Source organism: Passer domesticus, unplaced genomic scaffold (assembly GCF_036417665.1).
Source record: "Passer domesticus isolate bPasDom1 unplaced genomic scaffold, bPasDom1.hap1 HAP1_SCAFFOLD_102, whole genome shotgun sequence".
Lineage (NCBI taxonomy): Eukaryota > Metazoa > Chordata > Aves > Passeriformes > Passeridae > Passer > Passer domesticus.
In genome coordinates, this window is record NW_026989903.1 from 21,451 (window position 1) to 83,340 (window position 61,890).

General features: G+C 47.7%; 1 protein-coding gene and 3 long non-coding RNA genes across 7 annotated transcripts; all 4 read right to left on the bottom strand.

Moving 5' to 3' along the window:
* Positions 1-10,949: 10,949 nt before the first annotated feature.
* LOC135291677 (serine/threonine-protein kinase PAK 3-like) lies at positions 10,950-18,493 on the bottom strand. The gene is made up of 9 exons (XM_064405936.1): positions 18,243-18,493; positions 17,224-17,287; positions 15,287-15,335; positions 14,036-14,148; positions 13,395-13,512; positions 12,657-12,756; positions 12,027-12,223; positions 11,313-11,450; positions 10,950-11,164 (listed from the first exon to the last, which is right to left on the bottom strand). Exons 1-9 carry the CDS (start codon positions 18,478-18,480, stop codon positions 11,075-11,077), a joined length of 1,107 nt encoding a protein of 368 aa, XP_064262006.1. The 5' UTR covers positions 18,481-18,493; the 3' UTR covers positions 10,950-11,074.
* Positions 18,494-19,290: 797 nt separating this feature from the next.
* Positions 19,291-20,963, bottom strand: LOC135291691 (uncharacterized). Its single transcript, XR_010354443.1, has 3 exons — positions 20,763-20,963; positions 19,815-19,852; positions 19,291-19,413 (listed from the first exon to the last, which is right to left on the bottom strand). It is a non-coding gene; the product is annotated as an uncharacterized LOC135291691 (long non-coding RNA).
* Positions 20,964-32,989: 12,026 nt separating this feature from the next.
* Positions 32,990-37,293, bottom strand: LOC135291684 (uncharacterized). The gene is made up of 5 exons (XR_010354435.1): positions 37,094-37,293; positions 35,408-35,528; positions 33,760-34,375; positions 33,287-33,404; positions 32,990-33,066 (listed from the first exon to the last, which is right to left on the bottom strand). It is a non-coding gene; the product is annotated as an uncharacterized LOC135291684 (long non-coding RNA).
* Positions 37,294-47,959: 10,666 nt separating this feature from the next.
* LOC135291685 (uncharacterized) lies at positions 47,960-59,286 on the bottom strand. 4 transcript variants are annotated; one of them, XR_010354439.1, is made up of 3 exons: positions 53,421-58,794; positions 49,594-52,671; positions 47,960-48,266 (listed from the first exon to the last, which is right to left on the bottom strand). It is a non-coding gene; the product is annotated as an uncharacterized LOC135291685 (long non-coding RNA). The 4 variants fall into 4 exon arrangements; XR_010354436.1 differs by lacking the exon at positions 47,960-48,266 and adding an exon at positions 58,802-59,286 and having other exon boundaries at positions 49,214-52,671; positions 53,421-56,748; XR_010354438.1 differs by lacking the exon at positions 47,960-48,266 and adding an exon at positions 58,802-59,254 and having other exon boundaries at positions 49,214-52,671; positions 53,421-53,690.
* Between the last annotated feature and the right edge of the window lie 2,604 nt (positions 59,287-61,890).

The window sequence follows — 61,890 nt, forward strand, 5'->3', positions numbered from 1 at the left end:
GATTTCATTGGCAGTAATGGGGACACGCCTCTGGAAGTGCTGCCAGCTGAGCCAGGGGCTGGGCCTGGGGGGGACTCCTGTGCCGCCATTGCTCTCTCAGGGCAAATGCCGTGTTTCCAACACCAAGGAAATGTAAGGAATACTGCCTCCAGGAATTTAATACAGACAAGAAGGCAAAATGGAACAAACTTTGGTTTAATGATACAGACAGATCGTGCCTCAACAAAGACAAAAAGTGGAAAGTTGAAGCATAACAAACACCAAACCTTTTACATTTATTGCTAAATCTAACACTACTAATACATCTTTAAAATACCAATGTATCTTAACTAATAAACAGAGAGATTCCTAACAGGTAAACTAAAAGAAGAATAAACAATCCTAAAAACTTGAAAAACAATCTTATTTCTATCTAGTCCTCTTGACGCCTAACTCTTGCTAGCCTGGGGCAAATGCAGGGCTAATTTGGCCTTTTCTTCTTGGGGAGAGGCTGTGCATCCTTGCGTGGGCGATGTCTTCTCCTGTGCTTGTTCCTCTCCTTGATGGTTTCAAACTCCCTGGAAGACAGGAAACAAACCATGCATTGTTAACTTCATACACACCATTAAGCCAAGCGCCGAGATCTCCCTTTTTGGATGAATTTCCATCTTTTCAGGCTGTTACGTATTTATTAAATTGATCAGCACCATGAGTCTGATCTTGCTGGTTTCAACTCTTTGAAATGTCTTCCTCCTTTTGCTTGATCCTAGGTTTAATTGGATCAGCAGCATCAAAGCAAGCTTTGATGCATGTGTTCCTGCTTGTATGAACTGTGTCTTGTTGGGGCATGGCAAGGTTTCACTGGGAATGCTGGGTTTGAACGAAGCTGTTTGGGTTCCAAGTGGGCTCTAAGCTTGAGCAGGGCTGCCAGGGGCCATCCTGCAAGTGGCCTCAGCTTGCCCTGTGGTGCCTTTGGAAAGGGTCAGCGTGCTTTAGGCCAAAGGGGCAGCTGGGAGCAGAAGGAGGAGGAGCTCGCGCACCGTTGGCACTGCCCGCACGGAAAGGGGCCTCCCGCCGGCTGGGGCGGCTGGCGCGGTTGGCAGCAGGGACACTCCGCGCTGCCAGCCCGCTTGCGGCTTCTCTTCCCTGTCTCCCCTGTCTCCTTCCTGGGAGGGCTTTTCCTCCTCTTCCGTTTGCCTGCAGTCTGGAAATCAAAGAATCCTTATCAGTGCTTCCTTCCTCTCAGAAAGCTGGAATTTGCAGCATCCACCCCAAAAATCTATTGGCCTAAGCAAATTCTTCCAAACCGCGAAGAGCAGAAAAGGGCTGGATAGGGCAGTGGGCTGCGGCAGGCTGCCAACCCAGCACTTGGAGGAAAGTACTCCCCTTTCCTACAGCTCTAAGGGGGTGGGATAAATACGTGGCTATCTCTAGTTCTACATGTTTTATTTATAACCCTCTGCCTAACATCTCTGTTTTTCCTCCCCACATGTATAGGGCATGTGTTTTACATTCAATCACACTAGTGAAGACACATGATTACCCACTTTGTACTACCCAAAATAATCTCTCTCTCTCTCTCTCTCTCTCTGTGTGAAGCAAATTGCTGTTTGCCGGTAAGGAAAGTATTAAAGGTGCCATGGCACTGGCAGCTGCTTCTTGGGGTACACTGGGGTGCTACAAAAGATCCCTGAAAATCTGCAGCATCTCCATGAAGGCAGCTCAGATGGCTGATGTTAGCAAGCAGTGGGGAATGAAGGGTCTGATAGGAATCTGAGGGTGCCAGCCCTTGAGAAACCGATTTGTAGAGAGTCAAAGCCCATTCTGGTGGTAGTGCTGTTTTGTTGGGTCAAAGTTACACTCCAGAATTCCATATTTTAGGGTAGCAGCACAATGAAGCCCTGGGCAGCATCTGCTGTGCCTTTCCCAGTGCATGGGGCTATGATTGGTGTTAACAGTCACAGCTAGAAAATCTGCCTTCCGATTGCCCTCTACAATGGGACCAGGAAGGTCCACGTGTGACCTGATGTGCATAATATGAAATGGTTGCTCTCGGTTGTAGAATTGCATTTTATTTAAATGGTATGCTCTGTACCACCCCTTCAAAATGTATGGTATATCCCAAGCCTGTGGTCCTTCCCTGAACCATCATGAATCTGTAATCCCATTGGCCCAAGTCTGATTCCGAGACCATTTTCAATCCCCCTCTTAAACAGTGTGAGCGAGACCAGTCGCCCTCTTAGCCTTTCCCCTTTCTTAGCCCTTCTCTCTGCCTCATGCCCCTTCCCTCGCCTAGGCTCCCCCTCCTTCCCCCTCCCCCTTCTCTCTCAGTAACCATTCTGTTGCCGGGGATGGGACCCCCAATAAACCCTCATCAAATCAGCACTCTCCGAAGCCGTGTGGAGTCTCCTTGCCTGCCTGCTGCTGCCAGCAAACTCACAGCCTAGGGGGCCGTCTGGGGACTCCCCAGGGTGCCCCTCCCAAAAGCGAACCACAACACTCGGTGGAAGACAAACCCTACAAAATCACAGAGCAAGCAAAATAATTGTTGATTAGACATTTCTTTTAGCATGGAGTGTTCTGCCCTTTCAGCTCTCCCAGCAACATAGGCCAAATCAGTGACTAGATTAAAAGGTTGTTGGAATTTTTTTAATGCTCTGACAACAGCAGCCAACTCAGCAATTTGAGGGTTCCTTCAACGGCTTGTACATCAGACTCCCACTTCTGAGTGTTTGGATCCTTCCAAGTGATAACCGATTTATGTGATTTTCCAGAGCCATCTGTAAAAACTGTGTGGGCTTTAAGAAGAACCTTACTTTTTAGAGAATTTGGGACTAGATGGAATGTTTCTTTTAGTAGCTTGTGTTTTGGATAATGAATAGAGACTTGTTCGGGATAGCTGTCTAAAGCAAACTGAAGGTGTTCACTTGTCTGTAATAGGGATCCTAATTTGTTTAGTTGAAATGCTGGATAAATGTATGTTGGATCACACGCTGCAGGAGTTTGGAGGTGGTTCCTGCCTTTAATGATTAATTGAGCTAAAAGCTCTTGAGGGATTGTAATAGTTTTTTTGGGTTAGTGTGGCAAAAATACCCATTCTATAATTAACAATTGATCTGTAGAAGACGGGTCCCACTGAAAAAGTTGTGCCTGGAAATGTGGGGATTTACCAAGAATAGCAAACTGGGAGGTTAGAGAGCGGTCAACGCGGTGTGCTTTTCGAGATGAGATAGCAGGTGCTACCTTTCGCAGCGCGTCGTGGGCATCTGGAGTTAAGATGTGCTGGGAAGTCAGGTCATGGCTCCCCTTCAGTAGGTTGAACAAAGGGGACAGCTCTTCTCTCGTGAGTCCAAGCAGTGGTCGGATCCAGGTGATGGAGCCACAAAACGGCTGTAAGTCCCTTAGCACTTGAGCCTTATCTTTGATGGAGAAACTTTGGGGAATAATGTCTCGCCTGCTGATTAGGAATCCGAGGTATTTCCATGGGGAGGTGTACTGGGTTTTTCAGGAGCAATATCAAAACCTGCATCTTCAGCTGCTGTCATAGTCTTTCTGATCCCTGTGTTAAGGTAAGTCTTGTCTTGGGAGCAAAGTAAAATTTTGTCCATATAATGTAGAATTATAGCCTCAGGGAAGGCTTTCCTGATTGGAGATATAATCCCAGCCAGAAACATTTGACAAAAAACATTGGCTGAAGAAGACCATATGCAATCTCACTGTTCTAAGAAATTGAGGGACTTAAGAGATTATCCAAGTGGAGAATCAACCCTCAGAGAATTGAAGGGGTCAGGGGCTTTTCTTCTTGGGGCACAAAAACCATCTTCAAGAGCCCTTGATAAAATCAAGAATAGGACCCCAAGAACAATTAATGGAATTTTTAGTAGACACAGGAGCAGAGACAACTTGTTTAACTGAAAAACCAAATGGATGTGCCATAAGCAAAGACACTGTCAATATTTGTGCTGCTAAAGGGGAATCCTTCCCCATTCCCATCATTAAGAATGTCACTATAAAGGGTAGTGGACTAACCAAAAAGGAAGATTTGTTTTTCTACCTCAAGCAGGTAACAACTTACTTGGCTAGGATCTCCAGATACCTTTGAAAGTCGGAGTAGTTCACAAGAAGGAAAGATAAAGGTCAAATTGGTTACTTTATCCACGCAAGATGAACAACTGATTAATCCTACAGTGTAGGCCCAACCAGGTAACAGGGATAAAATGAACATTACACCCATCATAATTAATCTCCTTCCAGACATTAAACTACCAAAAGTACCCCAGCACCCCCTTACAAAGACCAAAAGGTATTGGCTAAAACCCATAACAACTGAGCTGTGACATGATAATATTCTAGAGCCATGTACTTCCACATACAACACCCCATTCTTGCTATTAAAAAGCCTGACAATGGCTACAGGCTAGTTCAAGACCTACGTGAAGTAAATAAAAGAGTGCAAGCTGTGTGCTCATTAGTACAAAACCCTTACACCTTGTTAAGTTATCACCTACGCACTCTTGGTTCTCAGTAACTGACCTGAAGGATGCATTTTGGTCATGCCCTGTAGATTCTCCTTCTAGACACCTGTTTGCTTCCACCTGGGAAGATCCAGACACTGGAAGGAAACAGCAGCTCACCTGGACCTGGCGGCTGCAAGGGTACATGGAGTCTCCCACACTCTTCGGTCAGGCCTTGGAGAGCCTGTTCATTTCCTTTTCTCCACCCTCAGGAATACAAGTAACACAGTATGTAGATGACATACTACTCTCCAGAGAAAAAGAATCCACTGTAAAATTAGGCACCATTCAATTACTGAACCTTCTAGGAGAGAATGGACTAAGAGTATCTAAATCCAAATTACAATTTGTTAAAGCGGAAGTAAAATATTTCACACATGTAATTGGTCATGGTACCAGAAAATTGAGTACTGAAAAGATAGAAGGAATTTTAAATTTACAACCTCCCCAAGCAAAGAGCGAGGTTAGACAATTATTAGGCTTAATGAGATACTGTAGAATATGGATTGATGAATACACACAAAGTATCACAATTTTATATGAAAAATTAACTACATCAGAACCTATTAATTGGACCCAAGAGGATAATAAAAACTTAGAAAATTTAAAGCAAAAGATGATTCAGACCCCAGTTCTCTTTCTTCCTTCACTAGAAGAAGATTTTCACCTATATATTAAACCTATATAGGAATTACTTATGGGGTCTTGGCCCAAGAGTGGTCAGGATTCCATAAACCTGTAGCCTACTTGTCCATATTGTTGGTCCCTCTGTCCCAAGGATGGCAAACATGCATCCAATCAATCACTGCAGCAGCCATCCTAGTAACAGCCAGCCAAAAAAACTTATATTTGAGAGAAATCTGATAGAATACATATCACACTCCATCCAAACCATTCTTAAACAACGAGCAGCCGAATGGCTAACAGACTCTCATATTATACAATATGGGAGCACCCTCATCCATTCCACAAATGTAACCCTGAAAACAACCACCCACACCAATCCCACACAGTTCCTATGTGGAATCCCCAAAAACAAGATCTCATGCACAACTGCATAGTTTTTATAAACCTGCAAACAAAAATTCGAGAAGACCTCCTAGAGAGCCCATTAGCTGAAGGAGAAATCCTGTTCATTGACCGATCATCTAGAGTTGTAAGTGGAAAGAGGTCCTCTGGATACTCCACCAGAGATGGAAAAGAACTGTACATGTTAGAAAAGGAAAACTACCACCTTCCTGGTCTACCCAGGTAAGTGAATCAGATGCTTTGGAAAAAGCATTGCACAGACTAGATGGAGGTATTGGAACCATTTATACTGACTCTAAATATGCATATGGAGTAGTCCACACATTCGGGAAAAGCTGGGCTGAAAGAGGGTTTCCCACATCTAAGGGCAAAGACGTTTTACACAAAGAACTTATATTAAAAATTTTAGAGGCACTTAAGTTACCGAAAGAAATTGCAATGGTACATGTTCCAGGTCATCAAAAGGGATCTCTGGAGAAACTAGAGGAAACATCCTAGCAGACCATGCTGCAAAGGAGGCTGCTTTTGAGGGGGAAGTAAAGGTATACAGATTTTATCCAAGACACACACCCGAGAGTACACCAGACAACACTCTTCCCATCCCTATTTTTAAAGACGATGAAAAACAGAAACTCATATCACTAGGTGGAAAGGAAGATTCTGAGGGACGGTGGCATCTTCCTGATGGCCACCAAATGTTAAATAAAGAGCTCACTCGAGAAATTTTACAGAACTTCCACCAATCCACGCACTGGGGATCTAAAGCTTTAGCAGGTCACTTTCTTCAAAATTTTGGATGTCGGGGAATTGATGAATTAGCTAATCAAATTACCATAGGTTGGATAATTTGCCAAAAAGTCAACAGAAAATTAATGAGGAGAATGAGACCTGGAAGAATTGAAATTGCAATTAGACCCTTCCAAAGTATTCAAATTGATTTCACAGAAATGCCCCATGCCCAAAGATGGAAGTATTTCTTAGTGATTGTAGATCACCTTACCAATGGGGTTGAAGCATTTCCAACTGTTAATGCCACTGCTCAAACAGTAAGTAAGGTAATCCTAGAACAGACAGTCCCAAGATATGGAATTATAAATAACATTGATTCAGACCAAAGTACCCATTTTACATCATTAGTATTGCAACAATTGGCTCAATAATTTGAAATAACTTGGAAATTACATACCCCTGGCACCCTCAAAGTTCGGGAAGGGTAGAACGCATGAATCAGACTATTAGAACAACCTGGACCAAACTGATGTTAGAAATGAAGTGGACTCGGATAAAGTGCCTACCCCTTGCCCTTCTCAGAATCCAGAGCCAACCCAGAGCTGACTTAGGTTGTTCCCCATATGAAATGTCATACGGGCTTTCCTATTTAGCCACCCCGCATCAAGTAACTGCCAAGGAGTGAGGAAATATAAATGTGCAAAGGTATATTCAAATGATTGCCCAGAATCTAAAAGACTTAATGCAGAGAGGTCTTGTACCCCAGAACGTTCCTTTAGACTTCTATTTACATAAGATCTGCCCCGGAGACTAGGTACTTATTAAATGCTGGAAGGAACAATCCCTGACTCCATCGGGGGAAGGTCCATTCCAAGTTCAATTGACCACAGAGACAGCCATCCGAGCACAGGAAAAAGGGTGCACTTCCGTCAGTCGGGTAAAAGGTCCAGTAACACCACTGCAAGATAACGAGAAACCTCCATGAACTACTCTCTACAACAGTCCTCCCCAGTGTTATCCCTGAAATTATTATATCAATTGTTATTCTCTCACTGTTTTACAGAAGAGAATCTAATGGATGTTGTAGTTACTATTTAACAAGTTATTACAAATTTTCAATTCCATTTCTCCACCAGTGAAGAGTATAATTTCCCTGAGGAATGACCTTTCCTCTCAATAACTACGTCTTTTTTTTTTTTTTTTTAAATTTCCTTGGGAGAAACAACATGAATAGAACCAAGGCCAGTTCCAGGTAGGACTTTCCTGCATTTAGGTCCCTTCCTGCATCCAGGTACACTCCCATGACAACCAAGGGGTTCGAACCCAGGAGAAAAACCAGAGAGGTTGCAAGGTCTGCACCACCTATCAGAGAGTACCACGGCACTTCTTCCCACTGACCCCTGAGCGAGGGAAGGGAAGGTGCGCCCTACTCCTCATACTCTCCCTCTGGATCCAGTAGATCCCCCTTGTCAGAGCCTTCGTCTGCTGCCACCAATGCTAACATACAGTGTACCTGACCAAAGGAAACTCCTACCTCATAAAACACTCATTCCAGGCACATACTTATGTAAATCCCTTTTGTTATAATATGATGACAGTGAATACATGCTGAGAATCAGGCAAAAAACAGTGGATTGGTAGAAATATTGGAAATGCAAACCAGAAAAGGAATGGAGAATGTCCTGATCAAGAGAATTGGCTATGTTTCAATTTTAATTATATAGCCTAAAAGGAAGATTTTTTTTAAAAAAGAAAAAAGCTTATGAAGTTGATTTGGTTCGAGAAGTTCTACTAACTGAAAGGGAGAAACAAAAAGAGGACAATCCACTAGCTACCAATAAAAACTTATTTATTGTTTTAGCAGAACAAATTAGTAAAAATCAAAATATAACCAATTGTTGGGTTTGTGGAGGCACCTTCAAATCAGAAGCCTGGCCTCAGCAAGGAGTCAGTACTGGACCCCTCAAACGACTTAAACTAAATTATTTCCCCTCCCAAACTCCAAGAGATCAAGACAATTGGCTATTGAGGGACACAGTTCTTGGAGAAGAATGTATCTGGAGAAAAGGAAAAAGGTACACTGAGGAAGTTGTAGAAACTACCTGTAAAAGATATTTACTAACTGAGGATCACAAGACGTGGTGGATACGTAGCAAACCAGATACCTTTTGGTCAAAGAAGAAAATCAGAAACAAGAACTGCATATTACATCCCAATGAACAACTTCATTAGTGCTGGGACCTTAAAAGTCAGCCTTATTCAGTATTACCCCAAGTTTCTAAGTATTGGACCTCCACTTTTATCACTCCTTCACATTTTTGGGAGGCCTCCCCAAGGTTTATACTGGAATTGTGGGCAAAGAGCATATTCTAAACTCCCTTCTCACTGGTGTGGCAATTGTACCTTAGGAGCAATACGACCTAGCCCCTTTCTACTATCAGAAGCAGCTGGAAACCAACTCGGAGTTTCCCATGATGATAAATTAAAGAGACAAAAAAGATGTGAAATAGAGGGAATGCAACAATGGGGCGAAGAAGAGTGGGCCACCAGAGAGAATTTTAGAAACTTACGGACCTGCCACTTGGGCTCAGGACGGGAGCTGGGGCTATCAAACTCCCATTTACATGCTAAATCACATTATTAGACTACAAGCCCTGATTCAAGTCATATCTAATCAGGCCAAGAGTGCAATTGATTTTTTCAACGCCCAACAGAAGCAAATGAAAACAGCTGTATATCAAAACTCTTTAGCCCTAGATTATTTATTAGCCAAAGAGGGTGGAATATGCGGCAAGTTCAATACATCAGACTGCTGTCTGCATATCGATGACCATGGTGAAACTATTACTAAAATTACCCAAAACATCAGAAAGCTTACACGTGTTCCAGTCCGGTTTTCCCTCACCTACACCTGAATAGTGGAAAAATATGTTCTCTGGGGAGTGGTGGAAGAAAGCCTTAATTATTTTTGGAGTTTCCTTAGTTAGCCCTCTCTTTCTCCCCTGCTTAATCCCATGTTTCATTCATCTAATTACCTCAGTAGTACAAAGCATGTTCGCTAGTCAAAATCTTCAAACGAGACAACATTCTATGCCTACTGTCAAGAAAATCATAAATCTCAATCCAATCAAAAGCGATAGGAAAACGGGTAAAACGGCCCAGCAAGTTTAGATTAATTTTAAACAATTAAACACTATCAACAAAGAACTTTTACATTTATGTAAATGCAAAAGCCAACGATTAACATAAGAGAAAGAGGGAGGAACTGTCATTTATAAAATCTCTTACATGGCTTTTGCATTTGTGACTGGTTTATATTTGTAACTGTTAATTAGCTTTTGCATTTATAACTGTTTAAAGTTACTAGTTTGATCAAATAAAAGTGTTCAAATTAATGAAGTAAATAATATAAAATCATTATCAAGTTATACTAGCTATTCAGTAGATCCCAACTGAATGTTTAACAGTCCTGTTAAAATAGGTAGCAAAATAAGAACTATATTATTTTTATAATCCTTTGTTCTTAACCTAATTACATTATTTGTAAATTTAATTATCTCTTTTTAGTAGCCTTATACTTTCAAAGGTCCCAGTGCAGTTTCCTCTCACCAACAGCATGCAGCATTTTACAGACAATTTCTAACCCACTCCAGGTTGAACTGGTAACTTGATGCCACAGCAATGGTGCATACTAATGAGAGAGCTTCCCATCAAAAACCTCAGAGATATCATCCCACCCCAGTGACGGCACACTCTGGGAAAGAAGATCTTACCCCATCATCTACTAGCACCAATCACCTGAGACTGTGGGGGCGGAACTGCAAGTACAGACTGAGGGGAGCGAGAACATCAAAGGGGCAGCCTGGCCTGAAGAGCTGCCTTTGCTGTCTTTTACTGTGACTGGGACTGTGACTTAGCTACAGCAGGGGACCCCACAGTGCAGATTTTGGTCAATATCTCTTTTTAGAGACCTTTTTCCAGATTTGAAATGCAGATGCAGACTAAGTGCATTCACTGCAATGCCCTTGGGTTCTTGCCTTGGGGCCAGACGCCAGTTCAGCTAGAGATTTCCTCAATCCTTGGGCCTGGGACTTTATCCTTTTTTCTTTCTTTCCTTTCTTCTTTTTCCTTACCTCCCTTTGTTTTTCCCCTTTAAATAAACACCCTATTTTTGTTCAAATTGCCAAAGCTGTATCTTTTTACCACATTCAGCAAATTTTCAGACTTCTTTGCCAGCTCCTCGGAGCAAAGCATGAAATTACTCCACCAAGGCAAGTATGTGTAGTACTCCCTTGTGTTGGCATCGGTTCCTGTGGCAGAACTTGTCTTCCCACTGGACACTCACCTGCGCCTGAGCCTGTGGAGAAGCCCGGCTCCCTCCCCCTCTGCCCACAGCAACACAGACACTCCCAACCTTTCCCAAGAGCTGCAACACAGCCACAGGCACAGCAGCATCCCCAGCAGTGACACCACTGCTCTGCTCCATTCTGCCCTGCTCTGCTCCTCTAGTCACAGCTGCAAGCCTGTATCTCCACAAGAGGCTGTGGCCTGGAGGCGAGGAAGGAAAAAGATCTTTGCTCACAAACCGTGCCACAGACCCCATCCATGGGTCTTCCCACATAGCAGAAACGCCTGACCATTCAGAAGCAAATTTAGAGCTTATTCACAGGGTGAGAACAAAAGGAAGCTTCCAACACGAAGGGTTTATTTATTTATTGTAGTATTTATTCTGACTATCACTCATAACAAACTACAAACTACGAGCTATAAACTACAAACTACAAACTTCAAACAACAAAAAACAACAAAGGCCTCTTCCAGGGCTAGAATCTTCTGTCGGCCATGAACTGCTGCGTGGCCATGATCAGAGGCGTCAGGGAGGAGACTGGCTTGGCTGATGTTACAAACGGATGCTGCCCAAAGAGAAAAAGAAGCAATGAACTTCTACTTTCCCCACAGGCTGAAGCAGGCTTTCTCTGGCTACCAGAAAGATACAGAAAGGAGGGCATTCTGTGCACCTCTCTCTCCACATCCAGGACCTGCAGCCGCTTTGCCTTTTACCTGCAGAAGTTCCTGGGCAGACCAGCGCCTGTCCTCGTCCCTCTCCAGGCAGCAGTGCAGAAAGTCTCGCAGCCACGCCGACTGCTGCCTGGGCTTCTGCAGCTTCGGGGGGGCCCCGGTGCTTATCAGCTGTTGAACCTAGAGAAGAAGGAAATGCCACACTCTACCTGTCTGCTTCGCACCCCAAACTGCTCACACAGAGCCCACTGGACAAGCTCCACTCTCCAGTGGCACTTTACTCCCTGCCACAGGGTGGCAGATACCTTTCCTAGCCCTACTAAAACTACCCGAAGCCAGAGGCAGCCATAGCCAGTCCAGTAGGCAAAGGCTCTTGCCTTGACCCCTGATTTCACTGGATGATGGAAGTAGCAGCAACTCCATCAGCAAAAGCACACTTTGCTTCACACAGCTTCTACAAGTGATATGGAAGACTGACTTTTGTCCAACTCTTCTATTTCCAAGGATTATTCCATAAAATGCAGCTCAGCACTGCTCACTGCTCCCTTAGGCAAAGCTTCTGCCAAGCAAAAGGCATCCTGATTTTTAGGTCCTGTTCATGCACAAAAATGGCAAGGGGATGATCTGGCCAAGAAGCACAAGAGACTGTGCAGCCTGGAACCTATCATTTTCAGGTGTTGGCAAGCTTCCCAGGCAGAAGAATGGGAGCAGATTTTGTTAGGGTGACAGCAGTGTCTGAGAGCAGCTGCAGAGTACCGTGCGGGAGGTTTTCATCAGGTACGGAGGCGCTCCTTCCACCATCTCGATCCCCACGATGCCAAAGGACCAGATGTCTACTTTGGGGCCGTAGGGCTTCCTGGTGAAAATTTCTGGCGCCATCCAGTAAGTCGTTCCAACAGCTGATCTCCGTTTGTTCTGCTCAGCAGTAAGCTGAGTAGCAAGGCCAAAATCAGCTGAGGAGGAAAAACCACTCTGATCAAGCCAGCGTGACTTAGGAAAGCAAACAAAAGAAATCCCCACTGGACCAATGTCCAAGAAGGCAGTGTGGAACCCAGCTGTAAAGGGGCCATGCTGCCATTCCTCAGGCCTGCAGCCAAGGAAATACGGAATTGGCCACTTAGCAAAAGCCCCCAGTTTCAGGCAGTGGATTTTAGTCCCCTGAAGCTATTAGACTGTAACTGCCTTGCTTGGGAAGGGACACACACAACCCAAAGCCACCCCTGAGCCTTTCTTCCCATTAACACCTCCCTGCACCTTGTGGCTGTGCTCTGTGCTTGCAGCAGGGCAGCCTGCACTGTCACAGGCCCCACTGCAGGGAACTGGAGCCACCCAAAGGCAGCCCCACACCGCAGCCCGCCACGGCTGAGCCTGGCCAGCAACACCCACCCAACTTGACTGATCCATCCAAGCCCAGGAGAATGTTGTGGCTTTTGATATCGCGGTGGATCACTTGCTTGGAGTGCGGGAAATCCAGGCCTTGCAGGCACTGAGAGAGGAAAAAGAAACACAAGCCTAAGTGGACTTCATCCCACAGGCAGCAAAGTGGCACATCTGCAACACTGACTTCCTGGGAGATGGTGAGCCATGGCAGGACAGGCTGCTGGCAAGGGCAAGAGCCTGCTGCTCCACCACGAGAACAGCAGTGCCTTTCGAAGTGAGGGTGTGTTTGCTTCTGAAAGAGAAAGGGCAATTGTTCCTCTGGCCAGTGCCCTGCAAACACAGGCTGAAGGAGCCCTGCTGCAGTGGCTGTGCTCTCTCCAGCCAGACAGCAGTGGATGCCTTTGCAAACACCACTTTGGATGCAAGGCTCTCCTTTGAGGCTGAGCTCTGGGAGAGTCCTGTCAGTATCTCTTTGTCTTTGCCCCTTGCTTCACTTTGCACCACCAGCGCCTTTGCCCTTACAGGGAAGGAATGCAGCACACACAGGCTCCAGGCAAGTGTTTAGAGAGGCAAAGACAAACACACTAGAGGAAGGGCAGGGACACTGGCAGGCACTTCTGATGCTCTTGCTACTGCCAAGGACATAAGAGAAAGGCTTGGAAGATGAAATCTCTCCTCTCCTTATCACCCATTTGGAAGGACCATCCCAACCAAGCCATTGGAAGCACAAGTGCCATCCCTTACCTCCCGAGAGACAGCTGCTATCTCTCCTTCTGCCATGTGAGTCTCCCTGATGACATCATGTAAAGAACCTCCGTCCATGTATTCCATCACCAGCCAGAGTTCCTCGTCCACCAGGTAGCTGAAAGGAGGAAACAACAGCCTGGAGATGAACGCACGCACTTATACAACCTGATGGATTCTTGTTTCTGTGTCTCTCTCAGAGGAACACAGGAGGAAGTGAGTAGTCATTCACTGCGCTCTGCAGGACTTGAACTCTGTGCAGTTTAAAAGACTGCTCGGTATCCACACCAATGCAACAGGCCAAGGGAAATACAATAGACAGTGCTTTGTTAGCACTTCAGACCCATGGAAAAAATCAAACCCCAAACCCAACAAAACAATGTGGAGAGAGGACAGGAACTTGGAGGCTGTTGGCTCAGTAAGACAGGGCCCAGTCCTGTCTTTGAAAGCGCCCTTCAAGTTAAGTATGCCAGGAAAGATGAAAGCAGCCCCAATGCAATCTTTTCCCAAGATGCTGTAGATCAGCCCAGGAACAGGAATCAACAGTTCCATCCTCTTTTGCCAGTGCCTAAAGGAGTGTTTGAACCTCTGGCTTGCAGGATGTGAATGACCTTTCATGGCAGGACAGCAGAACCACTCACCTGTCTACATAGTTCACAAGGTTGGTATTCTTAGTGCCACGCATGACCTGGATTTCATTCAGGCACAGCTCGCTGCTGCTCTCTTGCAGGAGACTAATTTTCTTGATGGCCACCTAAAACAACATGGAAAGCCATGAACCAAAGAAGTCTGTGGCACAGGAGCACAAGGGGAACATGCAGACAGTGATTATGGGATGACAGTAGCCCCAGCTGGGCTGGGCCAAACTGCCTGGACATCAGACCCCGTGCTTGGGCACCTCCCAGGACAGAGAGACAAATACCCGTTGCCTTGTAAACCTGAGAGAAACACAGTCTAAGCTCTGCACCTCAAAGCTCTAACAACACCCACTGTGCCCACTGTCTTCCCCCAGGGCCTTCCTTTATCATTCCCATTGTCATTGACACACCTCTTGCAAGCAGGAAGCCATTTTGTGCTGGTAAAAATGGAGCAAAACTGCTGGGAAACCTTGGGCACTTCTAGGGGGCTTGATCATTACTCCAGCAACCACTGGCATTCTCCATTGCACAACTACAAAGCAAACCCTTACAGACATGACTGATAAAATGATGTTTGTCCTAAAATCATCCTGAGGGTTATTCCCCATAAGAAATACAACCCTACATATTTCACGGAAAAAATGCCGTGATGATGAAAACATCATTAAGGACACCTCCAAAAAAGACAATCCTCGCAATTCTTCACTTCAGGTATTTGCATTTCGTTCCACTAAAATACTTTACTTCACACCACTGATATTTGCAATTACTGCCTGATTGTAAAAAGAAATAACCCATGCCTCGATCCTCTAGGGATGTACACTAGGCTCTGAGCAGGACTTGGGCCCTTGAGACACTCCTTGCAGACCTTTCTCTCTCTAAGCACACATTCCAAAGGCAGCACTGCAGGTGACTACAAGACTACCATTCCCATGTACTGGCTAACAGCCTGAAATGAGAATTCAGGAATGATGCAGCCCCAAAGAGCAGTGCCAAGCCTCTGAGACACCACCTGGGCACTTAGACCCAGCCCTGTGACCTCCTCTGAACGATACCGCTTGGCCTCCTTGCATCCCCTGGGGCAGCTGAGAAGGACAAAATCTGTCCCCACTGTATTTGGCAGGCAGACACTGCTCTGCACTCCATTTGCCTTTGCAGCAAAGCTCCACTGGCGAGCCAAAGCTCAGACACAGCTCACAGCAGAGGGGAGGGCACTCGAGAGCTGCAGAAGCTGTGACGCTGCTTGAGGCTTACCTCTTCTCCTGTGGCAGTCTCCACTGCCATGCACACAGTGCCGAAACCCCTAGAAACAAAACAGCAGCAGAGAAAGAAGAAGTCCTTTAGTCCCTGCAAGTGCAAAACACTGCAGTCCAACAGGAAAAATGTCACGGAGCAAAGAGTAAATGGAACATGACAGATTCTTCTCTGGGTCTTTTCTCCCTTTTCTCTTACTCTAGCTGTGCATGTGTTGGATTTTTCCAGGAATTTGCCGGTTGGGTGTTCTTACACCTCTCCTTGGAGTCTCTCTGCCAAACTCAAGCACCACCACTCAGGCTTTCTGAGAAGCCTCAAGCCATGTAACAGCCATTGGAGGAAAGCCTCTAGACACAGATCCCTTCTCCAGCTTGCAAGGAAAACAGTGTCCAGCCACAGCCAGAGCAGGCAAAGGCTTCCATTGCTGTACACACAAATGGAGAAGTCCTCAAAACACAGGATCCTTAGGCAGCTGTGTTCTGGGTCCAGAGCCATTGGCAGTTGCTTCTCTTCCGTGCACCAGACACTGGAAGGACTCCACTTTTCTGGCGACTTCTTCTACATTTGGCTTCTGTTCTAGGGTGATGTTATGATGCTTGTACCCCCAGTCACCTGTTCTGTTTATGCTGGATGTTATATTCTGTGCCTCCAAGACTGGATCAGACAGTAGGGGCCGGGAGAAGAGGGAGCACAGAGTTTTGTTATCAGCTGCACTCTCCCCCGCAGTCTGCTGGAACACAGAACTCTAGTGTTGTTGTCTGGACACAGATGGGGCCAAACACCACACTCCTTTTGCTTTTTAGTTAGTTTAGCTAGCTAAGGCAGTCTGAGTTTTCCCTTTACTGTTTTTCTTTCCCTTTTCTTGGAACCATTTGAACCTGCTCCAGACTGGGACCCGGCAAAACACTGAGAGCTCACACTTTGTAGCCCACCAGGGCCTACTCTGCAGCCTTTCCCAGCACTGGAGGGACAAATAACAGAGTGACAACACCCAGGAGAGACTTTCTGAACTTGACATCTCTTCAGAGCAGCAAATGAGTTCTGTCATGCAGTATTGTTCATTTTATGTGCTGGGGATTGCTTGGCCTGTTAAATAAACAATTCCTTTCCACTTCTCTCCAAGGAAATTCCCAAACCAGCTGGAGGCAGTGGCCATGTGGGTTTGCTTTTGGGAGGGGTCCTTTCTGGAGGTTTCCTCCAAAATTCGCCCTAAACTGGAACACCTTGTACAGAGAAAATGCTGCAAGTCAATCCCATCTACAGTCACCAGAGCTGGCTTTCAAAGGGAACAGCTTGGTGGATTCTTTGCAGCAAAGGCCTAAAGTCCACAGGATCCACGAGGGGTCTGCCTTCAGGCAGATGATGGCTTTTCCTCGAGAGTGCATTGCCACTGGGCATGCCCCTGAATCTTTGCCTTCTGCAACCTCAGCCACAAAAGAGAGCAGCTCCTTTCATTTCTGCTTTTGGCTTCCTAGATTAGGTGGTGGTCATCCTGACCACTGAATTTTATTTGCAGCAAAATATTGGAAAGAAATGTTACTGAGAGCTGTTCCCTGACAGCTGTCAGCTGCTAACTTGACCTTTGAGGCAATGAAGTTTCTCCTAATTTCATTCCCATGTACTCTGTATTCTTTTATGACATGCCAAAATTATTTCTCCTACAAAAAGTGGCAAACAGGTGCGAACACACTTGAGGGACAGGAGATCTGCCAGGTGCTGCTCTTTGCCGCAGACAAGACATTGCCAGCATCCAGGTGTCTCTGCTGTGCCTTTGGACCACAGCTATAAATGCTGGCCAGCACTGAGAGATCACCTGGCATCACCTTAATGCATTGTCTGAACAGCTTTGGAGCTTGCCTGATGTCACTCTGGGGAGATGGGACACCAGCAAAACACACTGCCCCTCCCTTTGAAGAAGGAACTGTGGCTGCACTCACCCTTTGCCAATAGTCTCCAGTTCTGTGTATTTAGTCTCAGGATCTCCCTCACTCACCAGCATCTCTGTAAAAATCCCAAGGAAAGATGCTCACTTCAAAAGAGATCCCACCCTGCAGCAGGTCACAAAGGCAGCCCCACTCTCCGGGACACTGGGCCCTTTCAACTCAGTCAGTCGGGAAACAACAACACCACCGCACCAGCACCACCTCAAAAACAGCAGCAGCAAGACAAGCAGCCCTGCAGCACAGATGGCCTGCACAAAACTAAAAGTCTGAAGTAAAATCTAAGCACACGGAGAAACAGTCAGAGGAGACAGGGATCAGAAAACTCTAACCAAGAGAAGTGGTTGTTGTCTGTAAACATTAAGGGCAGCAGGAAAAACAAAGCCTTCCTGTTCTTGGCAATGAACACTCTGCAACATTCAACACAAGCTTTCATCCTTGCAAACATCAAAGGCATCTTGGGTTCTGGAATCAATTTTTGTCATCAGCTGCCTTCTCCAGAACAGGAAGAATATTTGCAAAGTGCTTCCAGCAGAGCCCAGATCTCCAGCTTTAAGCAGGACTTTGCCTAAACAATGCCCTTCAGCCTTTCAGGAGCAGCAGCTCATGTTATAAGCTACTGTGATGGCCTCAGGAATGAGGTCCCTCAGCCTTTAGGACAGGCTGAGTGCTGGAGATGACCTTGGCCGTGCCCACAGCAGCTGGGCCCCGCAGGAGCTCCTTGAGGCTTACTCATTCGCGAGGTCACGGCCTCCTGCTCAGCCAGAAACAATCTCTGCCTGGCCTTTTGCCTACAGGGAAGCTCAGGCAAAGCCAAACCAGGCCGAGCTGCTCTCAGAGGCAGGAGCAACACCCCGCTGATCCCTCGCCACCTCAGAGCACAACAACAGGGCCTGTGTGGAGGAGGCCTCAGGACCTGGCACTCAGCTGAGCAGGAGCAGGAGGTGGGACAGCTCATGCCGACACACGCACACACAAGTCACTGCTCCTGCACACAAGGATCACAAAGGACCTACTCAGCATGGCCAGGCACTTGTCCTCTGTCCTCTCTCGCTGCTGCTCTCTGCTGCCAGACGAGCTGGTCGTGCTCCAGGTGCACGAGCTGCTCGTGCTTGAGCTTCCAGCCTGGGCACTGGAGCCTTCTCCCGAGCCTTCAGCTGCAGCTCGTGCAGGTGCCAGGACAGAGGAGGTGGAGCTCTGGGACAAGAAATGAATTTGGGTTACAAATGTGCCTGGCAGAGATGCCCCTCCCATCCCATTTCACATGCAAGCCCCTAGGAAGATGCTGCTGGCCACACCCAGGGCTATTCACCTCTCAGCCTGTGCAGCCCGCTTCAACAGCTCAAGGCACAAAATCCAAAGGCTGCTTTTACATGACGGACAAAATGACACCAAAGACGCTGCTACCCAAAGCGGGCACTTACTGGTGTTGTTTGCTCTGGCTGTGGGCTGACAGCAGGACCAGATTCATTGGCACCTTCCTCCTCTTCAGCCTTTTCCTCGGGTACAGAGGCAGCCAGAGCAGGTGCTGACGCTGCCCTTGTGCTCTGTGGACAGACAGCAGCATGAGGGACAGGAAGAACCTGTCATTCACCACCTTACCTATATTCAGCTACAGGCCCCGCTGTAGCTCAGCTCTTCCTTGAGCTACTGACTTTAGCTGCTCTGTGGGGAGGGCCAGGTCCCTGCTGGGGACAGTGCCTCCTCATGTCCTGCAAGCTTGTGAACTGCATCTTTGCACTGCTCTCCTCACAGGGGACAGGGAGCCTGCACAGCCACTGGCCACCAAGGGCCTCACTTGTACCCCAGGAGCATCCAAAGACATCCTAATGCTACCTCTTGTCTCTTGCTAAGACAAATTCACAGCCCCTTTCAGAACAGTAGGAACCTGCTGCCTAAACATGCCTAGTTCCACTCCCCTTTTCCAAGCCTCACTGACTGGGGGAAGGGCTGGAAAGGTTTTGGCCCCCAGCATCTTCAGCCAGGCACAGGAGGTGCTGTCTGATCAGAAACTTGCAGCTATGCTTTGCTCCAGCCACAGCACTACCCAGAGCCGCCACTTACTGATGCTGGATGCTCAGGCCCTGCAGTGGCAGCAGGTGCAGTTTGGGGAGCATCTTCCTCTTCTTTGGCCTCTTCTGCAGGAAGACACGCAGCCAGAGGATCCTCTGAGGTTGGTGTTGGGCTCTGCAGACAGACAGCAGCGTGAGGGACAAGTGACTTTTTCTATGTTCAGCTCTAGACCCAGATGCACTAAGGAGAAATCATCTGCAGGGAAATGGGATTCTTAGTTGTTCCAATTCAAGTGAAAAGGCACAATTAGATGGGACTGCACTCTCTTGTGCAGGAGAAATTCCGTCATGGCTTAAAGCACCAAGCAACCCCACTTTCAGCTGCTTAAAAGCTCTGAAAAGAAACTGGAGAAAACAGCCTGGGCTCCTCCTGCTGCTGCTGCTTTTGCTGCAAAGGGTCTGGACTGTAGTTTCATTCATCCAACCAGGCTGGCACTGGACTGCAACAGGCCCAGCTCACAGCTTGCTCCACAATTGTCAAATGCTACCAAGGCCAGAGGCTCCTTTCCCACTCACCCAAAGACCGGATTCTCTCCAGGCACGGGTGATGTGACCTGCAACACACAAGGGAAAAACAACCAGATGCTGTAAGAAAACTGCCTGTGCTGGGCAAGCCCACAAAAAGTCAACACAAAGACAGAGCATTCTGCTTTCACTACATCACTCCAGCTGCAACCCCTGTGTCACACAGCAAGCAAGTCACCAGCACAAAATATTGCCTGGTGTCTACCTTTTGTCCTCTGTGGCCACTCAACCCATAGAAACCTGAGACTCAGAAAGGCCCAGTGGTTCTGTAACAATCATTGCTTCTGCCCCACCCCACCCAGCAGGAGCTACAGCTCCTCCCTATCCTGTGCTTCAGTTTTCTCAAGAGATTGCATGCAGCAATTGCTATGAGCTCACTGAAAACCATTCCCCAGAAAAGCTTCACCCAAGTGCCCCTTAGCCAGGGTGGCAGTTCTATCGTGACACAGCACAGGAACAGCTCCAGGGTTCGGGAGCATACAAGAACTCCTCTGAAATGTCTATCTCAGAGGCCTTTTCCAAGCTGATTCTGTGACTTCATCACAGAACAAATGGCTCTTTTAGTGTGCAGGAAGTGTCAAGGTCCACAGGCACATGCTGGGATGAGGGAATATAGACAAGAAGACTTGAACTGAGGGACTTTCCCTTAGTCCTGGAGAGCAGTGCACAGCTTTTACAAGGACTCCTGACAAGCTCTCCAACTCTTCCTATCTTAGAAGTTGTCTTCCTTGAGCTAGCAAACTGAGGAGACTCTAAACTCCATAGCCACAGGCTGTGCCACGGGAGGAGTGAAGCCCCTGCAGGCCACATTACAAATGCTGCCCACTCCTCACTGGCTAGAGACACCCCCTTCTTGGCTGGAGCTGTTGACAGCGGCTTGACCCAACCAAAGGCCTCTTTGTGGCATTTTGGTTTCCATATGCTGCAACATCTACTTACGTGCCAGGTGGGTGAGAAAGTACCCAGAATAAGCCACGGAAAAAGCCGCGCAAACTGCAGCACACACTCCCTCCATGGCTTGAGCAGCGCTGCTCAAGTCTGCACCAGACAACGCCTGTGGGGAAAAACAAAAATACTCCAAGTCCTGCTGGCAGAGACCTCGTCGATCAGCAGGTTCACCTTCAGTGAGCGTGCCACAGAGCTGCTCTGCACACTGAGCCCTTCCGGGCCTCGGCACAGCAACTTTGCCTTGACAACGCCGGGATGCGGCCGCTGACATCACAATAGCAGCCGCCCTAGGCTGGATTGTGAATTCATGCATAGAACCAGACCTGCTCTACACCTAATGCCAAAAAAAGCCTGCAAAGTTCTCCTCTGCTACAAAGCAACATAAAAAGCCCTCCTAGTTCATCACCTGTTGCTCAAGGCATGTAAGAGTAGAAACACACTGAGCCCCTAGAGCCCACACAGAGAAGCTGAGCACTGAGAAGGGACCAGGATGTGAGGAACCACATTAGTGGTCTTTGGCCACTATTTCTGCTGAGCAAAAACCAGAAGGCTGGTTTCTTTGTTCTAGAAATCAGAAAAAAAGGAGAAGCACTGCTTTAATTACATTTAAAGGTTTCTCCTAGGTACAGAGACATGGTCATGGATCTTTCTGTATATATTATATATATATATATATATGTATGTATGTATGTATATTATATTATTCAATACTATATATTAAAAAAAATTTACATCATAGCCACGGGTGTGATTTCAGCAGGGAAATGCCATGACAGAAAATGCAAGGAGAATCGTTCTGTCTGACTCACTCTAGCAGGGAGGCCTTGGGACCAAAGCACCACCACCATTTTTTCCCCCATTTTTCTCCTTCCACAATATTGCTCAGGAGGCGGGGCTGAAATGGGTGGCACGGAAGTGGCAGCTCTGACACACAGCTGAAACCATCAGGGCCAGGGTGGCATGTGGGACTGTTTTTCTGCTCCAGCAGAACCAGGCAAGCCAGAGTGGTGACACTGATCCCAAGTGAGTCCAGCCAAGCCAAGTGGAGCCCAGCAGGGTGGTAGGAAGAGGCAGCAAAGCGGCAGATCTCATTCCCACACACATGCCCAGCATGGCAGACTGATGGCAGTGGCAGTGCCAAACAGAGCTCTGCAGGGACAGAGAGACACCCATCACCATCGCCACTGCCACCATCCCTGCTGCAGAGAGGGAGCAGGAAACTGCCACTGCAGGTGCACAGCTGCTCCAGGCAGCACCAGCAGCCCCCATCTACCATCAGAACCATTCTGTAAGCCCTCGCCATCCTGTCTTTGTTCCAGGGGCCCCATGTGACACTTCACCTTTGTTGCTTAAGCCATTACTCCTTTTGCACAAGTTTCTTCTTATTGTTGTGCACTGTGTTTTTTTTTCCTCACTACATTTCTAACTTGAACATTTTCAGTCTTTCATCTATTGTTTTTTTCCGTTGTTCCCCTCAATTTTCATGAAGAAGGGGAGAGAGGAGAGGCTTTACAAGGACTACCTCAAGAAGAGGACATAGAATGGAGGGAAGGCCTTAGAAAGAATAAACAACCCTCATGCTGCCGCTTTTGCAAGGAATAAATGTCCAAGTTTCTTAATATCCAGACACGTGTGGAGTCTTGACAGCCAAGAAGCACAGGAACCTGGACACCTTGTTGTGAGAGACTAGAGGAGATTGCTGGCTCAACACTTTTCAGGGGCTTGTATGTGGGGAAGGGGGCAGATCAAGGCTTGCTCTGGTGAGGCCATGCCCCACTCGGCACACCCCACACCCCCAGGCCTGTATCCCAGCCCAGCAGCAGCCACTGATCCCTGGCACACCAGAGGCAATGCTCCTCACCTGTGTCTGGAGCCCCTAACCCAGCTCCTAAATGGCCAGGTGCGTGGGAGCCCCATGTGGGGGAAGGCCCCAGGAGAGCCAAAGGCTATTTACCTTGGGATATGTGGCCACCACATGTCTTGACCCTACCTCTTCTTGGAATTTCTATCAGCTGAACACCACTGGAACCAGGAGTGATAGCTATGTTGGTTCCTTTCTGTCATTCTCTCTTTCTCTTTCTTCTCCCTTTTCCCTGCTCTTAGATGTTTGAGTAATTTAAAATCTTAACAGGCTTAATGATCTAAATCTAACTCAATTAACACATTTTGTTTGGTTGATTGGGCTAAGTTAATGCTTTGTAAAATATTCTCTGTTATGTTTAATTTTTTTACCTTTCAAGTTCTCTGATTTTTGAAAGTTGACAGTGAAGGGTTTTTTGTTGTTCCAATCTCTTGAGAACATCTCGTCAGTATTTTTCCTGCTTTTCTATCTCAAGAGTACAGGAACAAGTTTAAGTCCTTTTACAGTGTCCCACAGAGCAACATTTTTGGGGCCTTACATTTTAATTGGCACAGCAGGCAGGGTACTCTTGAGGTGACTTGAGCCTTTTATACAGCAGTAAGTGCTCGTGACATAATAAAGGAGAAATAAATTTTCAGTCAAAGCTGCTCTTTTCTGGCAGGAAAGTAATGGATTTGCACCCAGAAACTGATCTGAACTGCTCTCCACTGACACACTTGCTAAAAGCTTACATAGAAAGCTTGTCCAGCCCTAAAGAGAGATGGGGACGGAGAGAAACTAGCACCATCCACAGTTTCTTCTCGAGAAAACATGAACTTTTTTAGAAGAAAATTAAAAACTCCCAGTAAAGGACCATGCCTGGTATCCATATGCATGGAGGATTGACTCAGAGCTGTATGGTGCCCATCAGCTGGAAAAGGAGCTTGTCCTGGGTTGACTATATGATGCTTTTATCCCCAATCGTCTTGTTCTGTTTATACAGAATAATAAGTTTTACACCTTTAAGACTCTCTTCCAGACAGTGAAGAGGGGAGGGAAGAAGCGCGCAGTTTGTTTTCAGACTGCTCTCACTCCTCCACATTCCTGCTCCTGGACTGTGTTGTCTGCGGATGGACAGACAGCCGGACAGAGCTCCTTTTTTTCCTTTTCCTTGCTTTTAGTTAGTTTTAGCTAGCTGAGGCAAAGAAGTTCTCCGGATTGTGATTTTTTCCCTTTTTTCTTGGACCTGTTCAAGCCTGCTCTGGACTGAACACCCAGAAGAGCACCGGCAGCTCCACCTGTGGCCCCCTGGCCGGGCCTGGGCCGCGGCGTTTCCAGCACCAGAGACTGGTCAAAGACTGAGTGAGCCGAGCTGCAACCCAGGGAGGGGACTGTTCTGAGTTTGCTTTTCCTTGGACTGTTTAATATTGTTTTATTGTTTAATATTGTTTGGGTTCTATTGTTTAATAAACAGGTTTCTTTCCACTTTTTCTCCAAGGAGATATCTTCTCCCGAACCGGTTGGAGGGGGCAGGGGCAATTGAATCTGCTTTTGTAGAGAAGCCCCTTTGGGGGTTATCTCCCAAACTTGCCCTAAACCAGGACAGAGCTGCATCAGCTGAAAATTGCTGTGCCTGAAAGAATAGCCAGCCTCAGGCCAGAGCAGGAATTGAATGCCAGGATGAAGCCAGCCCCCAAACCATGAGAAACCAGTGAAACACGCTCCTCCAAAGCCAAAGAGCTTTAGAGTTGCAATTTAACACTGCTGGGGAAGGCCTGGAAGCAGGGTTTTCCAGACTCCAGGAACAGCCAGGCCTCCCTGACTGCAAGGTCAGCCCCACAGCCCTTGGGAGGGCTTTAGTGCCTCAAAGTCCAACCCCGCCCCTAACCCTAAACTCTCCCCACCCCTACAAAATACCGAGGCAGGATGCCCCAAAAGTGATGTCACCTTCCTCTGCTCCCTGGAGGAGAGGTTCGGCTCTGCAAAGCCAATCTTCTTCCCTCCTTCTCATCCCAAGCCCTTCCTGCTGATAAAGAAGGAATTGGCTTATCAGGATGCAGTGTCTGCAGTGATACCTCATTCTGCAACAGAAGTGGTAGAATTACATGAGAAAATTAGAAATGATCCCAAAGAAAATGAAATGGATAATGTTTTGTGAATTTGGATTGGGGGAATGAAATACATCCTTTGGAGAAGGAAGCACATGGTGAAAATCCCTGGTCTTTTGCCCGGGGAACAACCTGTGATGTGACAAGTTTGGACCCCTTGCAGGGGAGAGAACCCCATGCGATGCATGAGAAACAGCTGATGCCCGTTGACCTTCTTCTGTGTTATTGTAAGTTACTTCAACATTTAAGGATCAAAACTGAGAAAACAAAATCTTGGCACCACCTCCAAAAAGTTATGGTTGTTGATAGAAGGTGGTGGATTGAAGTATCTCCAGAGGCTCTCTGGAAAGAAAATGGGGATTAAATGGGGACTCAGTTTCCCTGGATTCTTAATGAAGCTTTGCAAACTGCTCCTGCCCTGCCTCCTTCTGGCAGCCCTGGCTATTGAGCCTTGTCTGCCACCAGAGGCTGGAGGCTGAAATGCTGCTGCTAGAGCATAACCCTTAGGAGAAAATGCTTTTATCATCAAAAAGTTTGATGATAGTGCAAGTTTGTTGTTTTGGTCTCAATAACAAGCCTGAATGTTCAAGAACATCCTCACTAGTCAGGAGACTGGGTGTACATCCAGACCTGGAATGGAGAGCCACTTAACCAGAAGTGGAAAGGACTTTTGATCCCATGGCTGTGAGATTTACAGCTGGACACTCCTAAATTATGTGATTAAAGTCAGCTCTGGACACATGGAATTCTATTGGACAGTCCAGTAAATGTAACTCTGCTGCAGAGAAAGCTGCAATGGAACATTTCTAAAGTGAAAAACATTAAATGGTTTCTCTTTCTGCCCATTTCCAGAGCAGTGTCCCTGGTATGGCAGCAAGGCTGTTTGTTCCTGAATTAGTCAACCATCCTAGCAGGACCATGTACCTAATGACTACAATAGCAAGTATGGCCTTGAGTGCCAGAGGGGTAAGAGACCAAGAAAGAAAAGAGAGCTATGTCTGTAGGAGTGTGCACCCTAATGGCAGAGTGGCAAAACTAGCCTTTGTCCCCCAGAAAAGGAAAGAAGGCCAGAAGTTTCTCTCAAGGATTAGGTGAAAAGCCACCTCATGGGACCTCAGGGACTTCACCAAATACTTGAGGACATCTAATTGGATAGAAGCCAAAAAGTCCCGCTTGATCCATCAGAGAGAAAAAGAAGAGAAGAAAAGAGCTAAGTGCTTTTGTGAAGTGTTTTTACCAGGAGCGGACTGCTGCACCTGGCTCGAGTTTTTCTCTTTTTTATTATGCCTTTTATTAAACCTTTTTGTTTCTAACACTGCAGCAGAAGTCATCCTGCTTATTTTATGCCCCCAAAGTAATAGATAAGCTGTCCTTGGGTGTATTATATTTCTTTTGAGGGCTTATGAGACCTGGCTAAGAAAAAGAAACATAATAGAGCAGAGCTGGGCAGCAGCTGGGGGTACTACAGTGCACTCACAGCCACCTGCCAATGCAGCTAGCCAAAACTAAAACAAGCAAACAGAAGCAAAACCAAACAGACCAACCCTCAAATAATTTTTAAAAATTAAAAAAAAAAAACAAACCAACAACCAAAAACCCAAACACTACAGATGCTTGGCCTAATAGCCTGGTTACTAATAACATAAGAAAACAACTATTAAAGATGACACCTGGGACACCAGCTGGCCAGAGCCAATTCCCAGCTATCCCATAATTTGCCTTTCTGTGCAAGCACAGAAGTTTCAGTTGCCCACTTTTCAGAGAGAGGAGCCTGCCAGACCAGGTTGAACATTCAGCAATGTCCACTTGAATGATCTAAAGCTTCCAGTCCAGAAGCCCAAGCTTATGAAGTGTGATTCTTCCTTTAATTTCCTAGATTCAAAACTGATTCTTCAGATCTACGCATGAGACAGTTCTCCAGATCTACTGAGGACATGGAATGGTTTGGAAAGCAAACTAAGGAACAAGGCAAAAAAACAAATTTTACAGGACCAGGCAGAAAATGCTAAGAGGAAAAAGGGCAATTGTGTTTTTATTCCATCCTTATTAGCTATAACTTGCAATTGCTGTGGGGTAGTTAAGAGTTTATTCAGGTTGACAATTTGAGTCAAAAGTTTATTTCATTCCTGAAGCTGCAGACTTGAAATGCTTCAAGTTCTTACATCCCAGGGGAATCCTGTATGCAAAATACTTGAAAACACATTTTTTATCAGAAAGAAAAAGAGATTTAAGCATTGTTGCAAGTGTTTTATATATTCATAGAAATCTCAAACTACTAGGTTAATTCCTGAAACTATTTTTATCTTTTGCTCTTGTGCTTATTGTTGTCTTATTCCATATTCTCTTACTGCTTGTAACCCACACTAATCCTATCTCACTGCATGCAATAATAAAGCAAAGAATTACCTAAGGGATGAAAAGAAGGCATTCTTCACTATCTTGCATAAGGAGGAAAACAGAACATTTCAAGGACTTCAACAACTCATTTCTCTGAATAGGACCAAAGAAATAAAAGGCAGCAAGCTTTAACCACTCCACAAATTCCAGCTCAAGTAAGAAGCTCACAAAGGGCACTAAGGCAGGGAGACATGTGGACACATGCACACCATCACTTCATCTGACAAAAATGAACGTGTTTCACAGCACCAGGCAGTTCATAGAGCCAAACTCCTTCTCCAGCCTCATGGGAAAGCAGTGTCAAGGCACAGGAACTGGGAAGTGTCCCAGGGTGCAGAGATAATGCTGCCAGCATTTGAGCCTGCAGCACTGGCTCAGACACACTGACGTTCACCTGTGAAGAAACTGTACAGCAGTTTCTTCACACTGCTAAGTTTCATGGGGCTGGCTGTATTTTTCACAGCAGCCACTTCAGTACTGGACTGGTGTAGTGAAAAGTTCTGGAGTTCTGTTTCCTCTCTTGTAAATTCCTATTTCTCTTCTTCTTTAGGACACCCACAACTTGAGACACCTCAAGAGGCAGCATTGAATTGCAAGCAGTTCCCAAAGCGAGCTTGTAAAATATGCTCCGTGTTTAGATTATGTAATATGGGGATTTCAAAACTCTGTATTTCCAAAAACCGTTATTTTTCCAGTTAAAAATGCCTGTCAATTAAAAAGCTTAAACGTGGCCAGTTTTAACTGCAGAGGAGAATACTCTCTGTCCCAGACCACCACCCAAACACACCCTTGGTTGGATACAGCTCTTGGACCTTTTGGGTAGCTTGACTACAGAACTCAAACATCCAAGAACAGGGGTACAAATACAAACCCTTATGTAAACATCTGGAAGCAACTAGGAAGTTGGTGGGTTGTTCTCATTCTGTAGGAAGAATTAACACAGCAGTAATAGAAATCACCTTTCTCCAGAAGCAGCTCTCACAGCTAGCACACTTCAGACTGCAGCACAAGCAGTTCCTAGGTGTGGAATCTAGTTGTTACATGCCACCAATAGCATGTGGAACTGCTGCAGGAAAACACCACAGACAATTTTTCTTCTTTTTTTCTTTCAGTTCCAAAGGGAGTCATAAAACCTGGCTGGCTGCCTGGGTAGCTATGTTAACACTAAAAACACTGACCAGGAGAAATGATTGCAATCACACCACTAGAATCTTTCCCGGAGGAGGGCAATCCTACAGATCAGTGCATGGTCAAATTGGCCCCGAATTCTCATCATGTCCATCTACTCTGGATACCCTTACTGGGATTTTTGTTTCTCAGCCATCACAGAACTCACAGCTGAGAAAAAGAGAAAGAAACAAGAACAGTCCTTGGGTAAGGGCAATGCTGGACTGTCAGGAACTAAAAATAGTTGATAGCATCTGTATCAGGCATTGTTTTTTTACTCTCTACCAGCGTCCATTTCAGGTATCCTGATAGCATGATTTAGGATTTTGCAGCTAAATACAATGGGCTGCAATTTGAGACGCCTACAAAAAATAAAACCTTATCAGACTGGTTTTTCACCTAGGTGACAGGTGCAGATTAGAAAATGAAAGGGCCTAGAGATAATTTTAGAAAAATATAGTATTTGCATCAGATTCCAAGGGGATAGAGATATTGGAGCAGCAAGGAAATGCTCCCAGAAATGTTTGTCTAGCCTGAAGAGACCAGCTAGCCAGAGGAACATGAGAGAGCCACTTCTTTTAAAATGTGCACATTACTGAATGCAAGATCCATTGGCCCTTTCAGCTTCTGTTTGCAACAAAAAGTAAGATATTAACTTGTGTTTATGAAGACTATAATTGGACTTCAATGTTGTTGAGATACTCTAAGAGCAAAATACAAAGAAACTGCATTCCATGCCAGTAAATGCAGCATTTAGAGTAGCAACTAAATAGTCCTAATTAAATGTTAAATGTTAACATTAACATTTATTTAAAGAGTTAAAATGTTCAGTTCTTCATAAATGCAGTACCTAAACCAGTTAAATCCCACCTACACCCCAGACATCCACCTATACCTGCTTGTGTAAATTGTATTTCCACTCCACTCCCTATCTCTTCTCTCAGCACAGTCCTCAAGCCCTCAACCAGGCACAAGCCAACTTCTCACCTGGCTGTCAGCAATTACCAAGCAGCTGTTGGTAATTACCTGAGCACCTGCCCCACCCACAGCAGCTGTGCAGGTCCCTGACTGCTGGGAGAACAGGCTTGCAATGCAGACCTGACACCACACCAAAAAAAAAAAAAAAAAAAAAAAAAAAAAAAAAAAAAAAAAAAAAATTATTACAACCTTTCTGAACAATTTCAAACTAATAAAAGATCAGGACATAGAGAGAGACTTGTTTATTCCCTTGAAGAAAAAGTTTATATCCTTCTCTGTAAAGGGAAGTCGCAGCTTCTTTTTTGAAGCAGAATCATGTGTTCTGAGCCCACTTTCCTTCCTCGTTTGTCCCTGCTCCCCACGAGGCCACTCACTAGGCATATATAGAAATACCTGTGTCTGAAAACACATCTACATGAGTGCATGACTTGCACTGCAGCAGTTGAAGGCATTGTTTTTATTGCACAAAGATCACAAACCTCTTCTAGAAGAACTGCAGAGTTCTTACTATGGAGCTGTAAGAACCCTGCCAGCACATCTGCTGCTAAAGCAACAATTCCAGCTTTGCAGTGGCTTAAGCGGGCTGAGACAGAAGTGTTGCTCCATCAATGCATAAACCACAACAAAGCAGTGGGGACAAGCCTTTGTTCCAAGTGTGACTGAAGCTTTGGGAAGCAGGTTTGCCTGCAGAGGGCACACAGAAGCATGACACCTTTGCCTCCTGCGCACCTACAATTTCTACACCATCATTGTCACTGCTCGGGTGACTGAGCAAACTGGCAGTGTATGACAGATTGTCTGTCATGTACAGAAAGTCACAGAAAGAAGAAGGGAGGGAGAAAACAGGGAAGATGACAATGCAAAAGATGTTGAAGGAGTGTGGCAAGGATTGAAGATTAAGAGACAGAAATAAGAAGAGACCATACCCCTTAGCTGTCAAGTGCTGAGGGGAAACTGCAAGTACTTGCATATTTGAGCTCACCACTTGGACTTGCATGCCTTGTCCACATTAACATTATTTCAATAATTTTGCTTCCTGGACAAGCTGCCAGGTCCCCAGTACCAGTCCTACCTCCCTTCCAGCAGTCTCTCTCTGGGCAGAGTCGAAAATAGATCAGGGATTACCTTTTACTCCACAAGCATTCAAGACAGCCAGAGAGCTTCCAGGAAAAAGGCCATAGTGAGTGCCCAGGACAAAGAGATTTTAAGCAAGTGGAAGAAGGAGGTATTGATTGAGGATCACAGTTCTGTTGAGGTTTAACCTTTCAAAGGTTTGTTTCTTTTGAAAGAGAGATTTTTGGAGCTCCCTTGAGTTAGCAATATGAATTAAGCATTTAAATTTTAGCTTGCAGAATTATGTGTTGAATTTTAACCTTTTACTTAAGAAACCTCTGTCATAGTACAAAAAGAATAGAAAAATGCAAATTTCAGAAGCTTCTTGCATAAAGAACAATACTGGGAGAAGACCAAGGATGCAGAAACCCAGATAAAGGGGCTCCTCTGTCTCCAAGCTCATCAAGACCGACAGACGTACTCAGATAAGCACCAAGGGACCAAAGCACACGTACAAAGGAGAAAAGTTCAAAGGTTCAGCCATAAGGATGACCAGAATCTTCTGCCTCAGAGACCACCAAAGACTCCTATGTGACCCCCACCATGAACAAGGCATGCTCAGAAGGGCGTGGATCTAATTATCATGCCAGGCGAGGACAGGCGGGGCCAGGGGTTGAATATGCATGAAAAGGTTGAGCAAGGTCATGTATATGGAGCACCTTTGTGAGTAAAAGATGGGGCTCAGACCAGGGCTCAAGGCACAAGTTTTCAGGAGAGCTATCTCGATTGTGCCGGGTGCTGACAATGCAGACCCACTTCATAACTACATCAGGTTGTGGAGTCTATTTATTCCACAAATGGCTTCACTTTTCTACTGAAAACTGCAGGTGAGAAAGCCCAGGCAGAAAAGGGAAGGAGAAGCCACGTAAACAAACCCATAGCTCTATACAAGGACAGAAGCAGATTTCATCTTCACCAGGCTCAAGAGACTTGAATTTGCTCTGGCATTCTTCACATTCATTCTCCTGTGGAAGAGCGTGGGGCTCCCATTACCTGAGAGGAAACGCGCTCTGATCCTGGCTCAGGCACGGGCTGTACAACCTGTGGCCAGTCCCGTGCTGGTGTGGCTGGAACAGCTGCACTGTGCTGTGAGCTCAGGAGAATGGAGCTGTAGCTGCTGCCACCCTTGGCTGTGTTTGGGAAGCAGAAGGTAGGAACATCAGTCATCTGTTGTGTTTGACTTTATTGTTATTTAAGATTGTAGTAAATACTGAGCATGAGCTGGGGTGCAGATTGTAATTGCACCTACCTCACTGGGGGCTCCTGGGGAAGCAGTTTCCTTGAGAATCAAGCTCCTCTCCTCCAAAGGCACTTCCCCAAATGTCTGCATTTCCCAGAGAACACCAACACACGCATCCGAAACCCTGGCAAGGCTGAATTACTTGTGCTCCTTGCAGCACAGGCACTCCAACTCAAACTCATCTTCCTACCCGCAGCTCTGTGTCGCTTCCTTCCCCATGCCCACGTGTCGCTTTGGGCGCGCAGCCCCAGGCCCCTACAAACACGAGCTGCCCGCTGCCTCTGCACGTGCCTGAACTCCTGCCTGCGCTCACGGCAGCAAAACCAGGCTGTTCCCAGCCAGGGAGCGGAGCCCTGTTCCCGCAGGAGGCTCTGGTCAGCCCCTTGCAGGACGCTCTGCTGTGCACGCAGCACTTCTCCTGCCCGCCCAGAACGCTCCTGGCACAGCAGAGCACAAGCTGGCCGGCTCTGGGCTCAGCACACCCCAAACACGGGCACAGGAAGACGCAGCGGCTGTTTTGCAGCCATGCCCAAGACAGCTGGGAAGGGTTCCCTGCCTCTGGTCTCACTTGGTTGGCTTTCTGAGTGGGCCTGAGGCAGGGGCTGCGATTCCTCACTTGTGGGGAGAGCAGAGCTGCCAGAAGCGCACCCAGCCTGCAGGCACTGCCTGACAGCGCTGCGGCCACTGGGACGCTCGCGCCTCTGAGTCACAGCCACTGCACTGCTGCTGCTGCTGCTGCTTCATTTGCTTTGAGGCACACCCAGAGCTCACTGTTAGGCCACCATGGTCTCTGGTTCTGCCCTCTTCCTCTCCCTGTGTATGCATGGAGCATTGCTGTGCTTTCAGGAAGCTCTTGGGGAGAACTTCCAGCACCGCAAGCTCCTCTGCCCTCGGTGGATGATCACCATGGAAGAGCATACTCAAGCTGGCTCTTCTAAATCCCAGGGTCCTTGTTCCCTTCAGCATGCTCAGCATGACCTTCAACTCCACGGTGCTGTGCAACTGGAGCAGCAGGACAGAGACCTTTGCAGCCTGAGCTGCCCTTGTTCCTCTCTGCCCGTGCAGAGACAATGGCATGGAAGAGAACGGCAGCAGGGCCCTGCGTGTCCCCGGGCTCAGGATTTGTGCTGCTTCAGCTCCATGGACAGATCCATGAGTCAAATGAAAAAGATAAACTGTTTAATGAGGGAAGGCAAAGTGAAGGGGTGAGCTGGGAGGCAAAAAAAGTGGATGGGCAGGGCCTGGGGCCTGGAGGGAGGGAGCTGCCAACAGGGAGGGAGAAGGCAGGAGCTCCTGGAGCTTGCCACAGGCTCAGCTGTGACCAGCAAGAGCTGGGCCTGGAGCTGCAGGTGGTCCCCTGTGCTCTGCAGGTGCTCCCATCTTCAGTGGGAACTGGGGGTGGCGAAAGGACACCGGTTCTTCTGATCCTGCAGACGAAGTTCAGCAGATCTCCTGGACACAGACAGCAGATGGGACATGTGGGAAGCAAAGGGAACACTGAGTCAGTATGGGGACGTTTCCCTTGGCAGCAGCTGCACTACCATCAGGGAAGAGGAAATGTCAGATCCTCCGCAGGAGGGTCAGAAAGAGAAAGCAGCCGAGCGGGCCGGGCTGTGGTGAGCACCCACGCCAGCCTCAGCCCCACCCTGCCTCCCCGGCCCTGGGGCCTCACCCGGGCTCTCTCCAGGCTGGCAGCAGCAGGGCCCCGCTCACTGCTCCTGCTGCTGGCCCTCAGCTTCTCCCTGCTGGCTCCTGGCAGTCTCCTGCTCTCCTCAAGGTCTTCATTACAGCTGTGGCAAAAGTGGAAGCTCTGGAACTGGTTCCAAGGCCTGGCAGAGCTGCAGTCCCAGAGCCCTCTGTGCTCCCTGCTGGCCCCTCCATCCCCTCAGCCCCGCCATGCTCTCAGCAAACCCCCAGCCCCCTTCAGCTTCTTCAGCCCCTCACAGTCCTCTCACCTCCCTCAGTCCCTTCTGACTCATCCCATCCCTTAGACCCGCCACCCCCTCAGCCTGTGCCACTTGCCTGTCACCTCAGTGCCACCATGGCCCTGGGCTGCCCCACAGCCCTCAGCCCCAGCAGCAGCTCAGGGTCACCGTCCCTTCAGCGCCACCGCCCCCTCAGCCCCCTCAGCCCCCTCAGTCTCACCGTCCTTCAGCAGCTCCTCAGGGGACAGTGCCTGGGGCCACCGGCAGCTCCCAGCGCTCCAGGGACAGCCGGGGCTGGAACTGCTGCTGCGCCCGGCCCGGCCGCCAGCTCGGACCCAGCCCAGGGAGAGGGGACACAGGGGGCACAGGGGGAAAAGCAAGAGGTGAAAAAGGCAGCCGAGGGGGAAAGAAGTAAAAATGCATCCTAGACCTACACCACATCAATCTATTCAGTTAAACACTCATATTCCTCTTACTATATAACTGTGCACATTTATAAATATAACTTCATACATATATATATTTTTTACTCTACTTATATATAAATTTAACTTTGAAAATCTATAAATATAATTACATCTATAGAAATAAAATTCTATCACTTTTGAAACTCTATACATATCCACATTTAACTACACAGATCTACAAATATATGGACATATAAACAGAACATAATAATATATAAATAGAAGTATAAGCATTGATAAATAGAACCATAGAAATCTATAAATGTATCTACAAACAGAGGAATTCTACCTGCCCAATTGTCACAGGCTCTCCTCTGTCTCTTCCTGCCATGCAGGGCAGCCCTCCTGGAGATGTTGGTCAGATGGCATCTGGGAATCAAAGGGAACATTGAGTCAGTACTGGCCTCTGTGCACCTTTCCCTTGGGCAGCAATTGTCCTTCTACCAGGGACTGTCAGAGATGGCCTGAAAGGCAGACTCTCACTTGGCAAGTTGAAGCCTGCTCTTCAAAGAACAGGGATCATTCCAAGTGTTCAAAAGTGTGTTTCCAAACACTGAAGTATCTCAATAAAGTCTCAGCCCTCACAGTGCAAAGGGCACCCACGAGAGCTTGAAACACAGACAGCCCCAGCTGCCACAAAGAAGCCCAGCCTTATCTTTCTCTGTGCTGACAGAGAGACCTCAGTCCCCACTGAAATGGCTGAAGCTCAGGGCTGCTGGCAGCTGAGTCATGAACCAGATCCATTACCTGGCATCTACAAAGTGCCCTCTGCAGTGAGCAGCAGCTGCTCCAACTCGACTATCAGCTCTGGCAGGAAGAGCTGGGAGGGACAGAGCTCCCCACCAGGCCTGCAGGCTGCACCAGCTTGGCTAAGGAACGGATCCAAAGTGCTCCCTCTGTCCTCTTAGGTCTCGCTAATCAGGGCTCATTCAAGCTTCTCCTTTTTTTACTGGATTTACTGTGATTTTTCAATCGGTTGGCTTCTGATGCTCTGCTCCTTGCTTTGCTTGTGGGTCAGGACTGATACCAGCAGACTGGTACTACTTTTAGGCAGTGATTTGGACTTCCACCCTGAGTTTTTACTCCTCTTTTTATCCCCTGTTCCTTCAAGAGTCGCTCAGCCTGGCCTCCCCTGTCATCCTGCAGCAAATTTATCTACGGACATCAGCACAAAATTGGGACACCCAGCTTGGTGACGCAACTCCTACCAGGTCAGGTTTATTCCCTGCTCTCTGACACAGCAGAGGACTCAGTGTCACAGCCTCTGGAGAAGCATGGAGGGCATGGAACTCAGGGAAGTTGTGCCGGTGCAGGATTTGAACTAAAGGCCCCAGGCAGCACCAGCCCTGCTCAGAGCAGCCACCTTAGACCTCTCTGAACCAAAGTGGGCTCTGTCCTTACCAGGCTCCTCGGGCTCTGGGGAACTGTTCCTGCAGCTCTCGGTGCCAGATGAAGTCTCCTCTGCTGCAGCTCTGTCCACAGGCTCCCCTCCTGACGATTCAGGGGCAACACCAATATTGTCCTGAGCAGAAGCACAGAAAGAAAGGAACCCAAAGATCACTCACTATTTTGCTGGAATCACATCAGGGATACAATAACTCTCCTTCTCCACTCCCAAAGGACATGGAGCACAGGGGGAACACTGCCCACACGGTTCACATGACAAACCTTTTAAACTCAGAATGTGGGTGACCAAGGTGAAACTGAAGCTCTTACAAAATGATCTTTGGGACAAAACATGAACACAGAAAACCAGAAGACACCAAGTGAGGGGATGTGGGGGAGGTGCCCTCACACTCTGACCCTGGCTTATCTCAGGAGCTGGGAGAAATCAGCCAGCAGAAAGCCAGGGGCTCTCCTGGCTGCCAGCATGGCTGTCAGCAAGGGCAGAGCTCGCTCCCAGCCCTGCCCTGTGCTGCAAACCCACACGCAAGGCACACATTTCTGGCTGGGAGTCCCACCAGCCCCACCCAGCCGCTCAGACAACCCATCACACCGTGGTGCTTTTTGGAGCTCTCTGCTGCTGCCCCATGTGTATGATCCAGGCAAGCATTTACACACCTAGGCTACTTCCAGGATCACATTCATGACCAGTGGCAAAAATGTGTAAATCAGGAGGGCAGGAAAAAAACATCCCAAAAGACAGGAAAAGCCAAACAACCAAGCAGTGTTCCTATTCCACTGAGGAAGTCAATGTCCACAATGAAGCACCTGCAAATTACCTTTGGGCAGAAAGATATTCTCACTAGGACCAGTTCCAAATATTCATTTCTTCTGTGATTCTGATTCCATCAGAATCCTAAAGATTCTAAAGATGGTTCTGAGCCTGCAATGTTTCCTTTTGTTATGGAATAAAATGCTTCTGAAAGCTGCTATGTGTGAGTTTACAGAAGAAAAAAGACATGCCACTTGAGAATATGATATTGGGAAATCCAAAAAATCCCACTCCCCTCCTTGAGTCTGCCCTGCCTCCATCATAAATGTACTGCAGGCACTGGGTCAGCACATGAATAGAAAGAGAGACATTCTTTGGCCAACACACATAATAATCTGCACAAGGACAGAGAGCTGCAGCTCCAGCCCAGCCCCACACACGGCTCTGGGAGCGCCCACACGCCCGGCAGGGCTCACACAGCAGCAGCAGCTGCTGCCCAGCCCTGCTTTGCCTTGGCCTTCCCACCCAAAAGAGGCACAGCCCACATCTGCTGCTGGAACAGGCACCTCTTGCATGCCCCTCCCTGCACGGGACACTTGGCCTTCAGTAGCAATTCTCCAAACACTCTTCTCCTCCTTCCCATCAAACACAGCCTCTTAGAACCTACAAACCATCACCACAAATGCCCCTGTAGGAAGGATTCTTCCCAGGAAAAGGAGCACTCAAACTTGGCCAACACAGGCTCACAACGCTCATCCTCACTATGGGGGGTGGGGGGAGAAGACTTTTAGAAATCTTTCTCTACCAAGAATAATTAAATAACTGAATAATAATGAAGTAAGTTCAATTAAAGAAGCCTTTGCTTCTGAGCCATGTAACAATGTTCAACAGCTCCCACTCCAGCCCCTTTGGTTCCCATCCAGTGGAGATACCTGAGCAGAGGGAGATCTTTCAGACACGGACCTCCTGATCTCCCGAATCATTTGCTCGACTGCAAGGCCCAGATCTGCTGGTGGCCATCCCTCTTCCTCAGGTGCGCTCTGGGCTGAGCTGGAGGCCACTGGTGCTGCACAACCTGCACTGCCTGGTGGAGCGCTGGGGGCTGAAGTGCCTGGGGTAGCTGCAAGAATCCAAACATACTGGATTGGTCATGCTTCACAATGTGGCTCTGGGACACAGAGCTCTATTGCTGCCTTGGATCAAACATCACAGGCAGCAAGCAGGAAAAACAGGCAGAGAATTTTTTGGCCTTCTAGGTTCCCCTTCGTAATACCCTTGACAATTTCTGGCTGAGAATGACAGCCTTGTGGAGAAATACTTCAAACGGTTACTTTTAATTATGTTTGGGAAACACAAGGCTAGAACTCTTTTCCTACCTCGTGGGTCGAAAGCCGGGGACTAGGGCTGCTGCTCCCTGTGCAGCTGCTCCCTGTGCAGCTGCTGGAAGCTGCAGGGCTGGAGCCGGAGCACCTCCCGGTCGAGCGGAGGCAGCTGCCCCCCGTAGAGCTCCTGCAAGCGGCTGAGGGGCCCCTCCTGCCCGAGCGGCAGCGGCCGCTCCCCGTGGAGCCCGAGCAAGCGGCAGGGTGGGATCCCAAGCACCTCCCGCTCGGCGGGCGGCGGCCGCTCCCCGTAGAGCTCCTGGAAGTGGCTCGGCCCCTCCCGCCGGGCCGGCAGCGGCCGCTCCTGGTGCAGCAGGTGGAAGCCGCAAGGCGGGCGCCGGGCGAGCAGCGGCCGCTCCCCGGGGCGCTGCTGGAGGCGGCCGGGCCGGGGGCTGCGCAGCTCCCGCCCGTCCGGCAGCGTCCGCTCCCGCTGCAGCAGCAGGAAGCCGCTGGGCGGGCGCCCGGGCGGCAGCGGCGGCCGCTCCCGGGGCAGCGGCTGGAAGCGGCCGCGCCCGTGCCGCCCGTCCGGCAGCGGCCGCGCCCCGGAGAGCTGCCGGGAGCCGCGGGGCAGGCGCCTGCGGCGCTCCCGGCCCGCCGCCGGCCGCCGCCTGTCGGCCGCGCTCCGCCGCCTGAGGCGCAGCAGGAGGTCGGGGCGGTCGCGGCGGAAGCAGGGGCTGCTGTAGTGCAGCCAGCCCCCGGCATCGCCCGGCGCAGCCGCGCCCAGCCAGCCCGGCACCTTGCGGAAGCCGTAGCGGTACAGCTGCCGGACGAAGCTGCGGAACTGCGTGGCCCTGAAGGGGCGCGGCACCGGCCCCGCCCCAGCGCCACCGCCCCCGCGGGCGGGGCCCGGGCCGAGCAGCTCCCGCTCGAAGAGGCAGCGGTCGACGAGCAGCCCCCGGGCCCGGCTGTCCCAGCGCACGGAGCGGACGCGGGGGCTGTTCAGCAGGCGCCACAGCTTGGCGGGGAAGGCGCTGGCGCTGAGCCCGGCGGGCAGAGGCAGCTCCGCCATGGCTCTGATCGCCGCCTGTGGCCGCAACGCCCGCGGCGCAACGGCCGCGGCTGCGCCGGCGGCGCGCGGCCTGAGGGGGGCGCTGCGCTGGCGCTCGGCGCGGCCCTGGCGCGGGCCGGACTTGGCGGGGACGAGCGCGGCAGAGCCGGGGCTGCGGGCACAGCGCGGGCGGGGCGGCTCCCGGCGCTGGCCGGGCTCCGCACGGCACGGCACGGCACGGCAGGACTCGGCGGGCAAGGCGGGCAGGGAAGGGCAGGGCAGGGCACTGAGAGCAGCGGCGGGCTCTGTCCCCACGCTGCATCCCGTGCCTGGGTCACCATCGGTGACAGAGAGGAAGGACATTGCTCTGTCTGGGCTGGGGAAAGGATGAAAAGAGGGCATTAGAAAACATTCATTTGGTCTCCTTTCCAGCAGACTGGCTCTTTTTATCTCCCATGTCTGCCTGTCTTTGGCGGAGTTGGCACATTTCTCATGATTTGGGGTCAGCTACAGCAGCAGGAAGGGGCAGCAATTTTGTCAGCATTGTCATCCAAGCTAAAGTGCTGGCCTGTGGATGGATGTTGCTTTACCCAAGGAATTGTAATGCCTGGGCAATAAGACAATGTTGCCTCATCACCCTCCCTGGTTTTCCCCCTCCTACTTTGATTCTTTTTGGTGCTGAGGCAATAAGGAAATGCCTGAGCTATGCTAAAAGCTGTAGCTGTGCTGAAAGAAGCATTTACTTTGTAACAGGGGATGGGAATGAAGCGCTTTCCTGAAATCAGCAAATTTAGCAGAACAAGCTAACTGCAAATGGTAACCACTTGGTGTTTGAGCAGACAATCTTGTAGACTCTGCAGAAATGAGAGGTGAGAAGTTCAAGCCCGAGGAAGCCTTCTGAGCCCTCATCCAAAACAACCAGCAGGAGAGTGATGACCACCTTGTGCAGAAACTGCAAGTGTGCCACAAGGGCTTTTTAATCGAGTAATTAGAAAATATGCTACAATGTGAGGTTAAGAAAAGTTAATGTGCCCATGAAGTAAAAAAAAAAAAAAAAAGTATAAAACTAGTACTGTGTGAATAACGGGCGAGTGAGTTTGTGGTGGAGCTATCCCCCTCACTGCTGGTGATGAACAAACCAATACCTGCCCTATGGACCCCAACTATGGAGCACTGTTTTATTACCTACTTTTTGGGCACCAATTAATGGCCTAGAGTTGTGGGGAGGTCACGCTGGTGTCTTCCCAGATGGTGTTGCACTTTTCTTTCCTCGGCAATCACCTCTTCTTCCCCCCATCTGGGGAGAGTTCCAAAGCAAATGCCTCCTGCAGCCAGCTCTTGTCACTGTAGAGTGACAGAGGAGACCTTGCAATGGAGAGAGACTCCTAGAGCTGCTGTGGAGAGCTGAAGGGGGAAGCTTTGTCCCTCAGCCTTGAAGTCTTGTTGGGGAGCTGCTTGTGCTCTGGGGGACGCACACCAATGGTGTTTATCCATGCCCTGCAGGTTCATTCCTGAGCTTCCTGACGTGCCAGAGAGACATTGGGGCTGTCATGTTGGGGAACAAATTTCAATCTGAGAACTTCTTGAAATGCTTCAGTTTGGTTTTTTTTTTAGTTTTTATGAGGGTTTTTTTGTTGTTTTGGGGTTTTTTTTTTTTTGTTTGTTTCTTTTTTTTAATTTGTTCTGGGTTTTTTGTTTTTTTTTTTTGTTTTTTTTTGGTTTTTTTGTTTTTTTTTGTTTTTTTTTTCCCTGCAGAAATATTGCCATAATCTTTTGCTTCCAGAGAATCTTCTCCATGTCTTTAGGAAACTTCCCTCTGCTAGGCTCCCAGATCAGGCCAACTCCCAGGTTCCTTCCCACACTGAGGTGTAGCCCATGCTCTCCACTCTCCAGCTGGAACAGAAGAAAGCAGAGAGTTTGCTGTTGTGGGAGAGCAGCTTCTCTTTCCTGCCAGCTTTCCCTTTGGGACAGGTCGGTGTGTGCTCATTAGATAAAGGCAGGTTTAAACTCTGGAGGAGTTGTGTTCCAAACTGCTCCCTCCTCGAGCTCTTCTGTGGGCATCCTTGGACAAAAGGCCTCTTGGTGGGAGCTCCCAGTGGCAGGTTAAGGAAGGAGGTTGACATTTCAGGGCTGTGACTGCTGAAAGCAGCTGGTTTCCAGAGGTGTCCAGAGCTGGGAGTGGCTCCTTTTCTCAGCTGCCTGCAGAAAAGGAAGTTGCCAAGTGGGAATTTCATTTGCAGAGATGGCCATCAGGGGTGTTTCCCAAGAGAAGGGCTGGCAGAGAGGCAGGTCTGGTGCTAAAGTGGCTGTGTGTTTGTTTTGATGGTGGGGAGGGTCAGAGATGCAGACACAGACACCAGCTGGAGGAATAGTGTCATTTACTGCAATGCAAAAGTGCAAGAAAGAGTCAGAAAAGGAGAAGCCAAGCAATGCACCCCAGCATTATTACAAAAGGTTGCCTCTAGTGGTTAAGAAAGATAATCAGCAGATATCCCAATGCTTTCCCCTTCATCCAGAGCGGCACATCAGCTGGGGGAAGCTGTCCCAGCCAAGCCCTGGAGAGCCACGGCCGGGAACTGGGAAATCCTGCGGAGCCTCCACCTTTGGCGGCCACGAGGCTTCCGAGTGCGCTGTGAGAGCAGCCCGGCTTTGACAGTACTGGACAGGCAACGTGACAGAGCTTCTGCTGGGGGACAGCTGATTTCATTCTCCTCTTGGTTTTCTCCCCAAGCCTGCCCAGGGCTCAAGGAGGAGCCAGGGCCAGGTGTGGCCTTGTCCATTTTCCTAAAGCAGAAAGGTGCAGACATGTTTCCCCAGTGAATGGATGCATTGTTCCTTTTGATAGCAATACTTGGTTAAGAGCAGATACACAGCACATTTGGTTGGAAGGGTCACCTAGAGGGCAGCTTTGGCTCAGGTCCTGTTGTTGATGCTTCAGCCAGAGTCTGAAGTTCAGGCTTCAGTCCTTCAGTATTTTGTGGTGCAAATCAATGCTGTGCAGAGCTGGAAACAAACAAGTCTGTCTTTAGCACATTTGAGACAGGGAAGAGGATTAGCCCTGCAAGGCCAGGCTAGGGCCAAGAGCAGAAGGCCAGCAGCCTGCATTTGCCCCCAGGGAGCCGTCCAGAGCAAGAAGCCACTCCTGGCCAGGGGCTGAGGTGCCCGAAGCTGCCTCCCCGCTGTGCAGCTCTGCAGAGCCCGCGCAGCGCCGGGTGCTGGGCAGCTGGGACAGCCCGGCTGCCCTGCAGCACAAGGAGTGTCCCAGAGAGAAGCTGCTGCCCTTTGCTTTGCAACTGTTTCACAGAGTCCTGTCATTAATCCACAGAGTCCAATATGTTTTCCTTTTGTCTCCCAAATGTAACCCAGCTGTTTGAGAAAATGGACTGGTGTAGCTTCTGCTGGTGGTGGTGCTTTTGTCTGCAGGTGAGGGCAGGTGATTTGAGCCAAGGGCAGAGTCCACTGTTAACATCCCAGCTTTGCCAAGTCAAGGAAATGTCTCACAACTGGCCTACTGGTGCTCAGCAGTTTTCCTAGTTTTTGGAAAGCTTTGACCTTAAGAAACCCAACAGATTTTCCTCCATGAGGATACCAGCAGTAGCATGATGCCAATTTTTTCCACCTCTTCTCTGTGTCTTTGGTGTTTTTTTTGAGAGTTCCTCAGTGCCCGACAGGAATGAAAGGACCTGTGATGATGTGATTTGAGAGCTCTGTGTTGTTCCTTGCCACGTGAGTGTACATGGCAAGCTGGACACCCCACTCATGGTACTGTTGAGTTAAATTCATCCCAGTTCTGTGCAAACAGCAGCCCCAAGGTGCTGAGGAGAGCAAGGACAGTGGGTGGATGTGCATGCACACAGCCAGGGCTGATTGTGTAGGCAGAAGGTTTTGGACTGCTGTACATCTTCACTCTCCCTGGCTGGAGGAATATATCAGATCTATACAAAATAAAAATATTTCTCAAAATATATCAAAATGTATCACACAACACATAGGAATTGATGATATATGTAATTTATCATCTATATACTACATATTATATGTTAGAGGTCATTTTGGGCAGACACTGTAGCCTGTGTGCACAACCCTGCAGGCAGAACAATGGACATTCTGTGGATTTTGAATCACGCTTGCAAATGCTCTGTGTACGTGCCTGATAGCAGAAGCATTCTGCCCTTGGGCAACCAGCATTAGGAAGTTTGCCAACTGCATCCAAGGGGAAAGGATGTTGAAGAACATGGTCTGAAGATGCTAGCAGAGGATGTGAAGATGTTCTGCTGATATTGCTGACAAGCTAAGCTACATGACCAAGATATGTTAAGAAATGCTCTTTGTTTTATGCACAGTGCTTTGTTAACCAATTGGATGTGTCCCCATGCCACCTGAATCCTGTGTTATGACATAAATGTACCCTTAGATTAGTCGTAAACGAGCATTGATCATACTTGTATGAAGATTCAGTCTTTGACTCCAGAGGCTCCTCTCCTTTTTCCCCCTACCCCTACTCTGTCTTTCATGAATTATGCATTTTAATATAGATACTATAATAAATAAAGTATATAAAATATAGACTTGGTCTTTTTCTAAGCCATTGCCTGTGGGTCATACAGACCATCTCCTGGTGTTACTGCATTTGTGTATTCTGGTACTACTTATTATAGCATCCATGTCCCTGGGAGTTCCTTCAGGGAACTTCACACAAAGGGCTTCCATCATTTCAGTGCCTTTAGAACTTGTTCCTTCCCAGTTCTCCAGCCTCCTCCTGGATTTTGGAGCATCTCAGCGCTTGTGTCCATGGCCCTTCCTTCATCCCCAGCCTGCAGCAGTCACAGTCACTGCTGCCTCCCCCTTGCTGCAGCTCATTTGCCCAAGTGCTGCCAAAGGCAGCGGAGCTGGCTCAGGATCCCTGTTGGCTTCTGGGCTCTGGGATGAGCTTCAGGGGGACACTTGGAGCTCTTCCTAAAGAGCTGCCCGTGGGATGGGGGGGTGGATTTGTCCTCCCCAGGTGGCTCCTGCTTGGAGTTCTGCTCTCAGTGGAGTCCCGGAGTTTTCTCAGCAGGCCTTGGCAGTGAGTTCTGAGCCAACGTGTGGCTCTGCTGCCATCCCAAATCTGCGCTGCCCTTGCCCAGCCTGAGTGCAGGTGGGGCCTGTGCTGGGCATGGCTGGGGATTTCCATGGCCCAATCCTGCAGCATTTCCATCTGCTCCTGGCTTTGGGTAGCACACATCTACAGTTCCTTCAATTGAATCATTGCATTTATTGCAGATAGTTACACCTGCACTAGAAATGTACAAATATGCAAAAAACCCTTTAGTTTAAAAATGAAATTTGTTTTAAATTACTACACTTGTGCTGCCAATGTATAAACATGCAAATATCAATTTAAGTTTAAATTTAATTCTTTTGAGATAATTGTGCTTTGTAAATATATACAAATATCAACTTCAGTATAAAAAATTAGTTTATTGCAACTCTACAACTCACTATACACAAATATGAATTGAAGTTTAACAATTAAATTTTTTACATATTGCTACAACTGTACAGCCCATATACAAATACAGGAATATCAACATCCCTCTCTACAGAATCTCAGATCCAGAACTAAATAAATACAATTGTAGAACTATGCAACTCCATATATATTTAAGTAAAGTAAATACATATATATCTATAAGAATATATAGATGTAAATACGTATTATGTATTTTATTCCATATGTGACATATAGTACACACATAACAAACATATCTATAAATATACAAATATCAATGGATTAATAAAAAAATCCATACAACCCCAGCAAAAGAACTACACAGCTACAAAAATGTACAAGTATGTAAATATAACTCCAGATGTAAACAGATCAATACACATGCATCAATATAACAAAATACATACATAGATACCTACACAAATATCAGTCAATGTATGTAAATATCCCTACACTTGTAACTATCCAAGTCTAACTCTACCCATCCATAAACAGAACCAGATCAGGAGGGATTGCAGCCCCCCATGTTCCCAGGCTCTCCCTCGGTCTCCTCCTCCCGTGCAGAGCAGCTCTCCTGGACAGGGACAGCAGATGGGACATGTGGGAAGCAAAGGGAACACTGAGTCAGTACAGGGACGTTTCCCTTGGCAGCAGCTGCACTTCCACCAGGGAAGAGGAAATGTCAGAGCCTCCCCAGGAGGGTCAGAAGGAAAAGCAGCCGAGCGGGCCAGGCTGTGGTGAGCTGTTCACTTCTTTCAGGCATCCCAGTTGCTCTGGGGGAACTCCCTCATGTCACGTTATTGAACCACCTCTGCACTTACCAAGACTGTGGCCCCCAAATCGAGCAGTATTTCTGTCTCCAGCTGCTTGCACCAATGACAGGGAACGTCCTCTGACAGCGCTGGGGCACAAAGTTACCTTCCACAGCTCATCTGACAGGGCCTTGTTCTTCCTCTGCTTCCTGTCTTTCTCCTTATCTTCCACTTGGAATTTTTGCAGCATTTCTTTTTCTTTCCCCTTGATCAGTGCTAAAATGAACGTTTCTCTTCCAAGCTTGAGTTAGTTCAGTGATCCTGTCAAGCATTTTCTCAGGAGGTTTTCTCATGGAATTGAGTGTTCATTTCAGCAATTTTGGTGATTTTCTGTGTGATTTCTGCAAGTCTCCTGTTCCTTATTGCACCACTTGGGAAGGTAGAAAGAGAAAAAGGATGTTTCTGTATGTCAGTCCACTAGTGGAATATTCATGGGTAGAGAGAGTGATTAGCTGCATTTTACATGTACTCCTAACCTGAAAGTGCAACAGGTGACTTGGGGAGAAATCAAAGCCAGATCTCTCCTTCTACCAGCCTGTATTCAAATGTAAAGTAAATGGAGCAGGCTGAGAATGTTAGTGCTCCATTAGTGCATCCATAGATTCCTGCTGTGCCTGGGAACCTGATGCTCGGAGTCTTCCGCGTTTAGGGGAACTGCATTTCAGGGAACTGCATTTCAGCAAAGAGAGTCCCTGTGCACAGGCGCCAAAGGGAAGAGGGTCCCACGGAGAGTCGGCTGAGGAACGACACTCACAGCCCATGTGGCTGCATGCTGCTCCCCTTTGTTAAGCAACTTTGGCACATTTATCCTTCTCTAGACACTGTCTCACGCCACTAATGCTTAATGCTCCTTGGTTCAGTAGCTGCATTCACACATGTATGTTAATTACTGATTGGCTGTCACACCATAAGCATCTTTAGCTAAGGTGTGCCAAATTAGCAGTTCCCACTTGTGTGTGCTTGGCATTTGGTTTCATCTGGGCACAATGCTCCTTCTTCCTTGATGCATCTGTTTGAGGGCAGCACATGGTCTGTCTTGTTCTGGGGACAGTACATGGTCTTCAGAGTAACTGTGTAAACTGCAGACCAGATTTTCCAATTCTCACAGGAGAATGTCATGGCCTCATTCAGCCAGGAATCCTTCTACATTTTAGTAGACCCATTTTCTGCAAGGCCAGAGGCTTTTCCTTGTCAGAAAAAAACCCCCAACCAAACAAACAAAAAAAACACCCAAAACAAAACAAAAAACCAAACAACAACAACGAAAAAAAAAAAAAAAGATCCTAAAGAATCACCTCAAGTAATAATAAAAGAAAAACTACTAATAATAGGGATTCCTTTTGGAATGTCATCAGATAGAGATTCTCATTTCAGAGCTGAAACAGTACAAAAGTTATGTAAAACACTCCCTGTTAAATGGGACCTACTTAGCCCATGGAGGTCAATCCCAGCAGCAAGGCTGACAGAACAAATCAGAGTCTAAAAGCAGAAATGAGTAAAAGTGGCCAGGAAAACTCACTGAAGTGGTCACCAGTGCTTCTCCTTGCTCTCTTGAGGTCCAGAATTCCATTGGTTCTAAAGAAAAAAGTGAGCCCATGATAGGAAATGATAATTTCAGTCCCTTCTTATCATCTTTGTGGAAAGTGCTCTCATCTTTCCACAAGTTTCTGCTGTGACCATCCCTGGTGATTCAGGCACATCCTTATCAACCTGGGAACTGTGTCTTATGCCAGAAAGCAGAGCAACAAGCCACTTAAAGAAAAGTGGAAAGGACCATTTGAAGTGTTCCTAAGCACTCCTGCAGCAATAAAAGGGGATGGGATCAGTACATTGATACACCTGCCCCCAAGGGAAGACAGCCCCAACACATAAGGGACTTGAGGGGGAAAATGTAGATGAGAATTTGAAGCCTCTATTTGTTAAAGCATGGAAATAAAACTTTCTAATGCAGTGTAGAGTGAGCTAGAAGAAATCCCATCAAGGGAAAGATATGTCATGAAGGGGTAACTATGAAAAGTCCTCAGTCTCAGCCCAGCCTGGGCAGCAGCACTCTGGCACGCTCTGTCAAGCAGCAACAGCCAGCAGGCCCAGGGGAGGCAGCCCAGCACAGTTCACCCCATGCCCCCCACGGCAGCGTCCCTGGGGCTGCTGCACTGCAGAGCTGGAGGAGCACCCCCTGAGCCAGGCAAAAATGGACCCAAGTCTCAGGGTTTAGGAGGTGACATTTTCTTGAACTTGGCTTGAAGGAGAGCAGAAGGGCAACAACTGCTCAGGTGTTCAATCACAAAACACCCCAAAGGCTCTCAGGTACAGGGACTCAACATCGTTGGATTGGAGAAAATGGAGGAATTTGTAGAATGCTCTGCAAGGAAGAAAGGGGCATTCCCAGCCACCTTTGAGTGTTCCCAAATATTATCCTCCCTCAGACAATTTCATATCCTTTCCCAAAAGAAGATTATGGTCTTGTTGCTAACATGTCCTCTTTTTCAGCTGAATAAATAAATGGCAGGAAATTTAGGAAAAGAACTAGACATCAAAGTCCCCATAGGTCTGTGCAGGAATCAACATCTGTGTCTCTCTAGAAAGACAGGTTGTGACTGACTAGTTTGGAGAAATCTACGAAACTGATAGCGATCCTGAAGGGACACTGGAACGGAATTTCTCTTTTTAAACCTATTGTAGTACCTTGCCTCCAACACTTCTCCATGTCTTTTACAAAATCCTTACAGAGATCTGGATCTTCCCTGGCTCATGACAAGGTGAGGCCATGATCTCCAAGCAGTCCTGAGAGCTGCTTCAGCTGACAGCTTAGAGCAGCCCATGGGCACTCCTCTCCAACCCTCCAAAACAAGGTCATTTGGGGTGGAGGTTGTCCTCTATGCCTTCCACCCCTTAAGGCAAAGATCTTAAATTAACAAGAAAATCAGAAAACAGGCTTATTCTTATCATAAAGAAATTCCATTTGCTACAATATTTTCTTAAATTGTGCACAATTTCATAATAGATGTACTGGGCTTCCATTCTCTACTGATAAGTTTCATTCAGTGGACAGAGCTAAGTCTTGAAGAGATTATCTGACCAGAAGAAAGACTCTCCAAAGATGATAAAACTGATGATAAGAGAAGGAGTTAACAGAAATGCAACTTTTTTATTGCTAAAGTTCAAGACTAAATTCTCTAATCTTAGACTAACTAATCCTACATTTTTAACAAATAATCATCTCCTTATTACTAACTTGAGGAAACCTAAAAACATAATTTTCTTTTAAAATAAAACAGCTGGAGCTCATAGATGTTCCTTTGCTGAAGCAGAAGACTGGTGCCAGGACTCCAGGACTTGCTGCTTGCCAAATTCAGATATTCATTGCTGAATGTGGGACAGCTTTTTGTGGAGCCACTGGCACCTGCTGTTCATCTTGGAGTAGCTGGGGCTATCCTATGAAGGAGAAATCAAAAGAAAATTAGTGTGTGCCAACATTTCTGCAGAGTTTAGAATTTCATGACCTTTCCTACAAAATAGCCTTGAGGCACACTCAGCTAGTCCAGTCTGGCTTTATTCATGTAAAACAGTAAAAATACACTCAGTTTATCTTTTGAGCTATTTTTCTCTGTGAGCCACCGCCCTTGAGGGAACTTTGCAAACTGAGGCTGTTATAATGCAGACCGAAAAACAAACTCTAGACAAGTCAGAAACGACAACAACAAAAACCCAAAGCACATCAGCTCCTCAGGAGGCCAAAACTCATTAATGCTTAAAGTAACCGGTGGGAGTCAAACTGTCCTCATTCCCGTCTCCCTGAAATCAGCAGGTGTGAGGTTTATCAAGCTGATGATACAAATCCAAGATGAAGTGGCAATGAGAATAATAGATGCCACTTCCCAGCACTCTCACACCAATGCTTCTGATCCTCTGGGCCTGAAGACCTGGATTGTTTGGGATGACAAAGTCTCCCTCCACATGGAAATGAACATTTCAAAGCATCCTGAAATGAATATTTACAAGCCACAAATCCCTAACAAGTTGAAATTCAGTACCAGGACAGACAACAACTTGTGCTAGGGATGCATCCCAGGCCAGATACACCAACCAACCTGTGTTAGACAGGTTTGAAAAGAAAACTACAGATGCCTTTCAACATTTTGAGAGGCACCAGAGAAGCAGTAGCCTGCACTACTGGCTTCTGCCCAGTGACATTTGCTGGCAAGAGCCCTGGCACAGGCCTCACTGCACTGCTGCCCTGCAGGGTCAGACCTGCCCTCAGCCTGGCACGGAGCACCCCTGGCTGTATCCAGTGTGAGCCGGGGCCCTGCTGCGCCTGCTCCAAAGGCCGCAGCTGCCCCAGAGCCCCAGAGCTGCAGGAGGCCTGGCTGCCCCTGCCAACATCACTGCCCTGACACAAGCTGCCAGCAATTTCCAGGGCTTTCTACCACACACACACTTCTCCCTCCTCTCCTGCAAATGCCATGAGGGGATGCAGCAGCACTGCTGCAGCTGAGCCTGTGCAGCTGCACTGCAGGAAGGGAAGGGCCCGTCCGGGCCTAACCCACCTCGGTGTTCATCTCAGCACTTCCCCCCACCTGGCCCATCTCCTCCTTTACCTTTCTATCTCCCTAGTTCACAATTACTTGTAAATAACATCTGTAGTATTAACTCTGAAATATGGTCTTGCTTGCACCAAAATTCGAACAGAGGCTTCTCTTAATAATCAAATTTTACTCCATCATTGTCCACACTGGAGTTAGGAAAAGCAGCACATTAATACCTTCATTGAAATCCAAGGGACACTACTGCTTCAGCCTCCCCAGCTCTCTTCACATCTTTTTGGACATGTTAGTCCTCTACACATGAGTGCTGGCATTCTAGAACTCCAACATTTGTCTTTTTTTGAACCTAAAGGGTGCAGGGGAATGGATCCCAGACTTGGAGGCAGGGTGCTGGCTTTGACATCCCATTCCATGGGGATGGCTCTGACATCCCTGTAGAATGGGATGTCAAAGCCAGCACCCAGGAAGAAGAGCAGCCACCAGCTGCTGCCTGGATGTAACTGGGCTACTGCTCAGTTCTCTGTTTCTTGCTCCTCACAGGACTGATAAAGCCAGAAGCTCGAGGCCGTTTCTGCAACAAAAACAAAATAATTCATTCTTCTATGATCACAATCAGGTTTTGCTCTCCATTCTAAAAAAGCAGCATCTATGAATTGGCAAAGTTTTAAAATGCACTATTTTAAATTAAAAATAACTGTCAAACCTGGAAGACCTGCAGGTAAATATCTGCTCTGCTGCATTCCTACTTTCTCGTCTTAGCACTTAGCAAGTCCTTCTCCAAGTCTACTGCTAAAAGGCTTTGGGAAGTAGGCACTCCCTTCAGCAGCTCCAGCAAAGCCTCCCCAGAATGGGGATGCCAGGTAAGTTTTGACTAGGTCCCAATTACTGCTTGCACACACCAGGAAAAGACTCAGCTTTTGCTATCAAACACCCACATAATTTGTTACAGAGGAACATGGCTGTTTTAGAGTTTTATGCATTAAAAACAAGATTAATGCTTCACTATTACAACCCCTGAGTACAGGATATTATGGTTGGTTGTGAATTCTCATCAGGATGAACACAGACACCAGTCACATGTCCAGAAACTCTTGTGCATTTAGGTACATCTGTCTTAAATCCAGCAGGCTTACCCACTCCGCAGACTCAAAAGCTGTTGGCTAACAAGTCTTTAAACTTGTACAAGAGAGTTTCACAAGTGGTTACCAACGAGCCCTTGCTGTTGCTCAGGGCCCTTCAGTCATCTCTCAGCTCCTCCCAAGGAGCTTCTCAAAGGTGCTGCCTCACGAGCCACAACAGACGGCCACAAGCTCCCCACAGGCACAGCAAACCTCAGGGCCAGGGATGGAGTAGAACAGGACAGCCGTGCTGTGCCCAAGCAGAGGGAGGGAGGAGAGAAATTAAGGCAGAGGAGAGAGTGAGGGAATAGCACCATTCCGTAGGTGCTGTGTTTGTCCAGCCATGTGGATAGTGCAGAGCTGGGGTCAACAATGACAGTGACAGAGAGACAGAGGGAGAAGAGAGCAAGAGGGCCCCATCTGCCCCAGCCTGGTGCAGCCTCTTATGCACAGGAGATTTTTCATGCAGTTCTGTCACACAAGCAGAGCCAGCCCTTTGAGCCCTTGTCCAGGGAATGAGTTGAGGGTGGGGGCTGAGCTCAAGTCTCCAGGCAGAGTAGAAAGTTGGATCAGGACAATGCTGCTCCACCCCTGCTGGATCCTCTCTTCTTATCACAAGCTTGAGGTCACAGCAGTGTGTGGCAAAACATGCCCAGGCCTGGTCCTGCACATTCCCATCACAGCTTTTACATCACCAGCAAGTCTGCTAAAATGTAATACACAGTGCAGAATGTTAAAAATGCACAAAATACCTGAGCAGGTCTTGCTGGAGCATCTGTCTCAGAAGGCCTTGGAGATGTCGCTTGGCTGCTGCTGGTGGGGTTCTGAGATGGAGCTGATTTTCTATGGATGGTCCAAGAGTTCATGTTAAAAAGTCTAAATATCAACTGTCACAGTTCTTTCCTTGCAGGGAAAACAGACCTTCAGTGTCAGGACTCAAGGGAAAAACATGAAGCAGAGTTGAGGGAGCTTTAGGCAGGATATCATGAAAACATTCATGGCCCTGAGGGTGCTCGAGCACTGCAACAGGCTCCCCAGGCCAGTGGTCACTGCAGCAAGAGCTCAAGAACAGTTTGGACAACTCTCTTGGGCACAGGGTGTGATTCTCGTGGTGTCTGTGCAGGGCCAGGAGTTGGATTCCATGACCCTGGTGGGCCTCTGCTGGTGCAGCATATTGTAAGAATCTAGGCTTTATTTCCAGGGCTTTTTTCTGAAAAGGCTCTTTTCCTTCCCCAAGAGACTGAACTTACCTAGAAAGTATTAACTTCAAACTCTTTCTTTCAATTTTACTGTAGCCAGCCAATCAGTCTGAAGGGTTTGAAATAGCTGTTCTTTCAGACTGAAGGAATTCTCCTTTGCATTCAGGTTGGCTACCTACAGGCAGATGTTCAGGAAAACAAAACTTCATTACACCTATATGCAAACTACAGAAATCTAAAGGAGCTACTTCAGCTGGGATGGCAGAACATGGCTCTCATCATGTTGTGAATGTCTGCAGGGTGAAAAAGCTCTGCCACTGCCCTGGGCAAACACAGCAACAAACTTCACAGGTTCAGAGAATGAGTTCTTAAAAGTCATCCTGTGAACAACTGAAACTGTATCCACGTTGAATTTGAATCCTTTGCCTAGGCTCCAAAACTCTTTTTCTTAGCTAAAGAGGAAATAATCCTATTTAATATAATAATGCTTGCATAATTCAGCAACAGCTTAGGTGCATGGGGAATATTTAAAAATGAAAGAAGGAGCTACTGCATCTTTCCATGGGTGTGCCTCTGATGAAAGCCTATCAGAAAGAAATACCAGTGGAACTTACCTTGAAGGAGTATTGGAAAAGTCTCTAATTTGAACAGTGAGGAAGTAGTAAAATTAGGAACAGCAAAACAGCATAATGGACGAATTGCTGGCACAAGCTCCATGATCTCACCTGCTGAAGGATCTTTCCAAGGGAATCCTTGTCCTTTGGCCTGACTCCATCTCTCTGCAGCCGAGCAAGTAACTCTGGCTCCTTGTAATCCCTCAGAGCAAGCAGATGAATCACCCTGTCCCTGTAGGGTCGGCCGTAAACAGCAGCGCAGCCGCTCCAGTCGATGTCTGCAAGTCTCACAGGCACCATCCTCTTCTTCTCAGGCACAGGACCTGGATTGTTCTGTTGGGCTCCTCTGACCTCTGCTTCTTCTCCTAAAGTGAGGGAAAACCAGAAACAGAGAGTTCAAATTGCAGGTTTGCAGAAGGCAAGGTAGTTGATTCCAAAGGATGCACCAAGAATGTTGAACCTCTATTGGCTGGGCATTTACAAATCTAAAAGAATCCAAATAGTAAAGCATTAAAAAGAAACAGTTAGTAAAATGCCTGGTAAAGGAGTGATACTGGATGGGAGGTTTTCATGAAAAATTCTTTTTATGCATGGTGCTTTTATATGATTTCCCCAGTTTGTAAGCTCAAGCATTGGCTATGTCAAGAATGGCATGGACAGTGGGAATATGTGCACTCTCAGCAAGTTTGCCCGCACCAGAGGCATGGGATGCCATCCACAGGGACTGGGACAAGCTTGGGAACTGGGGCCCTGGGAACCTCATGGGATTCAACAAGGCCAAGTGCCAAGTGCTGCATCTCTGGGGTTGGGACATGCCCGAGGCAATATGCACCGAGGCATACCTGGGGATGAAGGTGGGGAGGACTTGGAGGTGCTGGTGGATGAAAGGCTGGATATGAGCAAGAAACCATATAGATATCCAGTAAAAAAATGAAATGGAAGCATATCTGAAAGGGGTACATCACTTTAATACCCTTTGAACTTGGATTGTGTGACTCCTTTTCTGCCTGGGTCCTGAGCTCTCTGCTCTTCTCTTTGGCTTTGATCATGGCAAGCATTTCACAAAAATCCAAAGGATGGGATTTTTTTACCCTGTCTTGTTCTGTTTACTCACCTTGGACTTGAGAGTCTTCCCCTGCACCCTGGCAGACACTGGCAATCCAGAATGTGTCTGAAACTTATTTTTCTGTTGTTCTTCAGGGGTGGAAGTGGAAATGGATCTGACATTTGTAGACATGTTCAAAATTGAACAGGATGTGGAAGGCAGGTCCAAGAAAGAAGGAGAGTGGCCACCAGCTGCTGGCTGGACATCACTGGGCTCTTGGTCAATCCTCTGCTTCTTGCCCATCACAGGATTGAGAAAGTCAGAAGCCAGAGGCCGTTTCTGCAAAGATGATCCCGATTAGTTTTGCTCCCATTCTGGAAAAGCAGCATTTCTGAACTGGCAATGGTTCTGTAAAAGAACTGCGTGCCTTTTTGGGAATGACTGGTTTGTGTTGATTATGGAGCCCCAGTTAGGGACTGTTGGAAAAGCCTTTGTATGAATCATGAAAGGAATCCATGGAGGCTGTTACACTGGACTCTGGAATGTCCAACAGCCTTTCCATACCTTTTAAAGGTTATTGATGACAACCCCTACTCTGGAGATACCAGATTTGATGGAACCCAATGCACTGTTCATCCATGAGTGCCTTTGCCCTGCACAGTAGCCCCATATTTAGCTCAAAGAATGGGAATGAAGGAAGGAGGCCTGTGGTATTTTGGGCGTATTTCTCAAAAAATAACTGAACAATGTACTCAAGGCATGGTCAATGAGCAGGAACCACCATGTTCCTGATTGATACAATATATTTGAAAATAAATGGGAAAGAAAAGTGACAGTTTATGTGCTGCAAATGGTTATGTCTGGTTCAGCACATAAAGGAGGTCACTGGTTATCCCTGAACAGAACTCGAAAGTAACAGGTGGTGCTCCTGGAACAAAAGATGTGGTGCTAAAGACAGCTACTGCCTTGAACCCTGAGTAAAGGTTACAAGTTGCTGGATTTGTTACAAGAATGCTGATTGATTTGATATCCAGCAATCTGGCATATCATCAATCAGAAAAAGGAATGTAAGAATGGGAGAAGACTAGAAGTCCCCACTCTAGGTGGGACTGGCTTTCCTCATGGCTACCAGACCTTTAAAGGCTTACAGAACTATTTCTAACCAGTGCTGGAATTGTTGCTGTTTGCATTTTTTTGTGTGTGATAATTCATTGTATGTCAGCTTTCATGAGATGTTTTGTAAATATTTATAATAACAAATATTATTGTCCTAGAAAAGAAAATTAGTTTTATAAGTGAGACTTCCAAGACAAATCTCAAAAGGATCTGTGTGAGGGATTGTTGCAAATACCTTAGAAGGAAGGAGTGGGTAGTGGAACTCTGAAAGCTCTGAAACCCTCTATGTCCCAAGCCAAGCCAGAGCAAGACAGTTTCCTCAAGAACACATTCTGCAGCTCAGATAACCAAGATGAAAATGACTACTATATGGAAGACCACAATGAAAGGTCAACAAAAGTCCAAAAGCTCAGTGAACACCCAGGGTCTCTAAAGATCCCCAGCAGACCCTCAGAAACTAACTCTGCAGACTCGAGCAATTTATACATATTTAATGATTTCTGAGAAATAGAATGCCTGTGTACTGCATACTCCAGTAAAGCACAGCAAGCTCACCCCAAAGTGTGCGTGTCCCCGCGGTGCCTGTGCCCCAGCAGCAGGTGCCACTTGGGGTCTGCCCGGTGTCTGCGTCTCTCTGCTCCCCCAGGGTCTCCCTGGCTCAGGAGATCCCCCGTTCTCCACACCTGACTGCTCCACTCTTGGCTGTGCCTCTCAGAAACAGGGCTCCTATTGCATGAGTGAATGCCTTGAGAGCCAGCCCCTCAAACACTTTCTTTGTCCTTGCTGCACATGTGCCTAGAGCGACATGCGGGTCACCTTCCTGCCACTTCAGGATGTGCAGAACTGTACTTAAGTGCTACCTCTGTTCAAAGTTTTCTGGAGGCAAAAAGGGAGCTGGGGCGGGGGCAGAGGGGCTGATGTCAGTAAGTGAGAGGTTGTCCTCAAGTCCCTTTTGCCGGGGCAGATGCCATGGGGGTCTGTCACCCAGAGCAAGAGCCAGGACCCGCAGGAAGGATCCTGTGTCCTGGATCCGGCCAGGAGGGTGATCTTTGCAGCAGCTCGGAGGAGCACGGCCAGGACCTTGGGGTAACTGGATACCACCTGCCACGCGGCAGGGGCAAATGGAAGGGTTTGTTCTTCCTCCACCTGTGTGCTGTAAGTCACGGGCTGTGCCAAGTTCTGTGTGGAGAACGATCACGTGTGACTCGTTCGCCTCTGGTACACTCTCCTTTTAGTGTTGTTATGACCGTCTGTGTTCTTTTTTCACTGCTCTTTCTAGTAAATTGTTCTTATCTCAACCCGTGATCTTTACCCATTTGTGCTCTTCTCTCCATCCTGCCACAGGGAAAGTGGTGGGGAAGTCAGTGAGGGGCACGTGCTCTGAGGGGTATCAGTGTGAGCACTCAGCTAGGGAATACCATTCCTACACTGCAACAATGTGGAAAACTCAGTTTCCTAAGGTACTTTCCTTGGCTAGTCCTACAGGGAAATCAGCCTGCTGAAAAGCAACTGCTGTCATTGAACAGAAAGCCTGCTAGGTGACACCTGTTTTAAAGCACAGATTTAATAAAGTTACACAGGAAGCAAAAATTAAATACTGCCAAATCGTCTTTATAATAATATTTTAAATTATTTTGAAATCCAAGATGGGAGAAACTCCTGTGAATTTTTCCAATGCCACAGTGGCAAATAATACAAAGAATGTAAAGCAAATTACAACTGAATATTTTCAGCCCCTAAAAAAAAGTTAAGCAAAATAGCAGAAAGAGCTACATTTCAGCTGCATTTCCAAAGCAGATGGTTGACTTTAATGCTTAAGGCTACAGAAGGGGAAATGAGAGAATCTGTGTGTTGAAAAAAAAACCAAACAAACCATAATGGAACTGTGTAAATGCATTCTGCTCCTCCCTGAAACGGAAATTGTCATATTCAAAATATCATTGAAAGTTGAGGCCAAAATTTCAAGCGACTTGATGTCAATCAGCTGTGTTAAATCTTTGAAGAGAGCATTACTGGTCTGGTTTCACAGGCGCCTGAATGAATGATGAACAGAAGATCTGTACATTCCAAATGATACTGTCTTGGATAAGTCAGATTTTCCAAAGATTCAACAAACAGGTTTGGGTTTGGTTTATTTTCTCCCTCTAAAAAGACCTAAAAGAGTTCATGCACTTGCTTAGTTAGGTCAAGGTTCTGAAGGGTCACTCGGCCAGTATTGAGGTCACAGACAGCAGATTCCAGAAAGATGTCCTTGATTTTCAGACTTTTCACAGACAAAATACTATGAAAGAAAAAATTGAAATGAATTGAATTCAGACACTGCTTTGCTCTCCATGAAACCACAAACCCACACTCTACCCTTCTCATCAATACAAACACAGAAACACTGGCAGCCTTGGTTGGCAGAAGATGGAAAACTGTCATTTCCAGACACTCACTGAGAGCAGTCAATGTGAAAGCCCCGCCCTGGGTTTCACAGCCACTCCCCTCCTGTGCCCATCCCTGCAGGGCAGGCCCAGCATCAGGACGAGCTGTGGAAAGAGCTGGTGACAGTGGCAGGTCCCTGTGCCCAGGGCAGAAGGCACAGCACCTCTGCTCCTGGCTGGAACAGGGGCCACTTGCCCAGCTAGACCTGGTGTCCCAAAAAGAGGAGGGGCCCTGGCCCCAGGGCTCTCCCCAGCCCTGCAAGAGGCCAAGCCACCAGCAGCTCTAGCAGGGCTCTTGCAACTCTTTACTCAAGGAAAAGGAAATCAATTGTTATTTCCCTCACACACTCCCTAGACACTGGTTTCTCTCCCTCCTAATGCCCTTTCCCCTTCCCCTTGTGCCCCCCCGTGGGTGACACTCCTGTGCTGGGGGCACAGCCAAGGGCCCCTGCAGTCTGAGGGCCATGGCAGCAGTGCTGCCTCTTCCCACAGGAAATCCTGCTGCAGCTGCCACACCTGCAGCATATCAGATGCCAAAGGCAGAGCGGGCAGCAGGAGCAGCTGCTCTCTCACAGGACCATGCCCTCAATCTTCCTATCCAAACATCTGGATACACAATGACTCCACAGCCCGAGGTAATCCAATCGGGGGCACTCCCCTCTGATGTTCCAGCCCAGAAAGTAGAACTAATTTCAGTCACCCGAGCTTTGGAACTGAGTAGAGCAAAATGAGTTAACATTTGAACTGATTCATTATACACCTTTGGAGTGCTACGGGCACATGGGATTTCTGGAAAGAAAGGGACCTTTTGACCTCTCAAGGCACATCAATCAAAAATGGAAAACAAATCTCAGGTACACTTGAAAGTATCCAGAAACCAGAGGAAATTGCCATCAGGCATTGCAGAGCACACCAAGTGGATAAGACCAAACTGGAATTGGGGAAACATTTAGCCAACGAGGCTGCAGAAAAAGACATGTTAGAAAACAAAGCTTTATCTTTAATACCCTTGCCAGAGATACCTCTCCCAGTAGAAAAACCAGAGTATAATGCTAGGGACTGTCAATTAATTGAAACTGTAGAAGGGTGATTTGATCCACAAGGCTAGGCACTTATCCCAGCTGGGCAAAGAGTAGTCCCAGAATCACTCTTGTGTGAAAAAATGGATTGCAAACACAAAGCCACTCGTTGGAGTACTGAAAAACTTTGGAAACATTTGCAAAAAACTTTAGCTGGGTCTGAAATGGCTCAGATTGTACAACCAAGACTCTAAAATGTATAGTTTGTAAAAGAGACAACTGTAGCACAGCTCATAATGTAGTGCTAAGAGCCATAAAATCTGGAGGTGTTCCAAGGGAATAGTGCCTGATGGATTTCACTGAATTTCCCAGAAAATGGGGGTATCAATCCCTCCTAGTTCTGGTGGATACCTTTTCTGGGTGGCCAGAAGACTTCCCTTGTCATATCAACCAGTCTAGGGAAGTGGCTGAAATACTGTTGAATCAAATAATACCTAGATTTGGGGTACCTTTGGGAATGTCATCAGATAGAGGTTCCCACTTTCTTGCAGAAGGGGTACAAGAGGTTAGGAAAGACTTGGGAATAGCTTGGGATCTTCATGATCCTTACAGACCGCAAGCTAGTGGCAAAGGAGAGAGAATGAATTACATAATCCAACTGAACTTGGGTAAAATATGTCAGGAAAACTCCTTGACATGGTTCAAGCCTTACCCATGGCTCTGCTTTGAATCAGGATTCAGACATGGGGCACCAGCAAAATCTGGCCCTGTAAGCTGCTGTATGGTTGACCCTACCAAGTACCACACATTTCAGGAAACACACACATATAAGGAGAGGTTGATTTGAATAATTACCTCATTTCTCTTAGCAAAACTTTACAGGACTTACAGCGAGCAGTGGCGATCTCCAGACCAACAGGACTGGACATAGCAGTGCACAAGTTCCAACCAAGAGCTTGGGTGTACTTGAAAGGCTGGGGAAACTGCTCTGCTGCAGCCAAAGGACCTTCCCAAGTTCTGCAGACAATATTGCTGCATTGAAACAGACAGGGTAAAATCCTGGATACATTATTCTGGAATAAAAAGAGCCAAAGCCTCTTAGCTCAAGACAACATCTTGGAATTTGAAGAAACCTTTGTAAAAATCTTTGTGCTTTGTAACATCAGCTGAGCCTGCCCCCAGCCGGGCTGATGGGACCCTGTCAGCAAAGGAAGTGCAGGAAGCCTGGAGAGGAGGCACCGGTGCTTGAGGAGGCTCTGTGTCCTGCCAGCTCAGCAGAGGACTGGGAATCCAACCAGCTGACTCCTGCACTCCGTGGGAGCATTCCCTTCCTGGCCAGGCTGCGCTGAAGCTGTGCTGTGCCTGGCGCTGTGCATTGCCCTGGCGCTGTGCGTGCCGCACGGACAGTCCCGTTTGTGGCTCCGCACTGCCCGAGGCTCTCCCCCCTCACACAGGGCCCCGCCCCGCCCCGGGCGCCCCCTGGCGGCTGCCCGGCCCCGCCCGCCCCGCGCAGGCGCGCTCCCTGCCCATGGCGCCGCCCAGCGGCAGCCGCCCCTCCCTGCAGGCCCGGGCCGGGATCGGGCCCTGCTGCTCGTCCTGTCCCTGGGCTCCCTTCTTTCCAGAGAGAGGAAGGCTCCAAAGGAAGCGTTTGCCAGCTGTGGCCCTCTGCTTTACTCTGTGGGGCCGAACGTCTCCCCTGAAGGTGGCCCTGGTGCGTCCATGAGTGCTGGTGCAGGAAAAGGCCCCTTCCTTCTGCCGCCAGCCGTCATCAGTGGCTCAAAAGCAGCGCCCAGCTCTGGAAGGAGAAACAGCCCGTGGCACAGTGGTGCCATCCCTGCCCAGACGGGGCTTTCTGCCCCAGCAGCAGCAGCAGCAGGGCTTGCCTTGGCTTCACCTGGAAAGCCAGAAGCGTCTGTAAGTCAGCAGGTTGCCAGGCTGCATCAGCTCCTGGTGGGGGTGAATCCTGCTAGCTCTGACCATTTCCAAAAGGTTATAAAGGCAGCAGTACAGACATATATGCAGAGCAACCAGCGTTACATAAATGTGTAAAACTGTGTGGGTTTTGTGGCATTCTTAGGGCTGTCTTGCTGACAGTGCCTCCTGCACAGCTTGTGTGCCATGCCATTGCTGGGCCAGCCTTGTCCCCAAGCTGTCACCCCCAGCCTCGTTCTCTGGCTGCTGTTGCATCTCAAAGCACAGTTGCCCAATTGCTGAGTTCCAGCTCTCAGGCTGGAGCACCAACCCATGCTGTTGCATGTGAACGAATGGTCTGTGTCCACTTCATTGTGCTGGCAGAAGCCACTTTTGCTGAGACACAGGACAAAGAAAGTAAGTAGAGGAAAAAAATCAGTTGGAAACTCTTGTATGGAAAATCAAGGCGACTGACATTGTGGAGAGGGAGAGAGAAGGATTCATCTGACTCCACTTTATCAGAAGGCTAAATAATTACTTTCTTATACCATACTATAACATTGCATCTAAACTGAATCTGCCACACACTCACCCTTGCTCACAGCTGCACAGAACTGCATCCACTCTGATTCTCTCGTGTCTGTCTCGTGGCAGTCCCGACACACACATTCTCCTGGCCCTGATAGGCCAAGGGAACAAAACATCCTCACTTTGGGGAAACAATCTCCATATTGCATTCTACTTTGGCACAACACAGTCATAAGAATTGTGTTTTCTCTTTCTCTGATGTTCAGAAAATGTGAAACCCAGAAATATTCCTGGGAAGAATTGTGCCTTGCTTTTCTCTATGAAGAGAATGTGGAAACACTCTTGGGCTGGGGCCAGGCTGCTGGAGCTTTCTGTTGCTTTCCTTTGAGGAAACAGCAGTGTTTTGTGAATGGTGGGCAGAAAACGGTATGCCTGGCTCTGGGGACTGTTTTGTAAGCAGTGCATGTTTGAAACTGTTCCCTGATGTCTAGCCTGGAGGAATTTAGGGTCACCCAGCAACATATAAAAGCTTCAGGATTATGACACCAGTAAGGCACAAATGTGGGGTGTGCAGATCCACAGGCATTCCTCATCTAATCAGACATTTCTTGAGAATTGTCCTGACTTTCCATGTGACACGCAGAGGGAATTTGCATCAGGACAATATGCAGCCTCCCAGCTGTCACATGTGGCGTCTGACCAGCTGCTCTCTCCACTCCACTTGCTGGGCTCATGCCAGAGGTGGTCCTGGAGCTGGGAAACACCTGGACTTGTGTAGAGCCCTTCCAAAATGCTGCCATGGCTGCAAGAGCAGGCAAACAGCAAAAGCCCAGATCTTTCTCCATTCCTTTAGTTTTTAACTGAGACCTGGTGGTTTTTCCAGGCACTTTCTGTTCGTGCTCATGAAGTTATTTTTAGGAGGGAGAAAAAAAATTGGTTCCAAGGGCAGAGGAGAGGAGGGGGAAGGAAGCTTCTGAACTTTGGAAAGCTTGTGGTTGCTCTGTTTTCCTGAGCCTGCCTTGCTAAGGTGTGCCCACCAGCTGAGCTATTTGGTCTCTGCCTCATAACTCCCTTTTAGGTGGGACTTGCCCATTTTGGTGGTTTTCCTCCCCCCACCAGCTTCTACATTGTCCCAGATTGGGATTTAAGGTTCTTTTCCTTCTTTCTGTGTGTCCATTGGAGTCAGATCCCTGTGACTGCCAGATGCATACTGCAGGGAAGCTGCCAGAAGTGAGGCACAGGCCCCAAAGGCTTCTTTGAGGTGCTGTAATTGTGCAGCAGCAGTGTGCTGTGTGTGCAGCAGGTTGGTTACTTGGCTTTTTCTCCCAACTTAGGTGTCATTGTTCCTTCAGCAAGCCCTACAGTTTGCTGGTTGATGTTAGCCATGCAGCAAGTGGGTGGGAATGACAGGCATTCCAGTTGAGAGAACTCTCCAGGATATTAGCAAAGCACAATTTCATCCACAGCATTTAACCAAGAGTTCTTGGTTTTAGTCAGAAGCACTGCTGGGCAAAAGGGCACATTGCCTTTGGTTTCCTC

Bases quoted from the DNA above. Each gene is read 5' to 3' on its own strand.
- LOC135291677 (XM_064405936.1), bottom strand. From the start codon at position 18,480: ATGGGAGGGGCATCTCTGCCAGGCACATTTGTAACCCAAATTCATTTC. The intron at 15,336-17,223 runs GTGAGTGCAGCC...TTTTGTTTCTAG, and splicing joins CTGGAGACTATTGGCAAAGG to GGGTTTCGGCACTGTGTGCA. The intron at 11,451-12,026 runs GTACTCTGCAGC...CTTCTTCTCTAG, and splicing joins TGATGAAAACCTCCCGCACG to GTTCAACAGCTGATAAGCAC.